Genomic DNA, 72,089 nt, shown 5'->3' with positions numbered 1-72,089 from the left:
AAACCTAACCCTCACCCTAACCCTAACCCATAACCTAGCCCAAACCCTAACCCTAACGCTAACCTGTACTGTATCCCATTCCCTAAACCAAACCCTAACACGTAACTTAATCCTAACCCTAGCCCTAACAAGTAACCTAACCCTAACCCTAACCCAAACGCTAGCCCTAACCCTAACGCTAACCCTAACCCTAAACAAACCCGTACCCTAACCCTAACCCTAAACCAAACCAGTACCCTAACCCTAACCCTAACCCTTACCCTAACCCTAAACCGTACCCTAACCCTAACCCTAAACCTAAACCGTACCCTAACTCTATTCCTGACCCTAACCAGTACCCTCTCCCTAACCCTAAACCTCACCCTAACCCGTAACCTAACCCTAACCCTAAACCTTATCCACACCCTAAACCTAACGCTAAGCTGTACGCTACCCTTAACCCTGACACGTACCCTAAACCTAACCTTAACCCTAACCGTATCGCTAACCCCTACCCTAACCCTAACCCTAACACTCAGCCTAACCCGTACCCTAACCCATACCCTAAGAGTAACCCTTACCCGTAGCCTAACACTAGCCCTAAACGTCACCCTAAACCTAAATGTAACACTAACCCATACACTAAACCTAACACTAACCCTAAACCTAAACCCTACTCTAACCCTAACCCTAACCCTCACCAGTACCCTAACCCTAACCCTAAACCTAAACCTAACCCTAACCCTAACCCGTACCCTAATGCTAACCTTCACCTGTACCCTAGCCCTAACCCAAACCCTAACACTAACCCGTACCCTAACCCTAACCCTTAACCTAAGAAGTACCCTAACCTAACCATAACCCTAACCCGTACCCTACCCTAACCCTAAAACTAACCCTAACCTGTACCCTAACCCGTACCCTATGAGTAACTCTTTCCCGTACCCTAACCGTAGCCCTAAACCTAACCCTAAAACTAACTTTAACCCTAACCCGTACCCTAAAACTAACCATAAACCTAATCATAAACCCTACTCTAACCCTAACCCTAACCCTAATCAGTACCCTATCCCTAACCCGTACCCTAACCCTACCCTACCCCGTACCCTTACCCTAACCCTAACCCTAAACCTTACCCTACCCAGAGACTAACACGTATCCTAAGCCGTACCCTAACCCTAACCCTAAAACTAACCCTAACCCTAACCCGTACCCTAACTCTAACCCTAACCATAACCAGTACCCTAACCCTAACCCTAACCCGGACCATAAACCACACCCTAACCCTATCCCGTAACCTAACCCTAACCCTAACCATAACCTGTACCGTAACCCTACCCTAACCCTAACTCTAACCCATAACCTAACACTAACCCTAAACCGTACCCTAACCCTAGCCCTAACACTAACCCATACCCTAACCCTAACCCTAACAATAACCAGTTACTTAACCCTAAACCTAACCCGTACCCTCACCCATACGCTAACCCTAACCTGTACCCTAACCCTAACCCTTATTCTAACCCTAACCAGTACCCTAACCCTAAACCTAACCAGTACCCTAACCCTAAACCTACCCTTAGCCTTAAACCATACCCTAAACCTAACCCTAACCCTATCCCGAACCCGTAACCTAAACCTAACCCTCACCCCTACCCTAACCCTAACCCTAACCCTAACCCTAACCCTAACCCGGACCCTAACCCTAACCCTAACCCTAAACAGGACCCTAACCCTAAACATAACCCTAATCCGTACCCTAACCCTAACCCCAACCCTAACTTAACCCGTATCCTAAATTTTACCCTAACCCTAAACCTAACCCTAACTTGTACCCTAACCCTAACCCTAATCCTAACCCTAACCAGTACCCTAACCCTAACTCTAACCCTAACCCGTAACCTAAACCTAAACCTAACCCCAACCCGTACACTAACCCTAACCCGTACCCTAACCCATACCGTAACCCATACCCAGCCTTAACCCTTACTTGTAACCGAACCCTAACCCTAATCCTAACCCGTACCCTAACCCTAACACTAAACCGTACCCAACCCTAACCCTAACCAGTACCCTAAACCTAACCCTAACCTCAACCCTAACCCGTACCCTAACTCTAAACCTAAACCTTACCTTAACCCGTACCCTTACCCTAACCCTAACCCTAAACCGTCCCCTAACCCTAATACTAAAAAGTACCCTAAACTTAACCCTAACCCTAAACCTATGCCTAACCCGTACCCTAAACCTGACTCTAACACTAACCCTAACCCTAACCCGTACCCTAACCCGTACCTAAACCTAACACTAACCATAACCCTAAACCTAACCCGTACCCTAACCCTAACCCTAACCAGTACCCTAACCCTAACCATTACCCTAATCATAATCCGCACCCTAATCCTAACCTCCCTAGTCCGTACCCTCACCCTAACCCTAACCAGTACCCTAACCCTAACCCTAACCCGTACCCTAACCAGTACCCTAAACCTAACCCTAACCCGTTCCATAACCTGTCACCTAACCCTAACCCGTACCCTAACCCTAAACCTAAACCTAAACCTAACCATAACCCTACCCTAACCCTATCCCAAACTGTAACCCTAACCCGTACCCTAACCCTGAGGCGTACCCTAAACCTAAACCTAAACCTAACCCTAACCCGTACCATAACCCTAACCCTAACCCTATTCTAACCCCTATCCAAACCCTAACCCTAATCCAAAACCTAAACCTAACCTGTACCCTAACCAGTACCCTTACAGGTACCCTAACCCTAATCCTAATCCGTACACTAATGCTAACCCTAACCCTAACCCGTTCCCTAATTCTGACCCTAACCCTATCCAGTACCCTAACCCTAACCCTAAGCCGTACCCTAACCCTAACTCTAACCCGTAAACTAACCCTAACCCTAACCCGTACCCGTACCCTAAACCTAACCCTACCCTAACCCTAACACATACCCTCACCCTACCCCTAACCCTAACAAGTACCCTAACCCTATCCCGTACACTAACCCTAACCATTATTCTAACCCTAACCCGTACCCTAAACCTAAATCTAACCAGTACCCTAACCCTAACCCGTACACTAACCCTAACCATTATTCTAACCCTAACCCGTACCCTAAAGTAACCCTTACCAGTACCCTAACCCTAAGCTAACTTTACCCTAACCCGCACCCTCAACCTAACCCTAACCCTAACCCTCACCCGTTACCTTTCCCTAACCCTAACCCAAACCTGTACCCATACCCAAAACCTAACTCGTACCCTAAACCTAACCCTAACCCTAACCCTATCGCTAACCCATACCCTAATCCTAACCCTAACACTAACACTAACCCGTATCCAAACCCGTACCCTAAGAGTAACCCTTACCCGTACCCTAACCCTAGTCCTAAACATCACCCTAATCCTAACCTTAACCCTATCCCGTAATGTAAACGTAAACCTAACCCTAACCCTAAACCCTACTCTAACCCTAACCCTAACCCTAACCAGTACCCTAACCCTAACCCTAACCCCAGGCCGTACCCTTACCCTAACCCTCACCCTTACCCATACCCTACCCTAAGCCTAACCCGTACACTAAGCCATACACTAACCCTAACCCTAACCCGTAACCTAACCCATACCCTTAACCTAACCCTAAACCTAACCCTAAACCTAACCCGTCCCCTAACCCTAACCCTAAATCAAACCAGTCCCTAACGCTAACCCTAACCCTAAACCGTACCCTAGCCCTAATCCTAACCCTTACCCTAACCTTAACCCATAACTTAACCCTAACACTAACCTGTACACTAACCCTAACCATAACCCAAACCTGTACCCTAACCCGTACCTTAACCCTAACCAGTACCCTAAACCTAAACCTAACCCCAACCCATACCCTAACCCTAACCCTAACACTAACCCGTATCCTAACCCTAACCCAAACCTAAACCTAACCCTAAACTGTACCCTAACCCTACCCCTAACAGTAACCAGTGCCCTAAACCTAACCCCAACCCAAACCCTCACCCATAGCATAACCCTAACCCTAACACTAACCAGAACCCTAACCCTAACCCGTACCGGAACCTGTACCCTAACCCGTACCCAGCCCTAACCCTAACCCGTAACCGAACCCTAACTTTAACCCTAACCCTAACCCGCACACTCACCCTAACCCTACCTGTACCCTAACTCTAACCTGCATGCTAACACTAACCATTACTGTAACCCTAAACCGTACCTTAACCCTAACCCTAAACAGTACCCTACCCCTAACCCTACACTTAACCTTTACTCATACCCTAACCCTAACCCTAAACCTAACCCTAACCCGTTTCCTAACCCGTCCCTTAAACATAACCCTAACCCATACCCTAAACCGTACCCTAAACCTAACCTTAACCCATACCCTAAATCGTACCCTAAACCTAACCCTAACCCGTACCCTAACCTTACCATTATTCTCACCCTAACCTGTACCCTAACCCTAACCCTAACCAGTACCCTAACCCTCACCCTAAATTTAACCCTAACCCGTACCCTAAACCTAAACCTAACCTAACCCTAACCCGTACCCTTACCCTAAACCTAACCCTAACGTGTACCCAAACCCTAACCCTAACCCGAACTGTAAACCTAACAATAATCCTAATCCTATCACTAACCCGTACCGTAACCATAACCCTAACACTAACCCTAAGCCTTTCCCTAACCCGTACCCTAAGAGTGACCCTTACCCGTACCCTAACCCTAGTCCTAACCTCACATTTACCAAACGTTAACACTTTCCCGAACCATAAACCTAACCCTAACCCTAACTCTAAACCCTACTCTAACCCTAACCCTAACCAGTACCCTAACCCTAACCCATACCCTAACCCTAACTCTACCCCGTACCCTTACCCTAACCCTAACCCTTACCCGTACCCTACTCTAAGCCTAACCTGTACCCTAAGCCGTACACTAAACCTAACCCTAACCCATACCCTAACCTGTACCCTAAACCTAACCCTAAATCTAACCCTAACCCTAACCCTGAACCAAACCAATAACCTAACCCTAACCCTAACCCTTTCCCTAAACCATAGCCTAACCCTAACCCTAACCTGTATCCTAACCCTAACCCAACCCTATACCTAACCTTAAACTGTACCCTAACCCTACCCTTAACCCTAACCAGTACCCTAACCCTAACCCTATCCCAAACCCTCAACCAGAACATAACCCTAACCCTAAAACTAACAAGTACCCAAACCCTAACCCTTACCCTAACCCGTACCCTAACCCATACCCAGCACTAACCCTAACCCGTAACCAAACCCTGACTTTAACTCTAACCCTAACCCTAACCCACACACTCACCTTAACCCTAACCCGCACCTTAACACTAAACCGTATGCAAACACTAACCATTATTTTAACCCTAAACCGTACCCTAACCCTACCCCTAAACAGTATCCTAACCCTAACCCTAAACTTAACCCTAACCTGTACCCTAACCTTAACACTAACCCTATCCCTACCCGTACCCTTACCCTAAAACTAACCCTAACCCATACCCTAACCCTAACCCTAATTCGTACCCTAAACCTAACCCTAACCCTAACTCTATGCCTAACCCTTACCCTAACCCTAACACTACCACTAACCCTAACCCTAACCCTAACCCTTAACCTAAACCTATAAACCCTAACCTTAAACCTAACCTGTACCCTAACCCTAACCCTAAACCAAACAAGTACCCTAAACTAACCCTAAACCATAACCTATCTGTAACCCGTAACCTAAACCTAACCCTAACGCTAACCCATACCGTAACCCTAAACCTAACCTAAACAGTACCCTTAACCCTAACCCTAACCCTAAGCCTAACCGTACCCTAACCCTAACCCGTATCCTAATCCTAAACCTAACCCTCAACCTAAACCTAACTCTAACCTGTACCCTAACCCTAACCCTAACAATAACCCTAACCAGGACCCTAACCCTAACCCGAAACCTTATTTTAACCCGTACCCTAACCCTAACCCTTACCCTAATCCATAACCTATCCCTAAACCTAACCGTAAACAATACCCTAACCCTAACCCGTACCCTAACCCTAACCCGTACCCTAACCCTAACCCTAACCCATTCCCTAACCTGTACGCTAACCCGAACCCTATCCCGTTCCCTAACCCGAAACTTCAACCTAACCCTAACCCATACCCTAAGCCGTACCCTAACCCTAACCCTTACACTAATCCTAAACCTAAACCCATTCAGTACCCTAAACCTAACACAAACCCTATACCTCACCCTATTGCTAACCCGTACCCTAAACATAACCCTAACACTAACCCTAATCCGTACCCTAATCCGTACTCTAACCATAACCCTAACCCGTAACTTAACCCTAAACCTAACCCTAACCCTAACCTTAACCCTAACTCGTACCCAAATCTAAACCTAACCCTAACCCCTACCCTAACCCTAAACCTTACCAGCACCCTAACGCTAACGCTAACCCTTACCCTTATCCTAACCCTAACCCTAACCTGTACCCTTACCGAAACCATAACCCACACCCGTAACCTATCCCTAAACCTAACCCGTACCCTAAGCAGTACACTAAACCTAACCCTAACCCGTGCCCTAACCCATACCCTAATCCTAACCCTAACCCAATCCCTAACCCTAACCCTCACCCGTACCCACACCCTAACTCTATCCCTAACGCTATCCCTAACTCTAACCCTAACCCTACCCTAACCCTAATAGTAACCTTAACCCTTACAATAACCCATTCCATAAACCTAACACAAACCCTAAACCTAAACCTAACCCGTACCCTAAGCCTAATCCTAAACCGAACCAGTACCCTAACCCTAACTCTAACTCTAACCAGTACCCTAACACTAACCCTACCCCTAAACCGTACCCTAAACTTAACCGTAACCCTAACCTTAACCCTAACACGTACACGTACCATAACCCTAAAACTAACCCGTACCTGTACCTAACCCTAAACCTTACCCGATCCTTAACCCCAATCCTAACCCCACGCCTAACCCGTAACATAACCCGAACCCTAACCCTAACACTAACCCTAACCAAAACCTACCACATACCTTAACCCTAAAACTAACCGGTACCCTAAGCCTTATCTAACCCTAACCTGTCCCCTAACCCTAACACTAAACCTAACCCTAACTCTAAGGCATAACCTAACCCGTACCCTAACCCATACCCTAACCCTTACCGTAACACTAAACCTTACCCTTACTCGTACCCTTACCCTAACCCTAACCCAAAACTTAACCCTAACCCCTACCCTAACCCTAAACCTTACCAGCACCCTAACGCTAACCCTAACCCTTACCCTTATCCTAACCCTCACCCTAAGCCATACACTAAACCTAACCCTAAACCTAACCCGTACACTAACCCTAAACCTAAACCCACCCAGTACCCTAAACCTAACCCTAACTCTAACCCAGGCCCTATTGCTAACCCGTACCCTAAACATAACCCTAACACTAACACTAACCCGTAACCTAATGCGTACCCTAACCGTAAACCTAACCCGTACCTTAACCCGAAACCTAACCCTAACCTTAACCCTAACCTGTACCCTAACCCTAACCCTAACCCTAACCCTAAGCCCTACCCTAACCCTATTCCTAACCGATACCCTAACGCTAACCCTAACCCTTACCCGTACACTAACCCTAACCCTAACACGTAACCTTACCCTAACCATAACCCACACCCATACGCTAACCCTAAACCTAACCCGTTGTACACTAATCCTAACCCTAACCCATGCCCTAACCCATACCCTAATCCTAAACCGTACCCTAACCCTAATCCTAAACTGTACCCTAACCCTAACCCTAAACCAATACAGTATCCTAACCCTAACCCTAACCCAGAAACATACAGTTACCCAAACCCTAACCCTAACACTAACCCTAAACCTAACCAGTACCCTAACCCTAAACCGAACCATACCCTAACCCGTACCCTAAACCTAACCCTATCCCGAACCCGTACCCTAACCCTAACCCTAACCCTAACCCTAACCCGTAACCTGACCCTAACCCTTACCCTAACCTGTACCGTAACCCATACCCTAGCCCTAAATCTAACCCATAACCTAACCCTAACCCTAACCCTAAGCCTAAGCCTAAACCTAACCCTAACCCTATCCCTAACCCTAACCCGTACCCTAAACCTAACCCTAACCCATACTCTAACCCTAACCCTAACACTAAACTGTACCCTACCCTAAGACTAACCCGTACCCTAAGGCTTACCCTAACACTAACCCTAACCCTAACCCTAACCCTAACCCTAACTGTAACCCATACCTTAACCCTAACACTAACCCTAACCCTAACCCTAACCCTAACCCGTACACTAACCCTAACCTCTACCCTAACCCTAACCCGACACCAAACCTAACCCTAACCCTAACACGTACCCTAACCCGTACCCTAACCCTAACCTGTACCCCAACCCTAACCTAACCCTAACCCTAACCTGTACACTAATCCTATACCTAAACCTAACACTAACCTGTACCAGTACCCTAACCCTAACACTAAACCTTCCCTAACCTTAACCCCGACCCTTCCCTAACCCTAACCATAACACTATGCCTATACCGTACCCTAACCCTACCCCATTCCTTAACCCTAACTCTAACCCTAAGCCGTACCCTAACCCTTAACCATAACCCGAATCCTAACCCATACCCTAAACCTAACCCGTACCCACACCCTAACTATCACCCTAACCGCAACACTAACCCTAACCCAAACCTACCACATACATTAACACTAAACCTAACCGGTACCCTAAACCTATCTAACCCTAACCTGTACCCTAACCCTAACCCTAACCCTAACCTAACCCTAAACCCTATACCGAATCCTAAACCGTAATCTAACCTAACCCCTTAAAACAAACCAGTACCGTAACCCTAACCCTAAACCATACCTAAACCGTACACTAACTCTAAACTTAAAAACCTAACCGTAAACCTAACCCTAACCCGTATCCTAACCCTAAGCCCATAAACCGTACCCCTAACCCGTACCCTAACCCTAACCCTAACACAGTACCGTAACCCTAAACCTAACTACCAGTACCCTCAACCTAACCCTAACCCCTAACCTACCCCTACCCGTACCCTAACCCTACCCCTAACCCTTACACTTACCCTTACGCCTTACCTAACCCTTACACCGTACCCTAGCCCTAACCCTTACCCCGTACCTAAAACCCTAACCGCTAACCCTAATCCTATTGCTGAATCGTAACCTATCCCTAACCCTAACCCTAACGCATACCCTAACCCTACCCGAACCTAACCCTAAACCGTAACCTAACCCTAAACGTACCCATATCCTAACCCTAACCCTAAACTAACCTAACCCTAACCCTAACCCGTATCCTAAACCTAACCCTAACACCCATGCCCTAACCGTACCTCACCCTAAACAGTACCCTAAACATAACCCAAACCCTAACCCGTACCCTCACCCTAACCCTATCCCATATCCTAACCCGTAACCTAACCCTCACCCTAAACCGTACCCTAAACCTAACCCTAACACGTAACCTAACCCTAACCCTAACGCTAACCTGTCCCCTAAACCTAACCCTATCCCGAACCCTAACTTTAACCCGTACCCTAACCCTAACCTAACCCTAACCCATTCCCAGCCCTAACACTAACCCGTAACCTAACCCTAACCTAACCTAACCTCACCCGTACATTCACCCTAACCCTAACCCGTACCCTACCCTAACCCAAACCTAACCCTACCATGAAACTCTAACCCTAACCATACCCTAACCCTAACCTGAACCACCAGTACACTTAACCTAACCCTAACCCGTACGTAACCCGTACCTAACCCTACCCTAACCCTAATCTAACCCTAACCTAATTCTAACCATACGTAACCCATACCCTAACCTAACTCTTAAACCTACCTAACCCCTAACCTAACCCTAACCCTAACCCTAACCCTACCCTACCCTAACCCTACCCTAACCCTAACCCTAACCGACCTAACCTAACCCTAACACGTAACCTTACCCTAACCTAACCGTACCCAACCCGTAACCCTAACCCGTACCCTAACCTACACTAACCCTAAACCTAACGACAGTACCTACCCTAACCTAAACCCTAACCCTAAACCACACCCTAACCTAACCCTAAATTAACCAGTAACCTAACCCTAACCCTAAACCTAACCCTAACCCTAATAACCTAACTAACCCTAACCTAACCCTAACCCTACCCGTAACCTAACACTAAACCTAACCCGTACCTAACCGAACCTAACCCTAACCCTACCGTAAACCCAAATGTACCCTAACAACTAACATCTAAACCTAAAGTACCCTAACCCTAACCCTACCCTAACTACCGTACACTAAACCTAACCCTAACCTACCATACCCTACCCTAACCCTACCTACCGTACCTAACCGAAAACCTAACCAAACCCAGTACTAACCCTAACCCTAACCCTAACCCTAACCCGTACCCTAACCAATCCTAACACCTAACCCTAACCTAACCCTAACTAACCTTACCTAAAGCCGTACCTTAACCCTAACCCGTTAACCCTACCCTATCCTTACACTAACCCTAACCAGTACCTAACCCTAACCTACCCTAACCCTAACCCTAACCGTAACCCTACCGTACAGCCCTAACCCTACCTGTACCTAACCCTAACCTTAACCCTACCTAACCCTAACCTACCCTAACTATACCTATCCCTAACCCTAAACCGTACTCTACCCTATCCTATCTAACCCTAACTGTACCAACCCTAACCCTAACTAGTCCAAAACAACCCTAACTTACCCTAACCCGAACCCGTAACCTAACACTAACCCTTACCCTAACCTGACCTAACACTAACCTACCGTTAACCCTACCAGTACTAAACCTACACCAAACCCTAACCTGTACACTAACCCTAACCCTAACCCTAACCCTGCCCTAAACCTAACCACTCACCTAAACAGTAACCTTCCCTAACCCTAACCTAACGCATACCCTACCCTACCCGAACCCTTACCTAAACCGTAACCTACCCTAAACGTAACCCTATACCTAACCCTAACCTAAACTAACCCAACCTACCCTAAACCCTATCCTAAACCATACCAACACTAACCCATGCCTAACCCGTACCCCAACCCTAAAAGTACCCTAAACATAACCCAAACCCTAACCCGTACCCTACCTACCCACATACCTAACCTAACTAACCCTGCACCCTAAACCGTACCCTAAACCTACCTAACACGTAACCTAACCCTAACCAACGCTAACCTGTCCCCTAAACCTAACCCTATCCCGAACCCTAACTTTAACCCGTACCCTAACCCTAACCCTAACCCTAACCCATTCCCAGCCCTAACACTAACCCGTAACCTAACCCTAACCCTTAACCTAACCCTCACCCGTACATTCACCCTAACCCTAACCCGTACCCTACACCTAACCCGAAACCTAACCCTAATGAAACTCTAACCCTAACCCATACCCTAACCCTAACCCTGAACCACACCAGTACACTTAACCTAACCCTAACCCGTACTGTAACCCGTACCCTAACCCTCACCCTAACCCATAATCTAACCCTAAACCTAATTCTAACCAGTACTGTAACCCATACCCTAACCCTAACTCTAAACCGTAAGCTAACCCTAACACTAACCCTAACCCTAACCCTAACCCTCACCCGTACCCTAACCCTAACCCTAACCCTAACCGACACTAACCTTAACCCTAACACGTAACCTTACCCTAACACTAATCCGTACCCCAACCCGAACCCTGACCCGTACCCTAAGCCGTACACTAACCCGAAACCTAAACCGGACAGTACCCGTACCCTAAACCTAACCCTGAACCTAAACCACACCTAAACCTAACCCTAAATTAAACCAGTACCCTAACCCTAACCCTAAACCTAACCCTAACCCTAAACCGTACACTAACCCTAACCGTAACCCTATCCCTAACCCGTAACCTAACACTAAACCTAACCCGTACCCTAAACCGAACCCGTACCCTAACCCTACCCATAAACCCAACAAGTACCCTAACACTAAATCTAAACTGAATCAGTACCCTAACCCTAACCCTCACCCTAAACCTAACCAGTACCCTAAAACTAACCCTAAACCGTACCATAACCCGTACCCTAACCCTAACTCTAACCCGTACCTAACCCGAAACCTAATCCTAAACAGTACCGTAACCCGTACCCTAACCCTAACCCTAACCAGACCGTACCTAACTAACCCTAAGCGTACCATACCCTAACCTAACCTAATCTGTACCTATCCCTGACCCTAACCTGTACCCTACGCCGTACACTAACACTAAACCTAACCCGAACCATAACCCGTACCCTAAACCTAAACTGTACCCTAACCCTAAACCTAACCCGTACCCTAACCCTAAACCTAAATGAAATAAGTACCCTAACCCTAACACTAACCCTAACCCTAATCCGTACCCTAACCCTAACCCTACACCTAACCTGTACCCTAAACCTAACCCTAACCCTAACCAGTAACCTAACCCTAACTCTAACCTGAACCAATACCCTAACCCTAAGAATAACCCTAACCTAACCAGTACCCTAAATCTAAACCTAACCAGTACCGTGTCCCTTAACCTAACCCTAACCCTAACCGGTACATATCCCTAAACGTAACCCTAACAAGTACTGTAACCCGTACCCTAAACCTAACCCTAAACCGTAACCCAACCCTCACCCTAACCCACACTCTCACCCGTACACTAACCCTAACCCTAACCCTAACCAGTACCCTAACCCTAACCCTAACCCGTACCCGTACCCTAACACGTACACTAACCCTAGCCCTAACCAGTAAACTAACCCGTAACCCTAAACCTAAACCTAACCCATACCCTCAACCTTACCCTAAGCCGTACCTTAACCCTAACCCGTACCCTAACCCTAATCCTTACACTAACCCTAACCAGTACCCTAACCCTAACCCATACCCTAACCTGTACCCTAACCCTAACCCGTACCCTAACCCGTACCCTAACCCGTACCCTACCGGTACCAAGCCCTAACTCTACCCCGTAACCTAACCCTAACCTTAATCCTACTGCTAACCCGTACACTCACTCTAAACATAACCCTAACCCTAACCATAACCGTACTCTAACCCTATCCCTTTTCTAACCCTAACCGGTACCGTAACCCTAAACCTAACCCGTACCCTAACCCTTACCTAACCCTAACCGTAACCCGACCCTTTCCCTAAACCTAACCCTAAACGAACCCGTACCCTAACCCTAACCCTTACCCGAACTCTAAACCTAAGCCTAACCCTAACACTATTGCTAACCCGTACCCTAACCCTAACACTAACCCTAACCCGTACCCTAATGCGTACCCTCACCGTAATCCTAACCTGTAGCCTAATGCTAACCCTCACCCTAAACCTAACCTTAACCCTAACTCGTACCCTAAACGTAACACTAACCCTAACCCTAAACCCTACCCTAAACCTAACACTAACCCTAACCAGTAACCTAACCGTAAACCTAACCCTAACCCTAATCCGTACCCTAACCCGTACCCTAACCTTTATCCTAACACGTACTCTTCCCCTAACCTAAACCAAACCAGTACCCTAACCCTAACCCTAAACCTAACCCTAATCGGTACCCTAACCCTACCCCAAACCCTAACCCTAGCCCGTAACCTAACCCTAACCCGTACCCTAACACTAACCCTAACCCCACCCTAACCCGTGCGCTACCCTAAACCTAACCCTATCCCGTACCCTAACCCTAACCCTAACAAGTACCTAACCCTAAACCTAACCCTAACCCTAACCCGAACCAGTAACCTAACACTAACCCTACCCTAACCTGTACCTTAACCCTAACCCTAACCTTAACCCTAACCAGTAACATAAACCTACACCAAACCCTAACCCGTACACTAACCCTAACCCTACCCCTAAACCGTACCCTAACCCTATCCCGAAGCCTAACCCTAAACCGTAACCTAAACCTAAACGTAACGCATATCCTAACCCTAACCCTAAACTAACTCTAACCCTAACCCTAACCTGTATCCTAAACCTAACCCTAACCCTAACCCATACCCTAACCCGTACCCTCACCCTAAACAGTACCCTAAACATAACCCAAAACCTAACCCATACCCTCACCGTAACCCTATCCCATATCCTAACCCGTAACCTAACCCTTACCCTAAACCGTACCCTAAACCTAACCCTAACACGTAACCTAACCCTAACCCTAACGCTAACCCGTACCCTAAACCTAACCCTATCCCGAACCCTAACCTTAACCCGTACCCTAACCCAAAACCTAACCCATACCCAACCATAACACTAACCTGTAATCTAACCCTAACCCTTACCCTAACCCTCACCGTACATTCACCCTAACCCTAACCCGTACCCTAACCCTAACCCAAACCTAACCCTAACGCTAACTCTAAACCTAACCCATACCCTAACCCTAACCCTAAACCACACCAGTACACTTAACCTAACCCTAACCCGTACTGTAACCCGTACCCTAACCCTCACCCTTACCCGTAATCTAACCCTAAACCCAATTCTAACCAGTACTGTAACCCGTACCCTAACCCTAACTCTAAACCGTAACCTAACCCTAACCCTGACCCTACCCCTAACCCATACACTCACCGTAACCCTAACCCGTAACCTAACCCTAAACCCAATTCTAACCAGTACTGTAACCCGTACCCTAACCCTAACTCTAAACCGTAACCTAACCCTAACCCTGACCCTACCCCTAACCCATACACTCACCGTAACCCTAACCCGTAACCTAACCCTAACCCGTTCCCTATCCCTAACCCTTACTCTACCCTAAGCCGTACCCTAACACTAACCCTAACCCATAACCCTAACCCTAAACCTAACCCTAACCCGTACAATAAACCTAACCCTAGCCCTAACTCCATTGCTAACTCGTACCGTAACCCTAAGCATAACACTAACCCTAACCAGTCCCTAAAACATACCCTAACCGTAACCCTAACCCATACCCTAACTCGAAACCTAAACCTAACGCTAACCCTAACCTTAACCCTAACCGGTACCCTAAACCTAACCCTAACCCTAACCCTAACCCTAAACCTAACCCGTACCCTAAACCTAACCTTAACCCGTACAATAACCCTAACCCTAAACCTGACCGGTAACCTAACCCTAACCCTAACCCAGACCTAACCCTAAACCTAACCCTCACCCTAATCCTATCCCGTGCCCTAACCCTAACCCTATCCCTAAACAGTACCCTAACGCTATCCATAAACCTAACCGTTACCCTTACCCTAACCCTAAACCTAATCCGTATCCTGACCCTAACCCTAACCCTAAACCTAACCCTAACCTGTACCGTAACGGTAACCCTAAGCCTAAACCTAACTAGTACCCGAACACTAACCCTAACCAAATCCTGACCGTTCCCTAACCCTAAACTTAAACCTAATCCGTACCCTAACCCTAACCCTAACTCTAACCAGTACCTGAAACTTAAACCTAATCCGTACCGTAACCCGTACCTAACCCTAAACCTAACTCGTAACTAACCCTAACCTTAACCCTAACCAGTACCGTAACCTGTACCCTAACCCTAACCCTAACCCTCACCCTCATCCGTACCCGAACACTAACCCTAACCCTAACAGTATCCTAACCTTAACCCAAAAACTAACCCGTATCCATACCCTAAACCGTTCCCTAACACGAACCCTAACACTAACCTTAACCATCACCCTCACCCGTACCCTAACCCTAACCCGTACCCTAACCCGTACCCTAACCATAACACTAAACCTAACCCGGACCATAACCCTAACCCATACCCTAACCCATACCCTAATTCATTCCCAGCCCTATCCCTAACCCGTAACCTAACCCTAACCCTAACCATAACCGTAACCCTTACCCTAACCGTAACCCTAACCCTAACCCTAACCCTAAACCTAACCCTAACCCTAATGTTAACCCTAACCCGTACCCTAAACCAAACCAGTACCCTAACCCTAACCCTAACCCTAAACCGTACCCTAAACCTAACCCTAACCCTAAACCTAACCAATACCTTAAACCTAACCCTATCCCGTACCCTAACCCTAACCCTAACCAGTATCCCAAACCTAACCTAAACTCTACCCTAAACCTAACCCTAACCCGTACCCTAACCCTAACCCTAACCTTAACCAGTACCCTATCCCTAACCCTGACCCTAACCCTAACCCTAAACCTAACCCTAACACGTTCCCTAACCCTAACCCAAACCTGTACCCTATCCGTACCCTAACACTAAACCTAACCTGTACCCGAAGCCTAACCCTAACCCTAAACGTAACCCTCTACAGAACTCTAACCCTAACCCAAACCCTAACACCAACCCTAACCCATACCCTAACACTAACCCTAACCCTAACCTGTACCCTAACCCTAACCATAACCCTTACCCGTACCCTAAACTTAACCCTAACCCTAACGCTAACCCCTACCCTAAACTAACCCTAACCCTAACAAGTACCCTAACCCTAACCCTAACCCGTACCCTAAACCTAACCCTAACCAGTATCCTAACCCTAACCCTAACCTCACCCTAACCCTAAACGGTACGCTAACCCTAATGCTAACTTGTAACCTAAACCTATCCCTGACGCTCACCCTTACACTAACCCTAACCCTATCCCAAACCCTAACCCTATCCCGTACCCTAAACCTAACCCTAACCTTAAGCAGTACCCTATCCCTAACACTAACCCTAACCCTAACTCGGACTCTAACTCTAAAACTAACCCTAACCCTAAACCTAAACCTAACCATAACCCGAACACTAACCCGTACCCTAACCTTAACCCATACACTTACACTAACCATAACCCTAACCCTAACCTGTACCCTTCCTAACACTAGCCCTAACCCTAACCCGTACCTTAACACTAACCCTACCCTAATCTCTACCCTAACCCTAAACCTACCCCTAACCCTAACCAGTACCCTAACCCTACCATAGCCCTAACCCATACCCTAACCCTAACCCTAACCCGTAAACTAACCCTATCCCCAACCCTAACCCGTACCCGAACCCTAAACCTAACCCGTAACCTACCCCTACCCCTAACCAGTACACTAACCCTACCCTAACCCTTACCCGTACCCTAACCCTAACCCTAACGCGTACCCGAAACCTAACCCTAACCCTAATCATTAACTTAACCCTAACCCTAACCCAAACCCTAACCCTAACCCGTACCCTAACCGTAACCCTAACCCATTCCCTAACCCTAACCCTAACCCTAACCCTAACCCTAACCCTAACCTTACCCTAACCTGTACCCTAACCCGAATCCTAACCGTAACCCTAACCTCTACCCTAAACCTAACCCTAACCCTAAACAGCACCCTAACACTAAACCTAACCGTAACCCTTTCCCTAACCTTAACCCTAACTCTAAAGCGTACCATTACCCTAACACTAACCCTAATCCTTACCCTTACACTAACCCTAACCTGTACTCTAAGCCATACACTAACCCTAACCCTAACCCATACCCTAACCCATACTCTAAAGCTGACCCTAACCCTAACCCTAAACCTAAACCGTACCCTAAACCGTACCCTAAACCAAACCAGTACACTAACCCTAATCTGTACCCTAACCCATACCCTAACCCGTACCCTAACCTGTATCCTAACGCAAACCCTAAACGTTACCCTTCCCTGTACTCTAACACTAACCCTGACCCTAACCAGTACCCTAACCCTAACCCTAATCTAACTCGTACCCTAACCCTAACCCTACCCCATAACCTAACACGTACCCTAACCCTAATTCTAACCATAAACAGTACCCTAACCTGAACCCTCACCCGTACCGTAACCCGTACCCTAACCCTAACCCTAACCCGTAACCTGACCCTAACCCTAACCGTAAACCGTACCATAACCCATACTCTAACCCTAACTCTAACCCGTAACCTAAACCTAACCCTAACCCATACCCTAATCCTAAGGCTAACCGTAACTCGTAGCCTAACCCTAACCCTAACCGTAACCTAACCCTAACCCAACCCGTACCTACCCGTACCCTAACCCTAACCCGTACCCTAACCCTAAACCTTATTCTAACCCTAACCCGTACCCTAACCCTAACCTGAACCATTACCATAACCCGTACTCTAACCTTAACACTTACCCCTACACTCAACTTAACCTTAACCCTATCCCTAACCCGCAACCTAACCGTAACCCTTACCCGTACCCTAACCCTAACCCTAACCATTACCCTAAACCTAAACCGTACCCGAACCCTAACACGTACCCTAACCCTAACCCTTATTCTAACCCTAACCCCTACCCTAAATCTAACCCTAACCCGTACCCTCACCCTAACCCTAACCTTAACCCTAACCCGTACCCTTAACCTAACCCTAACCATATCCCTAACCGTAACCTAAACCTAACCCTAACCCGTACCATCACCCTAACCCTAACCCGAACCCTAAACAGTACCCTAACCCTAAACATAACCCTAAACCTTATCCTAAACCTAACCCCAACCCTAACCCTAACCCGTATCCTTTTTTTTTTCCTAACCCGTATCCTAAACCTTACCCTAACCCTAAACCTAACCCTAACATATACCCGAACCCTAACCCTAAACCTAACCCTAACCAGTAACCTAACCTTAAACCTTAACCTAAACCCTAAACCTAACCCTAACCGACCATCACCCTAACCCTAACCTAACCCTAAACAGTACCCTAACCCTAAACATAACCCTAAACCTTATCCAAACCTAACCCCAACCCTAACCCTAACCCATATCCTAAACCTTACCCTAACCTAAACCTAACCCTAACATATAACCGAACCTAACCCTAAACCTACCCAACCGTAACCTAACCCTAACCTTACCCAACCTAAACCTAACCCTAACCCTAACCCTACCCTAACCCTAACCCATACCCTAACCCACGTACAACCCTAACCCTAACTCTCACCGAACCCTAACCCTAACCCTAACCTAACCCTAACCCGTACCCTAACCTTACCTACCCTCCTAACATAACCCTAACCATACCTAACCCTAACCCTAACCCTAACCTAACCTAACCCATACCCTAAAAACCTAACTAACCTAACCCGTAAACCTACCCAAACCGACTCATTACCCTAATCCTACCTAACCCTAACACCTAACCCTAAATACCTACCCTCCGTAACCTAACTAACCATAACCTAACCCTAACCTACGAAACCCTAACCCTAACCTACCTAACCCATAACCCATAACCCCTTACCCTAACCTAAGTCCGGCTAACCTTACCATACTACCCTAAACCTAACTCTAACCCTAACCTGTACCGGTACCCTAATCATAACCCTAACCATAACCCTAAAGCTAACCCGTACCCTATCCTAAACCAAACCCTAAACCTAACCTAACACATACCCTGAGTCGTACACTAACCCTAACCCTAACCCGTACACTCACCCGTACCCTAAACCTAACCATAAACCTAACCCTAAACCTAACCCGTCGTAACCCCTAACCCTAAACCAAACCAGTACCCTAACCCTAACCCTAATCTAACCCTAAACCATACACTAACCCTAACACAAACCTTAAACCTCACCCTAACAAGTACCTAACCCTAACCTTAACACGTACCCTAACCCAAACCCTAAACCTAACCCTAACACTCAACCGTACCCTAACCATAACACTAACCCTAAGCAGTACCCTAACCCTAACCCTAAACCTAACCCAATAGCATAACCCTAACCCCTAACCATAACCTAACCCGTATCCAACACTAAACCCTAAACCTAACCCTAACCTAACCCTAAACCTAAACCCTAACCCTAAGCCTAACCCTAACCAGAACCCTAACCCTAATCATAACCCGTACCCCAACCCTACCCTAAACCCAACCCGTACCCTAAACCTAACCCTAAACCTAACCATTACCCTAATCCGTACAGTAACCGTACCCTAACCCGTAACCTAACCCTAAGCCTAACCTTAACCCTAACCTGTACCGTAACCCATACCCTAAACCTAACCATAACCCGTAACCTAACCCTAACCCTAAACCTAACCCGTACCCGAAACCTAACCCTAACCCTGACCCTCACCCTAACCCTAACCCTAAACTTAACCCGTACCCTCACCCTAAACCTAACCTAACACTAACCCTATCCCGTACCCTAACCGTAACCCTAACCCGTACCCAACCCTAACCCTAACCCTAACCCGTACCCTATCCGGTACGCTAACCCGAACCCGTACCGCTAATCCGTACACTAACACTAACGCTAACCCTAACCCTAAACTGAAGCCTAAACCTAACCCGTACCCTAAACAAAACCAGTAGCCTAAAGATAAACCTAACCCTAACCCTAAACCTAACCCTAAACCGTACCCTAACACTAACCCTAAACCTAACCCTAAACCTAACCCTAACCCTAAACCGTACACTAATCCTAACCATAACCCTAACCCATACCCTAAACCGTAACCTAACCCTAACCCTAACCAGTACCCTAACCCTAACCCTAACCCTAACCAGTACCCACACCCCAACCCTAAACCTAACCCTAACATGCACCCTAACCCTAACCCTAACCCTAAACCTAACTCGTTCCCTAACCCTAACCCTAAACCTAACTCGTTCCCTAACCCTAACCCTAAACCGTACACTTACCCTAACCCTAACCCTAACCCGTACCCTAACCCGTACCCTAAACCTAAACCTAACCCTAACCCTAACCCTAACCCGGACCATTACCCTAACCCTAACCCTAACCCGTACCCTAATCCTAACCCTAACCCTAACTACGCCTAACCCGTAACCTAAACCTAACCCTCACCCTAACCCTAACCCGAACCCTACCCTAACCCTAATCCGTTACCTAAACCTAACCCTACACCTAACCCTAACCCATACCGTAACCCTAACCCTACACCTAATCTAAACCTAACCCTAACCCGTACCCTAAAACTAAACCTAACCCTAACCCTAACCCCTACCCTAACCCTAAACCTAACCATAACCAGTACCCTATCCCTACCCTAACCCTAACCCTAACCCGTACCCTAGCACTAACCGTAACCCGTAAATTACGCTAAACCTAACCCTAAACCGTACCCTAACCCTAACCCTAACCCGTACACTAAGCCGTACCATAACCCTAACCTTAATCCTATCCCATACCCTAATCGTGACCCTAACCCTTCCCTAACCCTAACCAGTACCATAACCCTAACCCTAACCCTACACTAACCCTAACACTAACCCAAAGCAGTACCCTCCCCCTAACCCTAACTCTATACCTAACCCGTACCCTAACCCTATCCGTAACCGGTCCCGTAAGCCTAACCCTAACCCTAAGGCGTACCCTGACCCAAACCCTAACCCATAACCTAACCTTACCATAACGCTAACCCAAACCCTTTCTCGTACCCTAACCCTAACTTTAACCCTAACCCGTACCCGTACCCTAATCCTAACCATAACCCTAAACCTAAACTTAACCCTAACCCTAACCCGAATCCTATCCTTAAACCGAACCCTAAACCTAAACCTAAACCAGACCCTAAGCCGTACACTAACCCTAAGCCTACCCCATAACCTAACCCGTACCCTAAACCTAATCCGAACCATAACCCTAAACCTAACTCGTACCTAACCCTCTCCCTAAACCAAACCTGTACCCTAACCCTAACCCTAACCCTAAACCTGAGCCACACCATGACCTAACCCTAAACCTAACCCTAACCCATACCCTAAACGTAACACTAAACCTAACCAGTACCCTAACCCTAACCCTAACCCTAACCCGTATCCAAACCCTTACCCTAACCCTAAACCTAACTCTAACCTGTACCCTAACCCTAACCAGAACCCTAACCCTAACCCTAATCCTAATCCTAACCCGTACCCTAACCATAACCCTAACCCTAACCCGTACCCTAACCCTAACCCTAACACTAACCAGTACCCTAACCTTAACTCTAACCCGTACAGTAACACGTAACCTAACCCTAATCCTAACATGTAACCTAACCCTAATCCTTACCCTAACCCTAACCCTAACCCTAATCCTTAACCTAACCCGTACCCTCACCCTAACTGTAACCCTCACCCATACCCTAACCCGAACCCGTACCCAAAACCGTACCCTAACTCATACCCTAACCCGTACCCAGCACTAACCCTAACCGCTAGCCTAAACCTAACCGTAACCCAAACCCTAACCCAAACACTCAACCTAACCCTAACGTGTACCCTAAACTTAACCTATACCCTAACCCGCACCCTTACTCTAACCCTAACCTTACCCTAACCCTAAACCTAAACAGTTTCTAACCCTAACCCTAACCTTAAACATAACCCTTATCCTAACCCTAACCCTAAACCTAACCCTAAGCCTAAACCTAACCCGTACACTTACCTTAACCTTACCCTAACCCTAACCCTTACCCATACCCTAAGCCTAACCCTAACCCTATTGCTAACCCGTATCTTAAACCTAAACCGAACACTAATCCTAACGCGTCCCCTAACCTGTACCCTAACCGTAACCCTAACCCGTACCCTAACCCTACCCTAACCCGTACCCTAAACCTAACCCTAACCGGTACCCTAAGCCGTACAATAAACCTAACCCTAACCCGTACCCTAACCCTAACCATAACCCGTGCGCTAACCTTAATGCTAACCCTAACCCTAAGCCGTAAGCTAACCCTAACCCTAACACTAACGCTAACCGGTACCCTAACCCTAACCCATACCCTAAACCGTACCCTAACCCCTACCCAGGCCTAAACCCAACCCATAACCTAACCCAAACCCTAACCCTACTGCTAACCTGTATACTCACCCTAACCCTAACCCGTACCCTAAACCTAACCCGTACACTAACCCTAACACTTACTCTAACCCTAACCTGTAACCTAACTCTAACCCTAACTGTAACCCTAACCCGTACCCTAACGCTAACCCTAGCCCTAACCCATTCCCTAACCCTCACCCTAACCCGTAACCGAACCCTAACCCTAACTCGTCCCCTAACCCTAACACCTAACTAACCCTAACCCTAACCCTTACCCGTACACTTACCCTAACCCTAAACCTAACCACTACCATAATCCTAACCCTAACCCTAACCCGTACCCTCACCCTAACCCTAACCCGTACCCTAACCCTAACCCTAACACGTACCTAACCCTAACCCTAACCCTAACCCTAACCCTACCCTAACCTGTACCATAATCCTTACCCAAACCCTATCCCTATCCCGTACCCTAACCCAACCCTAACACGTACCTAATCCTAACCCGAAACATAACCCGTACCCTAGCCCTAACCCTACCCTATCCTGTACCCTAACCCTAACCCTAACCATAACCCTAACCTGTATCCTTACCCAAACCCTAATCCTAACCCTAACCAGTACCCTAACCCTAACCCTAATCCTAACCCGTACCCTAACCCTAAACATAACCCTATTCCGTACCCTAACACTAAACTATTCCTAACCAGTACCGTAAAACTAACCCTATCCCGTACCGTAACCCGTACCCTAACCCTAACCAGTACCCTAACCCTATCCCTAACGCTAAACCTAACATGTAACCTCACCCTTACCCGAAGCTGTACCCTAAACGTAACCCGTACCCAAACCATACCCTAACCCTATCCCTAACCTAACCAGTACACTAACTCAAAACCTAAACCTATCCCCTACCATAACCCTCTCCCGTACCCTAACCCATACCCTAACCCATACCCAGCCGAAAACTAACCTGTAACCTAACCCTAACCCTAACACTAAACCTCTACCGTACATTCACCCTAACCCTAACCCACACCCTAACCCTAACCTGTAACCTAACCCCAATCCTTACTCTAACCCTAACCCATACCCTGACCCTAACCTTAACCCTAACCAGTACCCTAAACCTAACCCTAACCCGACCATAACCCATACACTAACCCTAACCCTAAACCATAACCTAACCCTGAACCTAACTCTAACCAGTACTATAAACCTTACCCTCAACCTAACCCTAAACTGTAACCTAAACCTAACCCTAACACTAACCCGTACCCTAACCCTAAACCTAACCCTCACCCGTACCCTAACCCTAACCCTAACCCTAACCCGTACCCTAACCTTAACCCTAATGTGTACCATTACCCTAACCCAAACATTTTTTTAAATTTTTTTTTTTATTTAAGATAGATACACAGAGAGAGAGAGACAAAGAAACAGGCAGAGGGAGAAGCAGGCTCCATGCTCCGGGAGCCCGACGTGGCATTCGATCCTGGGTCTCCAGGCAGGTGCTAAACCGCTGCACCACCCAGCGATCCCCCTAAACCGACCTTAATTCGTACCCTATCCCTAACCGTAACCTGTACCCTAAACCTAAACCTAACCCTAACCAGTACCCTAACCCTAACCCTAATCCTAACACTAAAACTTAACACTAACCTGTACCTTACCACGTACCTTAACCATAACTCTAAAGTGTCCCCTAAACAGTACGCTAATCCTAACCCTAACACTAAACCGTACCCTAACCCTAACCCTTACACTAACCCATACCCTAACGCGTACCCTAACTCTAACACTAACCCGTACCCTAAACCTAACCCTAACACTAAACTGTACCCTAAATCTAATGCTAACCCTAACCCTAACCCTAACCCTAATCCGTAACCTAACACTAACCCTAACCCGTACCCTAAACCTAACCCTAACCCTTACCCTAATCAAACACGTACCCTAACCTTAAACCAAACCCTAAACAGTATCCTAACCCTAACCCTTACCCTATACCTAACCCTCACCTCTACCCTAACCCTAACCGTAACCCTAACCCTAACCAGTACCCTAACCATAACCCTAACTCTTATCCTAACACTAATCCGTATCCTAACCCTAACCCTAACCCTCACCGTAACCTAACCCTAACCCTAACCCTAACCCTAACCCTAACCCTACCCAAAGCCTAACCCTAACCCTAACCCGTACCCTAACCCTATCCCTTACCATAACCCTATCTCTAAACCTAAACGTAACCCGTACCCTAACCCGAACCCTTAGCCGTAACCTAACCGTAATCAGTACCCAAACCTAACCAGTGCCCTAACCCTTATCATAAACCAAACCCTAACCAGTACCCTAACCCTAACCAAGCCCTAACCCTAACCCTAACCCTTACCCGTACCCTAAACCGTAACCTAAACCTAACCCTTAAACTAACCCTATCTCTAAGCCTAACCGTAACCCGTACCCTAAACATAACCCTAACCCGTACACTAACCCTAAAACTAACCCTAAAACTAACCAGTACCCTAACCCTTAACCTGACCCTAACCCATACCCTAACCCTAATCCTAACCCTAACCAATATCCTAACCCTAACTCTAACCCAAGACCTAACCCTCACGTCTACCCTAACCCTAATCCTAACCCTAACCAGTACCCTAATCATAACCCTAACTCTTATCCTAACCCTAATCCGTACCATAACCCTAACCCTAACCCGTACCCTAACCCTAAACCTAGCCCTCACCGTAACCTAACCCTAAACCTAACCCTAACACGTACCCTAACCCTAAACCTATCCCTAACTCGTACACTTAACCTAAACCTAACCCTAACCCTGTTGCTGACCCATACCCTAACCCTATGCCTAACACTAACCCTCACCCGTACCCTAACCCGTACCCTAACCTGTACAATCACTTTAAACCTAACCCTAACCCTAACCCTAACCCCGAGCCTAACCCTAACCCTTACTCTAACCACGACCCTAGCCCTAACCCTAACCCTAACCCTAACACGTACACTAACCCTAACCATAACGCGTACCCTCACACTAACCATAACCCTAACCCTATTCCGTTCCCTAACCCTAACCCTAACCCGTACCCTAAAACTAACCCTAAACCTAACCAGTACCCTAACCCTAACCCTAACCATAACGAGTACACTAACCCTAATCCTAAGCTTAACCCTAACTCGTACCCTAACCCTAATCCTAACCCTAACCCATACACTAAACCTAAACCTCACCCTAACCCTACTGCTAACACATACCCTAACCCTAAGCCTAACACTAACCCTAACCCGTACCCTCACCCAAACCCTAACCTTAACCCTAATCCGTACCCTAACGGTAACACTAAACATAACCTAGCCCTAACCATAACCCGAAACCGTACCCTAAACCTAACCCTAAACCTAACCCTAACCCTTACCCTTACCAGTACCCTAACTCTAACCAGTACCCTAACCCTAACCCGTACGCTAACCCTAACCATAACATGTACCCTTACCCTAACCCTAAACCAAACCAGTACCCTTACCCTAACCCTAACCCTAACCCTAACCCTTAACCGTACCCTAATCCTAACCCCAAAACCTAACCCTAACCCTAACCAAACCCGTAACCGAACCCTAACCCTAACCCTTACAATAACCCTAACCCTAACCCTATCCCTAACCCATACCCTAAACCTAACCCTAAACCTAACCATTACCCTAAACTTAAACCAATCCTACCCCTCACCCATACCCTGACCCTAACCCTAACCCAGCCAGTACCCAAAACCTAACCCTAACCCTAACCCATACCCTAACCCGTACCCTAAAACTAACCCTAACCCTAACCAGTACCCTAACCCTAACCCTAAACCTAACCCGTACTCTAACCCTAACCCTAAACCTAACCCGTATACTAACTCTAACCCTAAACCTAACCCTCACCCATACCCTAACACTAACCCTAACCCTAACCAGTACCCTAACCCTAACCCTCACCCATACCCCAAACCGTGCCTTAACTCTAACCCTAACCCGTACCATAACCCATACCGTAACCTACTGCTAACCCGGACCCACACCCTTACCCGAAGCCGTACCCTAAACCTAAACCACACCCTAACCCTAATCCTTACACTAACCCTAACCCATACCCTAACCCTAACCCTAATCAGTACCCTAACCTAACCCTAACCCTAACCCGTACCCTAACCCTAACATTAAATCTAACCCATACCGTAACCCTAACCCGTTCCCTAACACGTACCCTAACGCGTACCCAGCCCTAACTCTAACCCATAACCTAACTCTAACCCTAACCCTACCCCTAACACGTACACTCACCATAACTCTAACCCGTACCCTAACCCTAACCCGTACACTACCCTCACCTTTACTCCAACCCTAACCCGTCCCCTAACCCTTATCCGAGCCAGTACACTAACCCTAACCTTAACCCTAACCCGTACCCTAACCCGGACCCTAAACGTAACCCTACCGGTACCTTTCCCTAACCCGTACCCTAAACCTAACCCTAACCCTAATCCTAAACCCTACCCTAACCCTCACTCTAACCCTAACCAGTACTCTAACACTAACCCCTACCCTATCCCTAACCTGTATCCTAACCCTAACCCTCAACCGTACCCTTACCCTAACCCTAACCCTAATCCGTATCCTAACCCTAACACTAACCCGTACCCTAATTTGTACACTAACGCTAACCCTAACCCGTACCCTAAACCTAACATAAATGAAACTAGTACCCTAACTCTAACCCTTACCCTATCCCTAAACCGTACTCTAACCCTAACACTAACCCTAAACCTAAACCTAACCCATAACCTAACGCTAACACTAACTCGTACCCTAACCCCAACCCTAACATTAAACCTAACCCGTACCCTAACCCTAACCCTAACCAGGACCCTAACCCTAAACCTAACCTTAACCCTAACCCGTACCCTAACCCGTACACTAACCCTAAAACTACCCCGTAACCTAACCATATCCCTAACCCTAACCCGTATCCTAACCCCAACCCGTACCCTAACCCATACCCTAACCCGTACCCAGCCCTCACCCTAACCTGTAACCTAACCCTAAACTTAACCCTACCGCTAAACAGTACACTCACCCTCATCCTAACCCGTACCCTAACCTTAACCTGTACCCTAACCCTAAGCCCAACGAGTACCCTAACCCTAACCCTAAACTTAACCCTTACCCGTACCCTAACCAAAGCCTAATCCTAATCCTAAATGTAAACCGTACCCTTACCCTAATCCTAACCCTAACCTGTACCTAAGCTGAACCCTTACCCGCACACTAAACCTAACCCTAAACCTAACCCTATTGGTAACCTGAACCCCAACGCTAAACCTAACCAAAACCCTAACCGTATCCTTAACCCTCACCCATACCCTAAAACTAACCCTAGCCCTAACCCTAACCCCTACTCTAACCCTAACCCCTACCCTAACCGTAAACCTAACCCTAAACAGTACCCTAACCCTAACCCTAAACCTAACCCGTACCCTAACCCTAACACTATTGCGTACCCTTTCCCTAACCCTAAACCAAACCAGTACCCTAACCCTAACCCTAACACTTAACCATACCCTAACCATAACCCTAACCAGTAGCCTAACCCTAACGCTTATCCTAACCCATACCCTAACCCTAACTCTAACCCTAATCTGTACCCTAACCCTAACCCTAACACTGACCAGTACCCTAAACCTAACCTTAACCAGTACCGTAATGCGTACCCTAACCCTAACCATTACCCATAACCTAACCCTAACCCCAACCCTAACCCGTACCTAAACCTAACCCTAACCCTAACCCTCACCGTACGCTCAACTTAACCCTAACCGTAACCAGTACCCAAACCAACCCTAACCCTAGCCCGTACACTAAACCGTAGCCAAACCCTAACGCTAACCCATTCCCTAACCCTAACCCTAACCCTACTGCTAACCCGTATCCTCACCCTTAACCTAAGCTGTAACCTAACCCTAACCCGTACCCTAACCCTAACCCTTACACTAACCGTAACCCATACCCTAACCATTACTCTAACCAGTACACTACCCTAACCCTAAACCTAACAATTACCCATCACCTAACCCGTACCTAACCCATACCCTAACCATAACCCTAACCCTAATCCGTACCCTAACCCTAACCCTAAACATTACCAGTACCCTAACGCTAACCCTAAGCCTGTACAGTACCCTAAACCTACACTAAACCGTACCGTAATGGGTATCCTAACCCTTAACCTAACCCTAAACCTTACCCTAACCTGTACCCTAACGCTAAACCTACCCCTAACCCTAACCAGTACCCTAACCCTAACCCTAACCATAACCCTAATACTAACCCATACCCTAACCTTAACCCTAACCCTAATCCGTAACCTAACCCTAACCCTAAACCTAACCAGTACCCAAAACGTAACCCTAACCCATACCGTGACACGTACCCTAACCCTAACCCTAACCCGTAACCTAACCGTAACCCTAACCCTAAGCAGTAACGTAACCCATACCCTAACCCTAACCCTAAATCGTAACCTAAACCTATCCCTAACACTAACCCTAACCCTAACCCGTACCCTTACCCTAACCCTAACCCTAACCCGTACCCGAACACGTACCCGAACCCGTACACTAAACCTAACCATAACCCTAACCCCATTGCTAACATGTACCCTAACCCTAACACTAACCCTAACCCGTACCCTAACCCGTACCATAACCATAACCCTTGCCCGAACCCTAACGCTATACATAACCCTAACCCTAACCTTAACCCTAACCCGTACCCTAAACCTAACCCTAAACCTAACCCTAACCTATACCCTAAGCTAAACCTAACCCTACCCCAAACCAGTAACCTAACCCTAACACTAACCCTTATCCTAAACCGTACCCTAACCCGTCCTAACCCTAATCAGTACCCTAAACCTAACCCTAACCCTGAGCGGTAACCTAAACCTAACCCTAACCCGTACCGTAACGCGTACCCTATCCCTAACCATTACCCGTAACCTAACCCTAACCCAAACCCTAACCCGTACCTAAACCCAACCCTAACCCTAACCTAATCCGTAAACCCTAACCTAACCTAAACCGTAACCCTAACCAGTACCTACTATCCATAACCGTAACTCTAACCGTACCCTAACCCTAAACCTAACCTAACCCTAACCCGTTCCTAACACCCTAACCTAACCCTATACTTACCCTACCGAACCCTTACCCTAACCCTAAACCTAAACCTAACCCTAACCCTAACAACCTAACCTAACCTACCTACCAACCCTACCCTACAACTACGTAACCTTACCCTAACCCTAACCCATAACCCGTACCCTCACCTAATCATAACCCGTACCCTAAGCCGTACACTAACCTTAACGCGTACCCTAAACCTAACCCTAACATTAAACCTAAACCTAACCCGTACCCTAACCCTAACCCTAACCTGTACCCTAACACTGACCCTAACCCTAAACCTAACCCTAACCCTAACCGTACCCTAACCCTAAACCTATTCATAACCAGTACCATTACCCAAACCCTAACCCTAACACGTACCCTAACCGTAACCCTAACCCGTATCCTAACCCTAACCCTAACCCTAACCCGAACCCGTACCCTAACCATAACCCTAAACCTTACCCTAACCAGTACCCTAACTCTAACCCTAACCCTAATCCTAACCCGTACACTAACCCTTACCCTAAGCCGTACCCTGACCCTAAACCTAACCCATAATCTAACCCTTACAGTAACGCTAACCCTAACCCTTAACCGAACCCTAACCCTAACTCTAACCCTAACACATACCCGTACACTAATCCTAACCCTAAACATAACACTAACCCTAACCCTCACCCTCACCCTATCCCGTACCCTATCCATAAACCACACCCTAACGCAAATCCTAACCCTAACCCTAACCCGTACCCTACCACACCATAACCCTAAACCTAACCCATACTCTAAACCTAATCTAACCCTAACACGTACACTAACCCTAACCCTAACCCTAACCCTAAGCCATACCCTAACCCTAACCCTAACCTGTACTCTAAAACTTACCATAACGCTAACCCTAATTCTTAACCATACCGTGACCCTAACCCAAACCCTAACCGCAACCCTAACCCATTCCGTATCCCTAAACCATACCCTACCCTAAACGTATCCCTAACCCTAAGCCGTACCCTAACCCTAACCCTAACCATAAACCTAACCCGTACCCTAACCCTAACCCTAACCCGTACACGTACCCGTACTCTAACCCTAACCCTAATCCTAACCAGGACTGTAACCCTAATGCTAACCCATACCGTAACCAGTAAACTAACCCAAACCCTAACCCATATCGTATCCCTATCCCTAACCCTAACCTGTACCCTACACCTAACACGTAACCTAACCCTAAAACTAACCCTAACCCTAACCCTAACACGTACCCTAACCCAAACCCTAACCCTAACCAGTACCCAAAACCTAACCTAACCCTAACCCTAAACCGTACCCTAAACCTAACACTAACCCTAACCCAACCCGTACCAGTACCCTAACCCTAACCCTAACCCTAAACCATACCCTAACCATAACCTGTACCCATAACATAACCCTAACACTAACCCTAACACTACGCCTAACCATAACCCTAACCCTAACCCTAACCAGTACCCTAACCCTAACCCTAACCCATACCCTCACCCGAACCTAACCCGAAACCTAACCCATAACCTTACCCTAAAACTAAACCTAACCCTGACCCTAACACGTACCCTAAGCCGTACCATAACCTTAACTCTAATCCTAATCCATACCCTAATCCTAACCCTAACCCTCACCCTAACACTAACCCGTAACCTAACCCTAACCCTAACCCTAACCCTCACCCTAACACTAACCCAAACCTAAACCTAACCCTAACCCTAATCTGTATCCTAACCCTAACACTAACACTTACCAGTACCCTAAACCTAACCCTAATCCTAAACCTAACCCGTACCCTAACCCTAACCCTAACCGGGACCCTAAAACTAACTCTAACCCTAAGCCGTACCTTAACCCTAACCCTAACCCATAACCTAACACTTACCGTAACGCGAACCCTAACCCTAACCCTTACCCGTACCGTAAATCTAACTCTAACCCTAACCCGTACCCATACCCTAATCCTAACCCTAACCTTAACCCTAACCCTAACCCGGACCCTATCCCTAAACAGAACACTAACCCTAACCCTAACCCTAACCCTATGCCGTACCCTAACCCTATCCCTAAATGTAACCCTAACCCGTACCCTAACCCTATCCCTAACACTTTCCCTAACCCTAACCCTAAACACTAACCCGTACCCTAACCAGTACCCTAACCCGTACCATAACCCGTAGCATAACCCTAAACCTAATCCTAACCTATACCCTAATCCTAACCCTAACCCGCACCATAAACCTAAACAGTACCCCAACCCTAACCATAACCAGTATCCTAACCCTAACACTAATCTTAACCAGTACTCTAACCCTAACCCTAATTCTACCGTAACCCGTACCCTAACGCTCACCCTAAATGGTACCCTAACCCTAATCATAAGCCTAACCCGTACCCTAACCCTTACCCTAACCCGTAACCTACACCTAACTCTAAGCCTATCCTGTACCCCAACCCTGACCCTAACCCTAACCCTGACCCATGCCCTAACCCTAACGCTGACCCTAAACAGTAACCTAAACCTAACCCTAACCCTAACCTTAACCAATACCCTATCCCTATCCCTAACCCTAATCTGTACCCTAAACCTACCCCGAACCCTAACCCTAAACCTAACACTAAACCTAACCCTAACCCTGACCCATGCCCTAACCCTAACGCTGACCCTAAACAGTAACCTAAACCTAACCCTAACCCTAACCTTAACCAATACCCTATCCCTATCCCTAACCCTAATCTGTACCCTAAACCTACCCCGAACCCTAACCCTAAACCTAACACTAAACCTAACGCTAACACTAACCCTAACCCGTACCCGTACCCTTACCCTAAACCTAACCCTAACCTGTACCCCCACCCTAACACTAAACCTAACCAGTACCATAACCCCAACCCTTACTCTAAACCTAACTCTAAACCTAACCCATACCCTAACCCTAACCCTAACCGGTACCCTAACGTAAAACCTATGCCGTTCCTTAACGCTAACCCTAACCTAGAACCTAACCCTTACCGTAACGCTAACCCTAACCCTAACCGTACCCTAATCCTAACCCTAACCCTAACCCTAACCTTAACCCTAACCCGTACCCTATCCCTACACCGTACCCTAAACCTAACCCTAAACCGTACCCAAAGCCGTACACTAAGCCTAACCCTAACCCGTCCCTAAACGGTACCCTAAACCTAACCCGAACCCTAACCTGTACCCTAACCCGTACCCTAACCCGTACCCTAACCATAACCCAAACGCTAACCCTAAACCTATCCCGTACCTAACCCTAACCCTGAACCAAACCAGTATCCTAACCCTAAACCTAACCCGTACCCTAACCTTAAACCTTACTCTAACAGTACCCTAACCCTAACCCTACTCCTAATCCATGCCCTAAAGCTAAACCTAACCCTAACCCTAACCCTCACCCGTACCCTAATCCTAACCCTACACCTAACCAGTACCCTAACTCTAACCCTAACAATAACCTGTACCCTAACACATACCCTGTACCTAACCCTAACCCTAACCCTAACACTAAACCTAACTCGTACCCTCACCCTAACCCTAAGCCGTACCCTAACCCTAACCCTAACTAGTACACTAAACCTAACCCTAACCCTAACCCTTACCCTAACCCTAACCGTAACCCTAAACCTAACCCGTACCCTAACCCTAAACCTCACCCTAAACAGTACCCTAACCCTAACCCTAACCTTAACCCTAACCAATACCCTAAACCTAACCCGAACCCTAACCCTCACTCATAACCATACCGTAACCCTAACCCTAACCTGTACCCTACACCTAACCCTAACCCGTAACCTAAACCTAACACTGACCCTAACCATATCGCTAATCCCTACCCTAACCCTAACACTAACACTAACCCTAACCCGTACCCTAACCCGTACCCTAGAGTAACCCTTACCCGTACCCTCACACTAGCCCTAACCCTAACCCAGAACCTAAACTTACCCTTACACGCACCCTTAACCTAACACTAACCCTAAACCTAAACCCTACTCTAACCCTAACCCTAACCCTCACCAGTACCCTAACCCTAACCCTAAACTAACCCGTACACTTACCCTAACCCTAACCCAAACCCGTGCCCTACCATAACCCTAACCTGTACCCTAAGCCGTACACTACCCTAACCCTAACCCGTACATTGACCCGTACACTAAAACTAACCCTAATCCTAACCCAAACCTAACTCGTACCCTAACGCGAACCCTAAAACAAAGCATTTCCCTCACCCTAACCATAACCCTAACCATAAACCGTACCCTAACCATAACTCTAACCCAAACCCTAACCCTAACCCGTAACCTAACAGTAACCCTAAACCGTACCCTAACCCTAATCATAAACCTCACCATTTCCCTAACCCTAAACCTAACCCTAATCCGTCCCCTAACCCTAACCCTAAACCTAACCCTAACCCTAACCCGTTTCATAACCCTATCCCTCACCCTAAACCTAACCCTAAATTGTACCTTAACCCTCAACCTAACCCTAACCCTAACCAGTACCCTAACCCTAACCCAAACCCTAACCCGTAACCTAAACCTAACCCTAACCCTAACCCGTACCCTACCCCTAAACCTAACGAGTACCCTAACTCTAACCCTATCCCGTATCATAATTCGTACCCTAACCCTAACCCTAACCCTGTAACCTAACCCTAACCCTTACCCTAAACTCTAACGTAACCCGTACCCTAACCCAAATCTAACCTGTAACCTAACCCTAACACTAACCCTAACCTGTACCCTAACCCTTTCCCTAATCCGTACACTAACCCTAACCCGTACCCTAACCCTATCCCTTACACTAACCCTAACACGTACCCGAACCCTAACCCTAACCTTACACTAACCCTAACCCTTACCCTAACCCTAACCCCAACCCGTACCCTAACACTAAACCTAAACCGGACCCTAACCCGTACCCTAACCCTAATCCGTAACTTAACCCTAACGCTAACCCTAACCCTAATCAGTACCCTAACACGTACCCTAACCCATACCCTAACCCTAACCCTAACCTGTACCATAAGCCTAACCCGAACGCTAACCCGTACCGTAACTCCACCCCTAACCCTAACCCTAAACCTAACCCTAACCTGTACCCTACCCTAAACCTAACTCTAACCCTAACCAGTACCCTAACCCTAAACCTAACCCTAACCTGAACCCGTACCCTAACCCTAACACTAAACCTAACCCTACCCCTAACCCGTACCCTAACCCTAAACCTCACCATAAACAGTACCCTAACCCTAACCCATACCCTAACCAGTACCCTAACCATAACCATAACCCTAACCCTTACCTAACCCGTAACTTAACCCTAACCCTAACCCGTACCCCAACCCTAACCCCCACCAATAACTTAACCCTAACCCTAATGCTAACCCGTAACGTAACCCTAAACTAACCCTAACACTAAACCGTACCCTAACCCTAAACCTAACCCTATCCAGTACCCTAACCCTAACACTAACTCTAACCCTAAGTCGTACTCTAACCCTAAACCTAACCCTAACCCTCAACGTAAACCTAACCATAAGCCAAACACTAACCCGTAACCTAACCCTAACCCGTACCCTAACCCTAACCCTTACACTAACCCTAATCTTAAAACCAACCGTAACCAGTACCCTAACCCTAACCCTTACACTAAACCTAACCCGTACCCTAGCCCTAACCCTAACCCGTACCCTAACCCTAACCCTGACCCTAACACAAAACCTCACCCTACCCATACCCTCACCCGTACCCTAACCAGTACCCAGCCTTAAACCTAACGCGTACCCTAACTCTAACCCTATCCTTACCCTGTACCCTAAACCTTACCCTAACCCTAAACCTAACCCGTACCCTACTCTAACCCTAACCCGTAACCTAACCCTAACCCTAACCGGTAACCTAAACCTAACAAAAACCCTAACCCTAACCCTAACCTGTACTCTAACCCTAACCGTAACATGAACCCTAAACCCTACCCTAACCCAACCCCTAACCCTTAACAGTATCCAAAGTCTAACCCTAACCCTAAACCTAATCCTACCCTGAAACTCTACCCTAACCCTAATCCTAACCCTAAACATAACCAGTAACCTATCCCTAACCTTAACCCTAATCCTAACTATAATCCGTAGCCTAACGCTAACCCTAACCATAACCAATACCCTTATCCTAACCCAAACCCGTACCGTAACCTGTACCCTAACCCTAACCCTAACCCATAACCTAAACCTATCCCTAACCTTAACCAGTACCGTAACCCACACGAACCCTAAGCCAAACCTGTAACCTAACCCTAACCCTAACCCGTACCCGTACACTAACCCTAACCCTAACCTTAACCCTCACCCTCACCCGTACCCTAACCCTAACCCTAACAAGTACCTAACCCTAACCCTAACCAGAGCCATAACTCGTACCCTAACCCTAATCCTACCCATTACTCTAACACTAACCTTAACCCTAACCCGTACTCTGACCCTATCCCTAAACCTATCCCATATCCTTACCCTAACCCTTAACCTAACCCTAAACAGTACCCTAACACTAACCCTAACCCGTGCCCTAACCCTAACCCTAACACTAACCCTAACCCTCACCCTAACTCGTAATTTTTTTTAAATTTTTTTTGATAGTCACAGAGAGAGAGAGAGAGAGGCAGAGACATAGACAGAGGGAGAGGCAGGCTCCATGCACCGGGAGCCCGACGTGGGATTCGATCCCGGGTCTGCAGGATCGCGCCCTGGGCAAATGGCAGGCGCCAAACCACTGCGCCACCCAGGGATCACCCTAACTCGTACTCTAAACTTAAACCTAAACCTAACCCTAAACCTAAACCTAACCATAACCATAACACTAACCCGTACCCAAATCCTTACCATAAGCGTTACCCTATCCCGTACCCTAACCCTAAAACGTACCCAGCCCTAAACCTAACACTAACCATTACCCTAACCTGTATCCTAAACCAAACCAATACCTAACCCTAAACCTAAACCGTACCCTAACCCTAACCCTAACACGTACCTAACCCTAACCCTAACCCGTACCCTAACACTAACCCTACCCTAACCTGTACCCTAACCCTAACCCTACACCTAACCCTAACCAGTACCCTAACCTTAATCCTAACCCTAACCCGTACCCTAACCCGTACCCTAACCCTAACCCTAATGCGTACCCAAACCCTAACCCTAACCCTAACCAGTACCTTAACCCTAACCCTAAGCCTAACCCTAACCGTACCCTACCCTAACCCTAACCCGTAATCTAAACCTCACCCTAACCCTAATAAACACCCATACCCTAACCCTAACCCTAAACCGTAACCTAAACCTAACCCTAACCCTAACCCATACCCGAACCCTAACACTAACACTAACCCTAACCCTAACCTGTACCCTAACCCATACCATAACCCTTACCCTAACCCATAAAATAACCCTAACGTGAACCCGTACCGTAACCCTACGGCTAACCCTAAACCTAACCCTAACCCTAACCCGTAACCTAACCCTAACCCTAAAGCTAATCCATACCCTAACCCTAACCCTATCCTGAAACCTAACCCTAACCCGTACCCTAACCCTAACCCTAACAGTAACCCTAACCCTAACTCATACTCTAAACCTAAAACTAAACCTAACCCTAAACCTAAACCTAACGATATCCGCAACACTAACCCAACCCTAACCCTAACACTAAACCTAAACCTAACCCGTACCCTCACCCGTACCCAGCGCTAACCCTAAACCGTAACCTTACACTAACCCTACCCTAACCCTAACCCGTACACTCACCCTAACCCTAACCCGTACACTAACCCTAACCCGTACCCTAACCCTAACCCTTAATTTAACCCTAACCCGTACCCTAACCAGTACCCTAACCCTAACCCTAACCTTAACCTTAACCCGTACCGTAACCCTAAACCTAACCTTAACCTGTACCCTTACCCTAACCCTAACCCTAAACCCTACCCTAAACCTAAACCTAAACCGTACCCTAAACCTAACCCTAACCCTAACCGTATTGCTAACCCGTACCCTAACACTAACCCTAACACTAACCCTCACCCGTACCCTAATCCGAACCCTACCTGTAACCCTACCCGTACCCTAACCCTAAACCTAACCCTAAACCTAACCCTAAACTTAACGCTAACACGTACCCTAATCCTAACCCTAACCCTAAACCTAACCCCTACCCTAACCCTAAACCTAAACATAACCAGTACCCTAACCCTAACCCTATCCCTAAACCTTACCCGTATCCTCACCCTAATCCTAACCTGTACCCTTACCCTAAACCTAACACTAAGACGTACCCTAAACCTAACCCTAACCCGTAACCTAAGCCGTACACTAACCCTAACCTAACCCGTGCCCTAACCCGTACCCTAAACCTAAACCTAACCCTATCCCTAAAACTAACCTGTACCCTAACCCCACCCTAAACTAAACCAGCACCCAAACCCGAACCCTAACACGAACCCGAAACCGTACCCTAAACCTAAACATAACCCTAACCCTAACCCATAACCTAACACTTACCATAACCAGTACCCTAACCTTAACCCTAACCCTGACTCTAACCCATACCCTATCCAATTCCCTGACCGTAACCCTAACCCAAACCCTAACCATTACCCTAACCCTATACCTAACCCTAATCTGTACCCTAACCCTAACCCTAACCCTACCTAACCCTAACCCGTTCCTAAGCCTAACCCTAACCCTAACCCTTACCCTAACCATTACCCTAACCCTAACCCTAAACCTAACCCGTACCCTAACCCATATCCTGACTCTAACCCTAACCCTAACCCTAACCATTACCCTAACCCTAAACCTAACCCTGATCTGTAACCTAACCCTAACCCTTACCAGTACCCTAAACCTAAACCTCAACTTAATCAGTACCCTAACCCTAAACCTAACCTAACCCTAACCCTACCCGTACGCTAACTAAACCTAACCCTCACCCATACCCTAACCCTAAACCCTAAACCTAACCGTGACATGTACCTTAACCTTAAACAACGTACCCTTACCCATCCCTAACTCTATTCCGTACCTAACCCTAATCCTAACCCGTACCCTAAGCCGACATAACCCTAACCCTAAAACGTACCCAACCCTCACCTACCTAATCCTAACCTAACCCTAACCCCTACCCTAACCATATCCCTAACCCTAACACTATACCCTAACCCTAACCTAACACTAACCCTAACCGTACCCTAACAAACCTCAGTACCCTAATGCTAACCCTAACCCTAATCCTAAACCTAACCCTAAACCTAACCCTAACCCATATCCTAACGCTAACCCTAACCCTAACCCTAACCCGAACCCTAACCAGTACCTAACCCTACCCTTCCCTAATCCTAACCCGAAACCCCTAACCCTATGACCTAACCCTAATCCATACCCTAACCCTAATTCTAACCATAACCAGTACCCTAAACCTAACCCTTACCTGTTCCATAACCCGTACCCTAACCGAACCATAACCCATAACCTAACCCTAACACTAACCCTAACCAGTACCGTAACCAGTGCCTTTACACTAACCCTAACTGTCACCTTACCCTAACGCTAAACCTAACCCGTAACCTAACCCTAAACCTAAAACTAACCCTATCCTGTAACGTAACCCATACCCTATTCCTAACCCTAACCCGTCCCCTCACCCTAACCCTAACCCATACCCTATCCCATAACCTAAACCTAACCCTAAACCGTACCATATCCCGTACCCTAAACCTAACCCTAACCCTAAGCAGTACCCTAACCCTAACCCTATCCCTAACCCGTACCCTAACCTGTACCCTAACCCTAACCCTTAGCAGTACCCGAACCCTAACCCTAACCCTAAACCTACCCGTACCCTCAGCCTTACCCTCAGCGGTACCCTAACCCTAACCCATACCCTAACCCTAACCCTAATCCGTATCCTAACCCTAACCAACCCTAACAGTACCTAACCCTAACCTAACGTAACCTAACCCAAACCTAACCCTAACACATGCGTAACCCATACACTAACCCTAACCCTAAACCGTATCCTAAACCTATAACTAACCTAACCCGTACTCTAACCCTATCCCTAACCTAAACCTAACCGTACCTCAGCCATACCCTAAGCCGTAGCCCTAACCCAAACCCGTACCCTAACTCTAACCCTAACCAGTACCCCTTAACCTAACCCTAACCTAAACTTAACACGAACTCTACCCTAACCCTAACCCTACACTAATCCTAATCCTAGCCCTAACCCTATGTTAATCGTACCCTAACCCTAACCCTAACCCTAACCCGTAACCCTAACCCATACCCTAACCCTAACCCGTACACACTAAACCTAAACCTCAACCTACACCCGAACCCTAATCCTAACCCGTACCCTATCCCCATGCCCTAACCCTAATCCGTACCCATCCCTAACCTACCCTAACCAATACCCTAACCCTAACCCTCACCCTAACCCTATCCTGTACCCTAACCCTAACCCTAACCCATTCCCTAACCCTTACGCTAACCCGAACCCTATCCCGTTCCCCAACACGTACCTTCAACCTAACCCTAACCCATACCCTAAGCCTTTCCCTAAACCTTACCCTAACCATAACCCCTATCCTAACCCTTACCCTAACCCTAAGCCTCACCCTAACCCTAACCCGTACCCACACCCTAACTCTATCCCTAACCTTAACCCTAACCCTAACCCTAACCCTAAACCTTACCGTAACGCTAACCCTAACCCTTTCCAGTACCCTAACCCTAACCCTAACCCAAACCTAACCCGTACTGTATCCCTAAACCGTACCTTACCCCTAACCCTATCCCTAACCCTAAGCCAAACCCTAACCCTAACCCTAACCCTACCCTAACCCGAAAACTAACCTTAACCCTAACAATAACCCATACCATAAACCTAACCCTAACCCTAAACCTAAACCTAACCCGTACCCTAACCCTAATCCTAAACTGAACCAGTACCCTAACCCTAACTCTAACCCTAACCAGTACCCTAACACTAACCCTAACCCTAAACCGTACCCTACCCTTAACCGTAACCCTAACCTTAACCCTAACCCATACCCGTACCCTAACTCTAAACCTAATCTGTACCCGTTCCCTAACCCTAAACGTTAACCAAACCCTAACCCAAACCCTAACCCTACGCCTAACCCGTACCATAACCCGAAACCTAACCCTAACACTAACCCTAACCCAACCCTATCATATACTTAACCCTAAACCTAACCCGTTCACTAAACCTAATCTAACCCTAACCCGTCCCGTTACCCTAACGATAACCCACACCCGTACCATAACCCGTACCCTAAGCCGTACACTAACCCTAACCCTAACCCCTGCCTTAACCCATACCCTAAACCTAACCCTAACCCTAACCCTAACGCTAACCTGTACCGACACCCTAACTGTATTCCTAACCCTAACCCTAACTCTAACCCTAACCCTACCCTAAACCTAATACTAACCTTAACCCTAACAATAACCCTAACCCGTAACCGTGCCCTAACCCTGAACCTAACCCGTACCCGTACCCTAACCCTAAACCTTACACGAACACTAACCCAAACCCTAACCCCCCGCCTAAACCGTACCATAACCCGAACCCTAACGCTAACACTAACCCTAATCCAAACCTACCACATACCTTAACCCTAAACCTAACCCGAACCCAGAACTTAATCTAACCCTAACCCGTACCCTAACCCTAACCCTAACCCTAAGCCTAAGCCGTAACCTAACCCTAACCCTAACCCTAACCCTAACCCTAACCCTACCCTAACCCTAACCCTAACCCTAACCGGCACCCTAACGCTAAACCTAACACTTACCCGCACCCTAAACCTAACCCTATCCCGTACCCTTACCCTAACCATAACCCACACCCATACCCTAACACTAACCCTAACCCGTACCCTAAGCCGAACACTAACCCTAACCCTAACCCATTCCCTAACCCATATCCTAAACCTCACCCTAACCCTAACCCTAAACATACCCCGTACCCTAACCCTAACCCAAACCAAACGAGTCCCCTAACCCTCACCCTAATCCTAACACTAAAACATACCCTAACCTTACCCAGTACCCTAACCCTAACCCTAATGCTAACCCATACCCTAACCCTATAATCTAACCCTAACCAGTATCCTAACCCTAACCCTAACCCTAAACCTATCCCGAAACCTAAACCTAACCGTAAACTTACCCCTAACCTGTATTCTATCCCTATCCCTAATCCTAACACTCACCCTAACACTAATGTGTACCCTAACCGTAACCCTCACCCTAACCAGTACCCTAAACCTAATCCTAACAAGTACCCTAACCCTAACCCTAATCCGTAACTTAACCCTAACCTTAATGCTAACCACTACCCTAACCCTAGCCCTAAACCGTAGCCTATCCGGTACCCTAACCCTAACCCTAACCCATTCCCTAACCCGTACCCTACCCCTAACCCTAACCCGTTCCCTACGCAGTACCTTAAACCTTACCCTAACCCAAACCCTAACCCGTACCCTAACCCTAACCCTAACCATAACCCGTATCCTAACCTGTACCCTAACCCTAACCCTAATCCTAACCCTAACCCGTACCCACACCCTAACTCTAACCCTAACCCTAACCCTAACTCTAACCCTAACCATATCATAACCCTAATCCTAACCTTAACCCTAACACTAACCCATACCATAAACCTAACCCTAACTCTAAACCTAAACCTAAACTGTACCCTAACCCGAATCCAAACCCAAACCAGTACCCTAAACTTAACCCTAACTCTAACCCGTACCCTATCCCTAACCCTAACCATAACCCTATCCCGTACCCTAACACTTACCGTAACCCTAACCTTAAACCTAACCCGTACCCGTACCATAACCCTAACCCTAAATCTTACCCGTACCCTAACCCAAACCCTAACCCTACGCCTAACCCGTTCCATAAACCGTACCCTAACCCTAACACTAACCCTAACCCGTACCCTACGCCATACCTTAACCCTGAACATAACTGATACCCTAAACCTAATCTAACCCTAACCCGTACCCTAACACTAACCCTAACCCTCACCCTAAGCCATACCCTAACCCGACCGTAATCCATACCCTAATCCTACCGTAACGCTCACTCTAACACTTACCCGTACCCTACCCTAACCCTAAACCTAACCCTAACGTAAACCTAACCAGTACCCTAACCCTAACCCTAACCCTAACGCTAACCCTGACCCGAACCTAACCCTAACCCTAACCCTAACCCGTACCCTATCCCTAAACCGTACCCTAACCCTAACACTAACCCTTACACTAAACCTAAGCCGGACCCTAACACTAACCCTAACCTTAACACTAACCCGTACCCTAACCCTCACCCTAACCCTAACACTTTCCCTAACCCTAACCCTAAACCCTAACACGTACCCATCCAGTACCTAAAGCGTACCCTAACCCGTACCATAACCCTAACCTTAATCCTAACCATACCCTAATCCTAACCCTAACATTCACCCTAAACCTAACCCATAACCTAACCCTAACCCTCACCCTAACCCTTACCCTAAACCTAACCGTAACACCCACGCTAAGCCATACACTAACCCTAACCCTAACCTGTACACTAACCCGTACCCTAAACCTAACCCTAACCCTACACCTAAACCTAACCCGTACCCTAACCTAACCCTAAACCAAACCAGTACCCTAACCCTAACCTTAACCCTAACCCTAACCCTAACCCGTACCCTAACCCATACCCTAACCCTAAACCTAAGCCTAACTCTAACCCGTAACCTAACACTAACCCTAACCCGTACCCTAACCCTAACACTAACCCTAACCCTAACCAGTACCCTAACCCTAAACCTAACCCGTCCCCGTACCCTAACCCTAACCCTAACCAGTACCCTAACCCTAACCCTAATCCGAAACTGTGCCCTAACCATCACCCTAATCCTAACCCTAACACTAACCATAACCAGTCCCCTAACCTTAACCCTAACCCGTACCATTAATCGTACCCTAACCCTAACCCTAACCCATTCCCTATCACAATCCCTAACCCTAACCTGTACCCTACCTAACACATAGCCCTACCCTAAACCTAATCCTAACCCTAACCCTAACCCTAACACGTACCCTAACCCTAACCTAACCCTAACCCGTACCCTAAAGTTAACCCTAACCCTAACCCTAACCCGTACCAGTACACTAACCCTAACCCGAAACCATACCCTAACACTAACCCGTACCCGTACCCTAACCCTAACACTAACCCTAATGCTACACCTAACCCGTACACTAAACCTAACCCTAACCCTAACCATAACCCTAACCATAACCCTAACCCTAACCAGTATCCTAACCCTAACCCGTACCCTAACGCGTACCTAACTGTAACCCTAACCCATAACCTTACCCTAAACCTAACCCTACCCCGTACCCTAAACCTCACCCTAACACTAACCCGTACCCTAACCCTAACCCTAACCCTAACCTGTATCCTAAACCTAACCCTAACCCTAACCAGTACCCTAACACTAACCCTAATCTAAAACTAACCCGTACCCTAACCCTAACCCTAAGCCGTACCCTAACCCTAACCCTAACACATAACCTAACCCTGACCGTAACGCTAACCCTACCCTTACCCGTAATCTTATCCTAACCCTAACCCTAAACCTAACCCTTACCCTAACCCGTACCCTACCCCTAAATCGGAACCTAACCCTAAACCTAAACCTACCCTAACCCTAACCCTAACTCTAACCATAACCCGTACCCTAACCCATACCCTAACCCTAACAATTTCCCTAACTCTAACTCTAACCCTAAATCCTAACCCGTACCCTAACCAGTATCTTAACCCATTCCCTAACCCGTACCATAACCCTAAACCTAATCCTAGGAAGTACCCTAATCCTAACCCTAACCATCACCCTAACCCTAACCGTACCCTCACCCTAACCCTAACCTGTATCCTAACCCTAACACTAATACTAACCAGTACCCTAACCTTAACCCTAACTGTAACCCTAACCTGTACACTAACCCTAACCCTAACCCGCAACCTAAACCTACCCTAAGCCTAACGTGTACTCCAACCCTGACCCTTACCGAAATCCTGACCCTTACCCTAACACAAACGCTGACCCTAACCATTAACCTAAACCTAACTCTATCCCTAACCCTAAACAATACCCTATCCCTATCCCTAACACCTACCTGTACCCTAATCCTAAACCGTACCCTAACCCTAAACCTAACCCTAACGCTAAGCCTAACATGTACCCTAATCCTAACCCTAACCCTACCCAGTATCCTAACCCTAACCTAACCCTAACCCTAACGCTTACCCTAATCCTAACCCTTACCCTAACCCATACCAGTACCCTACCTACCTACCTACCCTAACCCTATCCCTAACCCTAACCTGTACCCTAAACCTAACCCGTAATTTAACACTAAACCTAACCCTAACACGTACCCTAACCCTAACACGTACCCTAACTCTAACCGTAACCCTAACCAGTACCTTAACCCTGACCTAAGCCTAACCCTAACCCATAACCTAAACCTAACCCTAACCCTAATCCTAACCCTAACACGTACCCTAACCCTAACCCGAACCCGAACCCTAACCCTAACCCTAAACCGTACCCTAACCCTAACACTAACCTTAACTGGTACCCTCACCCTAACCCTAACCCTACCACTACTCCGAACCCGAAACCGAACCCTAAACTTAACCCTAACCCGTACCCGTACCCTACCTGAATCCTAAACCGTAAACTGAAACTAACTCTAACCCGTATCCTAACCCGTACCCTAACCCTGACCCTAACCCTAATATTTTCACTAACCCTAACCCTAAAACCTAACCCATACTCTAACCAGTGCCCTAACCCGTACCCTAACCCGTACCATAACCCAATCACTAATCCTCACCCTTACCCTCATCCTAACCCTAACCCTAACCCGTACCCTACCCAAATCTTAAACTGTAAACTAAAACTAACTCTAACCCGTACCCTAACCCGTACCCTAACCCTGACCCTAACCCTAATATTTTCACTAACCGTAACACTAAACCCTAACCCATACCCTCACCAGTGCCATATCCCGTACCCTAACGCGTACCATAACCCTATCACTAATCCTCACACTTACCCTAATCCTTACCCTAACCCTAACCCGTACCCTAACCCTAACCCTAACCGTAACAGGCACCCAAACCCCTAACCCTTACCTGTACCCTAAGCTGTACACTAACCCTAACCCTAACCTGTACGCTATTCCGTACCCTAAACCTAACCCTGACCCTATACCTACCCTAACCCGTAATCTACCTAACCCTAAACTAAACCCATACCCTAAACATAACCCTAAACCTAACCCTAACTCTAAACAGTACCCTAAACCTAACCGTAACCCTAACCCGTACACTAACCCTAACCCTAACCCGAATCCGTATCCTAACCATAAACCTAAACGTAAACCTAACGCTAACTGTACAAGAACCCTAACCCTAACATTAACCAGTACCCTAACCATAACCATTATCCTAACCCGTACCCTAACCCTCACCCTAAACCTAAACTGTACCCTAACCCTAACATTAACCCTAACCAGTAACCTAACCCTAATCCCTAACCCGTACCGTAACCCGTACACTAAACATCACCCTAACCCATACCCTATCCCTATCACTAACCCTAACCTGTACCCTAAACCTCACCCGTACTCTAACTCTAAACCTAACCCTAAACCTAACCCTAACACGTTCCCTAACCCTAACCCTAACCCTTACCCTAACCAGTACCCTAACCCTAACCTAACCCTAACCCTAAACCTTACCCTAAACCTAAACCTAACCCTAACCCTAAACCATACCAGTACCAAACCCTAAACCTAAACCGTACACTAACCCTAACCCTCACCCGTACCCTAACCCTAACACTAACCCTAACACTACGTCTAACCCGTACCCTAACCATAACCATAACACTAACCCTACTCCTAACCCTAACCAGTACCCTAACCCGTACCCTGGCCCATACCCTAACCCGTATCCTTACCCTTAAACTAAACCTAACCCTATCCCGTACCCTACCCTAAACCTAACACGTAACCTAACACTAACCCGAAGTCTAACCCAAACCCGTACCCTAACCCTAACCCTGACCCGTAATCTAAGCCTAACCCTAACCCTAACCAGTACCCTAAACCTAACCCTAACCCTACGCCTACCCCTACCCTAACCCTAACCCTAACCCTAACCAGTACCCTAACCGTAACCCTAACCCGTACCTTAACCCGTACCGAACCCTAACCCTAACCCGTAACCTTACCCTATCACTAAGCCTAACCCGTACACTAGCACAAACCCTAACAGGTAACCTAAGCCGTACCAACACCCTAACCCTAATCGTAAACTGTACCCTAATCGTAACCCTAACCCTCACCCTAACCGTAACCCTAAACCGTACCTGAACCCTTAACCTAACCCGTACCCTAACCTGTACCCTAACCATAAACCTAACCCGTACCCTAACCCTAACCCTAACCCTAATCCGTAAGCTAACACTAACCCTAACCCGTACCCTAACCCGTACCCTAACCCGTACCCTAACCGTAACCCGTACCCTATCGCTAAACTTAACCCTAACCCATAACCTAACTGTAATCCGTACCCTAAACCTAACCCGTGTCCTAACCCTAACCCTAAATGAATCCCTAACCAGTACCCTAAACTAACCCTAACACAAACACTAACCCATACCCTAACCCTAACCCTTACCCAAACCCAACCCGTACCCTAACCCTAAACCGTACGATAACCCGTACCCTACCCTAAACCATAACTTAACCCTAACCCTATCCCTAACACTAATCCATACCCTAACCCCTATCCTAACCCGTACCCTAAGCGAACCCTAACCCGACACTTACCCGTGCCCTAACCCGTACCCTTAACCTAACACTAACTCTAAACTTAACTGTAACCTGTACCCTAACCCTGTCCCTAATCCGTACGCTAACCCAAACTCTAACCCGTTACCCATCCCTAAACCTTACCCTAACCCTAAACCTAACCCTAGCACTAAGCCGTACACTAAGCCTAACCCTAACCCATACCCTGACCTTAACCCTAACCCTAACCCTAACAATAACTCTAACCATTACCCTAACCCTAAACCTAACCCTAACCCGTACTCTAACCCTAACCCCAACCCTAACCCTTTCCCTAACACAAACCCTAAACCCTAAACTGTACACTAACCAGTACCCTAACCCGTACCCTAAAACGTAGCATAAACCTAACCAGATACCTAACCCGTACCCTAATGCTAACTCTTACCCTAACCCTAAACCGAACCAGTACCCGAACCCTAACCCTATCCCGTACCCTAAACCTAACCCTAACCCTAAATCTATGCCTAACCCGTACACTTACACTAACCCTAACCCTAAATAACCGGTAACCTAACCGTAATCAGTACCGTTCCCTAACCCGTACCCAACCCTAACCCTGACCTGTATCCGAACCCTAAACCTAACCCTAGCCCGTACAAAAACACTAACCCTAAACCGTACCCTAAACTTAAACCGTACCCTAACCCGAACCCTAACGAGTACCCTAACCCCAACGCTAACCTTAATCCTGACCCATACCCTACCACTAACCCTAACCCCAACCTGTACCCTTACACTAACCCTAACTCTAACCAGTACCGTAACCTTAACCCTAACCCGTACCCTAAACCTAACCCTAATCCTAACCCTATGCCTAACCCATACCCTAAACCTAACTCTAAACCTAACCCTAACCCTAACCCTATACCGTATACTAACCCTAACCGTAACCCTAAACTTAATCCTAACCTGTACCCTAACCCTAACCTAACCCTAACCATAACCAGTACCCTAACCCTAACCCTAACCATAAACCTACCCTTAACCCTAACCCTAACTAAGCTAACACTAACCTAACCCGTAACCTAACACCCGTACCCTAACCCGTACCTAACCGTAACCTACCCTATCGCTAAACTTAACCCTAACCCATAACCTAACTGTAATCCTACCCTAAACCTAACCGTTCCTAACCCTAACACCTAAATCGAAACCCTAACCCGTAACCTAAACTAACCCTAACACAAACATAACCATACCCTAACCCTAACCTTACCAAACCCACCCGTACCCTAACCCTAAACCGTATGATAACCCGTACCCTACCCTAAACCATAACTTAACCCTAACCCTATCCCTAACACTAATCCATACCCTAACCCCTATCCTAACCCGTACCCTAAGCCGAACCCTAACCCGACACTTACCCGTGCCTAACCCGTACCCTTAACCTAACACTAACTCTAAACTTAACTGTAACCTGTACCCTAACCCTGTCCCTAATCCGTACGCTAACCCAAACCCTAACCCGTTACCCATCCCTAAACCTTACCCTAACCCTAAACCTAACCCTAGCACTAAGCCGTACACTAAGCCTAACCCTAACCCATACCCTGACCTTAACCCTAACCCTAACCCTAACAATAACTCTAACCATTACCCTAACCCTAAACCTAACCCTAACCCTAACCCGTACTCTAACCCTAACCCCAACCCTAACCCTTTCCCTAACACAAACCCTAAACCCTAAACTGTACACTAACCAGTACCCTAACCCGTACCCTAACACGTAGCATAAACCTAACCAGATACCTAACCCGTACCCTAATGCTAACTCTTACCCTAACCCTAAACCGAACCAGTACCCGAACCCTAACCCTATCCCGTACCCTAAACCTAACCCTAACCCTAAATCTATGCCTAACCCGTACACTTACACTAACCCTAACCCTAAATAACCGGTAACCTAACCGTAATCAGTACCGTTCCCTAACCCGTACCCAACCCTAACCCTGACTTGTATCCGAACCCTAAACCTAACCCTAGCCCGTACAAAAACACTAACCCTAAACCGTACCCTAAACTTAAACCGTACCCTAACCCGAACCCTAACGAGTACCCTAACCCCAACGCTAACCTTAATCCTGACCCATACCCTACCACTAACCCTAACCCCAACCTGTACCCTTACACTAACCCTAACTCTAACCAGTACCGTAACCTTAACCCTAACCCGTACCCTAAACCTAACCCTAATCCTAACCCTATGCCTAACCCATACCCTAAACCTAACTCTAAACCTAACCCTAACCCTAACCCTATACCGTATACTAACCCTAACCGTAACCCTAAACTTAATCCTAACCTGTACCCTAACCCTAACCTAACCCTAACCATAACCAGTACCCTAACCCTAAGCTTAATCCTATCCTGTACCCTACGCTCACCCTAACCATAAACCCTACCCTTACCCTAACCTTAACCCGTACCCTAAACTTTACCCTAAACCTAACACTACGCCTAACCCTAACCATAACCCTAACACGTAACCTAACCCTAATCCTAACCCGAACCCTACCCTAACCCTAATCCATTGCCTAAACCTAACCCTATCCCAAATCCTAACCCTAAGCCTAACCCTAACGCCTAACCCTAAACCTAACCCTAACCCTAACCCTAACCCTAACCCTTACCCTAAACCTAACCCTAACCCTAACCCTAACCCGAACCCCTACCCTACCCTAAAACTAACCCTAACCAGGACCCTAACCTTACCTTAACCCTAAACCTAACCCGTACCCTAACACTAACCCTCACCCGTAAACTTACCCACACCTTACCCTAACCCGTACCCTAATCCTAACCTTAACCCGTACCCTAAGCCGTACCATAACCCTAACCTTAATCCTAACACGAACCCTAATCCTAAACCTAACCCTACCCTAACCCCAACACGTACCCTAACCCTAACCATAACCCTAACCTGTATCCTAACCGTAACACTAACCCTAACCAGTCCCGAACCCTAACCTTAACTCTAAACCTAACCCGTACCCTAACCCTAACCCTAATCGGTACCGTAAACCTAACCCTAATCCTAAGGCATACCCTGACCCTAACCCTAACCCATAAACTAACCCTTACCGTAATGCTAACCCTAACCCTTACCCGTACCCTAACCCTAACCCGTACCTGTACCCTAATGCAAACCCTAACCCTAAACCGAAACTTAACCCTAACACTAACCCGTATGCTATCCCTTAACCGTACCCTAAACCTAACCCTAAACCATACCCTAAGCCGTACAATAACGCTAACTATAACCGGTACCCTAACCCATAACCTATACCTAACCCTAACCCTCACCCTAAACCTAACCCTTACCTATCCCTTACCCTAAACCAAACCAGTACCCTAACCCTAACCCTAACCCTCAACTGAACCCTAAACCGTACACTAACTCTAACACTAACCCTAACCAGTACCGTACCCTAAACCTAACCCTAACCCTAACCAGTATCCAAACCCTAACCCTACCCCTAACCCTAATCGGTACCCTAACCCTAACACTAAACCTAAGCCGTACCCTCACCCTAACCCTAACCCATAACCTAACCCTTCTCGTAACACTAACCTAAATCGTACCTGTACCCTAATCCTAAACCTAACCCTATCCCTAAAGCTAACCTGTACCCTATCCCTAAACCGTACCCTAAACCTAAACCTAACCCGTACCCTAAGCCTTACACTAACCCTAACCCTAACCCGTACCCTAAATCTAACCCTAACCCTACACCTAAACTGTACCTAACCCTAACCCTAAACCAAACCAGTACCCTAACCCTAACCCTAAACCTAACCCTAAACCCTACCCTAACCCTAACGCTCACCCTAACACGTATCCTAACGCTAACCCTAACCCGTACCCTAACCCTAACACTAACCCTAACTAGTACCGTAACACTTACCCTAACCCTAACCCTAAACCGTAACCTAACCCTAACCCTAACCCTAACCAGTACCGTATCCCGTACCCTAAGCCTAACCCTAAGCCATAACTGAACCCTAACCCTAACCCTGACCCTAACCATAAACCGTACACTCACCCTAACACTAACCCATACCCTTACCCTAACCCTAACCCTTACTCTAACCATAAACAGTACCCTAAACCTAACCCTAACCAGTACCGTAACCCCAACCATAACTTTAACCCTAACCCGTACCCTATCCCTAACCCTAAACCGTACCCTTACCCTAACCCTGACCCTAACCCTACCCTAACCCTAACACTAACCCGTACCCTAACATAACCCTAACCCTAACCCAATCCCTATCCCGTAACCTAACCCTAACACTAAACCTAACCCTAACCCTAACCCGGACACTTACCCTAACCCTGACCCTAACCCATACCCTAACCCTAACACTAACCTGTACCCTAAACCTAACCCTAACCCTAACCCTAACCCTATCCCTATCCCGTACCCTAACCCTAACACTAAACCTAACCCTAACACTAACCCGTACCATAAGCCGTAACCTAACCCTAACCAGTCCCCAAACCCTACCCCTAAACCTAACCTTAACCCTAAACCTAACACTAACCAGTTCCCTAAACCTAACCCTAACCCTCACCCTAACCCTATCCCGTGCCCTAATCCTAACCCTAACCCTAACCCGTACCCTAACACTAACCCTAACCCTACCCAGTACCCTAACCATAACCCGTACCATAACCCGTACCATAACCCTAACCCTAACCCATAACCTATCCCTATCCCTAACCCTAACTAGTACCCTAAACCTTACCACTACCCTAACCCTAAACCTAAACCTAACCCTAACCCTACACTGTACCCTAACCCTAACCCTAACCAGTACCCTAACACTAACCCTTACACGAACCCTCACCTGTAACATAACACTAACCCTAACACTAACCAGTACCCTAACCCTCACCCGTACCCTAACCGTACCCTAACCCGTTCCCAGCCCTAACGCTAACCCGTAACCGAACCCTAACTTTAACCCTAACACTAACCCGCACACTCACCCTAACCCTAACCTGTACCCTAACACTAACCCGTACGCTAACACTAACCATTACTCTAACCCTAAACCGTACCCTAACCCTAAACCGTAGCCTAACCCTAACCCTAAACTTAACCCTAACCCTTACCCTAAACCTAAACCTAACCCTAAACCGTACCCTAACCCTAACCCTAACCCTAACACTAACCCTAACCCTAACCCTAAACCGTACACTAACCCTAACCCTAAACTTAACCCTAACCCGTACGCTAACCCTAACCCTAACTCTAACCCTCTCCCTAACCCTAAACCTCACCCTATCCCTAAACCATACCCTAACCCTAACCCTAACCTATTCCCTACCTGTACGCTAATCTGAACACTATCCCGTTCCCTAACCCGTACCTTCAACCTAACCCTAAAACATACCCTAAGCCTTTCCCTAACCCTAACCCTAACCATAACCCATATCCTAACCCTTACCCTAACCATAACCCTCACCCTAACCATAACCCGTAACCACATCTAACTCTATCCCTAACCCTAACCCTAACTCTAACCCTTACCGTAACACTAACCCAAACCCTTACCCGTACCCTAACCCTAACCATAACCATAACCCTAAGCCGTACCCTATCCCTAAACCATAACTTACCCCTTAACCTAACCCTAACCCTTATCCGTACCCCATCCCTAACCCTAACCCTAACCCTAATCCTCACCCTAACCCTAACCCTCACCCTAAGCCTAACCCATACACTAACCCTAACCCTAACATATTCCCTAACCTGTACGCTAACCCAAACCCTAAGCCTAAACCTAACCAGAACCCTTACCCTAACCCTAACCCTAATCCTGACCCGTACCCTAACCCTAAACATAACCCTAACCCCTACACTAACCCTAACCCTAACCCTAAGCCTAAACCTAACCAGAACCCTTACCCTAACCCTAACCCTAATCCTGACCCGTACCCTAACCCTAAACATAACCCTAACCAGTACGCTAACCCTAACCCTAACACGTACAGTAACAATTAACCTAACCCTAACCCTAACCCGTAACCTAACCCTAAGCCTAACACTAACCCTACACTGTACTGTAACCCATACCCTAATCCAAAACATAACCCGTAACCAAACCCTAACCCTAACACTAACCCGTACCCTAACCCTAACCCTAACCCTAACCTTAAACTAAACTTAACCCGTACCCGCACCCTAACCCTCAGCCATACCCTAACCCTAACCCATACCCTAACCCTAACCCAACCCTAATATGTACCCTAACCCTAACCCATACCCTAACCCGTACGCAGGCCTAACCCTTACCTGTAACCTAAACCTAACCCTAACCCTAACCTTAAGCCTAATCCGTAACTTAAACCTAACCCTAACCCTAACCCTAACCCCTACCCGAACCCTAAACCTAACCCTAACCAGTACCCTAACCCTAACCCTAACCCGTTCCCTAACCCTAAACCTAACCCTAACCCTATCCTTAACCCTTAACCTAACCCTAACCCTAAACCGTACCCTAACACTAACCCTAACCCCTAACCCCCAACCCCTAACCTAACCCGTACACTAACCCTAAACCTAACCAGTACCCTAACCCTAACCCTAACCCTAAACCTAACCCGTACCCTAACCCTAACCCGAATCCTAAACCGTATCCTAACACTAACCCTAAACCTAACCCTTACCTGTACACTAACCCTAAACCTAAACCTAACCTTAACCCTAATCCTAACCTGTGCCCAACCCTAACCCTAATCCTAACCCGTACTCTAACCCTAACCAGTACCCTAACCCTAACCCTAACCCGTACTGTAACCCGCACCCTAATCCTAAACCTAAGTGGTAACCTAACCCTAACCCTACCTCTAACCTGTACCATAACCCGTACCCTAACCCTAAGTCTAACCCGTAACCTTACCCTACCCTAACCCTAACCTGTACCGTAACCCTAACCCTTACCCTACTGCTAACCCGTACCCTAACCCTAACCGTAATAAGTACCCTAACCCTAACACCAAACCTAACCCGAACCCTAACCCGTACTCTAACCCTAACACGTACCTATCCCTAACCCATCCCCTAACCCTAACCCTTACTCAAACCGTAAACCGTACCCTAACCTTAACCCTAAACTTAAGCCTAACCTGTACCCTAACACTTACCTTAACCCTAACCCGTACCCTAACCCTAACCCGTACCCTAAACCTAACCCTAACCTTAACCATATGCCTAACCCGTACCCTAACCCTAACTCTAACACTAACCCTAACCCTAACCGTAACCCGTACCCTAACCCGTAACCTAAACCTAACAGTAACCCTAACCCTAAAACAACCCGTACCCTAAACCTAACCCTTAACCAAACGAGTACCGTAACCCTAACCCTAATCCTAACCCTAAACAGTACGCTAACCCAAACCCGTACCCTAACGCTAACCCTAATGCTAATCCATTCCCTAACCCTAAACCTAACCCTTACCAGTACCCGAACCCTAACCCTAACCCTAACCCGTATCCTAAACCTAACCCTAAACCTAACACTAACCCATATCCTCACCCTAACACTAAACCTCAACCTAACCCTGACTCTAAACTGTAGCCTAACCCTAACCCTAACCTGTACCCTAACCCTAACCTTAACACTACTCCTAAGCCGTACCCTAAACTTAATCCTAAACCGAACCAGTACCCTAACCTTAACTCTAACCCTATCCAGGAACCTAACACTAACCCTAACCCTAAACCGTACCCTAACCTTAACCGTAACCCTAACCTTAACCCTAACCCGTACCCGTACCCTAACCCTAAACCTAACCCGTAACCGGACCCTAAACCTGAACCTTACCCGAACACTAACCCAAACCCTAACCCCCTGCCTAACACATACCATAACCCGAACCCCAACCCTAACTCTAACCCTAACCCAAACCTACTACATACCTTAACCCTAAACATAACCCGTACCCAAAACCTAATCTAACCCTAACCCTTACCCTAAACCTAACCCTAACCCTAACCCTAAGCCATACCCTAACCCGTACCCTAACCCGTACCCTAACACTTACCGTAACGCTAGAACTTACCCTTACCCGTACCCTTACCCTAACCCTAACCCGAACCTTAACCCTAACCAGTACCCTATCCCTAAACCGTACCCTAACCCTCACGCTAACCCTAAGCCATACTCTAACCCTATTGCTAACCCGTACCCTAAGCATAACCCTAACACTATCCCTAAACCTAAACCCAACAAGTACCCTAAATCTAAACCTAGCCCTAACCCTAACCCTATTGCTAACTCGTACCCTAAACATAACACTAACACTAACCCTAAACCGTACCCTAATCCGTACCTTAACTGAAACCCTAAACAGTATCTTAACCCTAAACCTAACCCTAACCCTAACCTTAACCCTAACCCGTACCCTAAACCTAACCCTAACCCTAACCCTAACACCTACACTAACCCTAACCCAAACCAGTACCCTAAAGCTAAAACTAACCTTTACCCGTACCCTAACCCTAAACCTAACCCGTAACCTTACCCTAACCATAACCCACACCCGTACCCTAACACTAACCCTAACCTGTACCCTAAGCCGTACACTAACCCTAACCCTAACCCGTGCCCTAACCCATACCCTAACCCTAACCGTAACCCTAACCCTAAACCTAACCCTGTACCCTAATCCTAACCCTAAACCAAACCAGTATCCTAACCCTAACCCTAACACTAACCCATAACCTAAACTAACCCTAACCCTAACCCGCAACCTACCCCTAACCCTAAACCGTACCCTAACCCTATACCTAACCCTAACCTGTACCGTAACCCGTACCCTAACCCTAACGCTAACCCTCACCCTAACCCGTACCCTAACCCTAACCCTAACCCTAACCCTAACCAGTACCCTAACCCTAAACCTAACCATACCCTAACCCGTACCCTAACCCTAACCCTAACCCTAACCCGTACCCTAACCCTAACCCTAACCCGTAACCTAACCCTATACCTAACCCTAACCTGTACCGTAACCCGTACCCTAACCCTAACTCTAACCCATAACCTAACCCTAACCCTAACCCTAACCCGAACCCTAATCCTATCCCTAACCCTAACCGGGACCCTAACCTAACCCTAACCCTAAACAGAACCCTAACCCTAACACTAAACCTAACCCGTACCCTAACCCGTACCCTAACCCTAACCCATACCCTAACCCTAACCCTAACCCTTACTCTAACGCTAACCCGTACCGTACCCTACCCTAACCGTACCCTAACCTAACCCTAAACCAAACCAGTACCCTAACCCTAACCCTAACCCTAACTATAACCGAACCCTAACTCTAACCTTAACCCTAACCCTAACCCTAACCCTAACCCGTATCCTAACCCTAAACCTAACCCTAACCCTAACCCTTACCATAACCATAACCCTAACCCGTACCCTAACCCTAAACCTTACTCTAACAGTACCCTAACCCTAACCCTACTCCTAAACCGTACCCTAACACTAACCTTAAACCTAACCTGTATCCTAACGCTAACCCTAAACCTAACCCTAACCCTAACCCTCACCTGTACACTAATCCTAACGCTAACCCTAAACAGTACCCTAACCCTAACCCTAACCCTAACCCGTATCCTAACCCTAACCCTAACCCTAACACTAACCCGTACCCTTACCCTAACCATAATCCTAACCCGTACCCTAACCCTAAACCTTACTCTAACAGTACCCTAACCCTAACCCTACTCCTAAACCGTACCCTAACACTAGCCTTAAACCTAACCTGTATCCTAACGCTAACCCTAAACCTAACCCTAACCCGTACCCTAACCCTAAACCTAACCCTAACCCTAACCCTCACCCGTACACTAATCCTAACGCTAACCCTAAACAGTACCCTAACCCTAACCCTAACCCTAACCCATATCCTAACCCTAACCCTAACCCTAACACTAACCCGTACCCTTACCCTAACCATAATCCTAACCCGTACCCTAACCCTAAACCTTACTCTAACAGTACCCTAACCCTAACCCGACTCCTAAACCGTACCCTACCACTAACCCTAAACCTAACCTGTATCCTAACGCTAACCCTAAACCTAACCCTAACCCGTACCCTAACCCTAAGCCTAACCCTAACCCTAACCCTCACCCGTACACTAATCCTAACCCTAACCCTAAACAGTACCCTAACCCTAACCCTAACACTATCCTGTACCCTAACACGTACCCTATACCTAACCCTAACCTGTACCCTAACCCTAATGCTAACCCGTCCCCGAAGCCTAACCCTAACCCTAACCCTATTGCTAACCCTTACCCTACCCTAACCCTAACACTAACCCTAACCGTACCCTAACCCGTACCCTAACTGTAACCCTAACCCATACCCTAAACCTAAACCTAACCGTAACCATAACCCCTACCGTAATCCTAACCCTAACCTTAAACAGTACCCTAACCCAAACCCTAACCCTAAACCTAACCCGTACCCTCACCCTAACTCTAACCCGTACCCTTAAACTCACCCTATCCCTAACACGTACCCTAAACCTAACCCTAAACCGTATCCTAAGCCGTACACTAAACCTAACCCTAACCCGTACCCTAAACCTAACCCTAACCCTATCCCTAAACCTAAACTGTAACCTAACCCTAACCCTTAACCAAACCAGTACCCTAATCCTTACCCTAAACCTAACCCTAAACTGTACCCTAACCCTAACCCTCACCTGTACCCTAACCCTAACCCTAACCCTATCCCGTATCCTAACCCTAACCCTAACCCTAAACCTAACCGAAACTGTACCCTAACCCTAACCCGTACCCTAACCCTAACGCTAACACTAATCTAACCCTAACTCGTGCTTTTATTTTGATAGTCACAGAGAGAGAGAGAGAGAGAGAGAGAGAGAGAGAGAGAGGCAGAGACATAAGCAGAGGGAGAGGCAGGCTCCATGCACCAGGAGCCCAACATGGGATTCGATCACGGGTCTCCAGGATTGCGCCCGGGCCAATGGCAGGCGCCAAACCGCTGCGCCACCCAGGGATCCCCCTAACTCGTACTCTAAACCTAAACCTAAACCTAACCCTACACCTAAACCTAACCATAACCATAACACTAACGCGTACCCTAACCCTAACCCTAACCCTAAACCTTACCCCATCCCGTACCCTAACACTAAACCGTACCCAGCCCTAACCCTAACACTAACCCGTACTCTAACCCGTACCCTAAACCAAACCAGTACCTAACCCTAAACCTAAACCGTACCCTAACCCTAACCCTAACACGTACCTAAATCTAACCCTAACCCTAACCGTAACCCGTACCCTAACACTAACCCGTATCCTAAATCGTACCCTAACCCGTACCGAGCCCTACCCCTAACCCATAACCTAACCCTAACCCTAACCCTATCCCTACCCCTAAACCATACACTCACCCTAACCCTAACCCGTACCGTAACCGTAACCCGTACTCTAAACCTAACCCTTACTCTAACCCTAACCTGTACCATCACCCTAATCCTAACCAGTACCCTAACTCTAACCCTAAACTTAACCCTAACCCGTTCCTTAAACCTAACCCTAACCCATACCCTAACCCGTACCCTAACCCTAACCTTAACAATAACCCGTATCCTAACCCATAACCTAACCCTAACACTAACCCTAACCCTAACCCATACCCACACCCTAACTCTAACCCAAACCCTAACCCTAACTCTAACCCTAACCCTACCCTACCCCTAATCCTAACCCTAACCCTAAACCTAACCATAACCCTAACCCTCACCCTAACCCTAACCCTAACCCTAACACGAACCCTAAACCTACCCTAACCCTAAATCTAACCTTAATCTGAACACTAATCCATACCATAAACCTAACCCTTACCCGTACCCTAACCCTAACCCTAACCCTAACACGTACCCGAACCCTAACCATAACCCTAACCAGTACCCTAACCGTAACCCTAACCCGTACTATAAACGTACGCCTAAACCTAACCCTAAAACGTACACTAACCCTAAACCTAACCCTAACCAGTACCCTAACCCTAACCCTAAACCTATTCATATCCCGTAACCTAAACTTATCCCTAACCCTAACCTGTACTCTAAACCTAAACCTAACACTAACCATAACCCGTAACCTAACACGAACCCTAACCATAACAAGTGCCCTAACCCTAATCCTAACCCATACCGTAATCCGTACCCTAACCCTAACCCTAACCCGTACCCTAACCCTAACCCTAACACTAAACCTAACGTGTACCCTCACCCTAACCCTAAGCCGTCCCCAAACCCTAAACCGTACACTAACCCTAAGCCTTTCACTAAACCTAACCCGTACCCTAAACCTTACCCTAACCCGTACTCTAACGGTAACCCTAACCCTAACCCTAACCCTAACCCTAACCGTAACCCGTAACATAAACCTAACCGTAACCCTAAACCTAACCCATACACTAACCCTAACGCTAACCCGAACCCTAATCCGTTCCTAACCCTAACCCTATCCAGTACCCTAACCTTAACACTAACACTAACCCTAACCCTAACCCATACGCTAGTCCGTACCCTAACCCTAACCCTAACACGTACCCTAACCCTAACCCTAAACCTAAACAGTACCTTAACCCTAACCAGTACCGTAACCCTAAACCTAACCGTTTCCTTAACCCTAACCCTAAACCGTAACCCGTTCCATAATCACTACCCTAAACCATACACTAACCCGTACCCTACTCATACCATAACCCTAAAGCCAACCCTAAACAGTACCCTTATCCTAACCCTAACCCTAACCCTAAGCCTAAAGTATACCCCAACCCTACACCCAAACCGTACCCTACCCCTAAACCTAACTCTAACCCTAACCCGTAACCTAACCCTAAACCTAGCCTTAACCTGTACCCTAAACCTAAACCTAACCCGTTCCCAAACCCTAACCTTAAACCTAACCCTATCCCGTACCCTAACCCTAACCCTAACACTAACATTAACCCTAACCCGTACGCTAACCCGTACCCTAACCCTAACCCTATCCCTAACCCGTACACTAAACCTAAGCCTAACACTAACCCTAACCCGTACCCTAACATGAACCCTAACCCTAACAGGGACCCTAACCCTAATCCTAACCCATACCATTAACCGTACCCTAACCCTAACCCTAACCCCTACCCTAACCGTAACCCTAACACTAAACCTAACGTGTACCCTCACCCTAAACTTAAGCCGTCCTCAAACCCTACCCGTACACTAACCCTAAGCCTTTCAGTAAACCTAACCCGTACCCTAACCCTTACCCTAACCCGTACTCTAACGCTAACCCTAACCCTAACCCTAACCCTAACCCTAACCCTAACCCGTAATCCAAACCTAAACGTAACCCTAACCCTAACCCATACCCTAACACTAACGCTAACCCTAACCCTAACCCGTTCTAACATGAAACCTTCCCGTACCCTAACCCTAACCCTAACCCGTACCCTAAACCTAACCCTAAACCTAACCAGTACCTTAACCCTAACCCGTACCCTAACCCTAAACCTAACCTTTTCCTTAACCCTAACCCTAATCCGTACCCTGTCATAATCAGTTACCTACAGTACCCCTAACCTTACCCTATGCCGTACCCTAACCCACAACCGTACACAAACCCTAACACTTACACTAACCCTAACCGTACCCTAACCCTAAACCTAACTAGTACCCTAACCCTAGCCCTAACCATAACCATAACCCTAAGCGTAACCCTATCCCGTAACCTAACACTAACCCTAACCCGTAACCTAACCCTAAACCTAACCCTTATTTAACGCTGAACCATACCCTAACACTAAACAGTACCCTGACCCTAACTCTAACCTTAACCTTAACCCGTACCCTAACACTAACCCTTACCCTAACCCTAACCCGTACCCTTACCCTAACCCTAACCCTAACTCGAACACTAACCCTTACCCTAACACGTACACTAAACCTAACCCTATCCCAGCGCTATTGCTAACCCGTACCCTAACTCTAACCCTAAGACTAACCCTAACCTATACTCTAACCCTAACTGTAACCCTAATCCTAACCCGTACCCTAACTCTAAAACTAATCCTAAACATAAACAGTACCCTAATTCTAACCCTAACCTTCACCCTTAGTAGTACCCTAACCCTAACCTTTACCCGGACCCGATCCCATACCCTAAACCTAAACCTTACGCGTACCCTTACCCTAAACCTAAACCAAACCAGTACCCTAACCCTAACCCGTACCCTAATCCGTATCCTAACCCTAAACCTAACCAGTACCCTAACCCTAACCCTAACCCGTACCCTCACCCTAACCCTAAATCTAAGCCTAATCCTAACCCGTACCCTAATCCTAACCCTAATCCTAACCTTAACTTGTACCCTAACGCTAACCCTATCCCTAACCCTAACTAGTACCCTAACCCTAATCCTAACCCTAATCCCAACCCGTACACTAACTTTAACCCTAACCCTAATCCGAACCTAACTCTAAACCTAAACCAACCAGTACCCTCAACCTAACCCTAACCCGTACCGTAACCCGTACCCTAACCCTTACCCTAACCCATAACCTAAACCTAAGCTTAACCCTATCCAGTACCGTAACCCGAACCCTAACCCTTAACCTCTCCCTCCCCCATACACTAAACCTAACCCTAACCCGTTCCCTAAACCTAACCCTAACCCTAACCCGTACCCTAACCTAACCCTAACCCTAACCCTAACCCTATCCCGTATCCTAACCATAACCCTAACCCTAAACCTAACCCTCACCTTTACCCGAACGCTAACCCTAACCATTACCCTAACCCTAACCCGTACCCTAACCCATACCCTAACCCTAACCAATACCCTCACGCTATTCCTAACCATAAGCCGTTCCCTAACCCTAAACCTAACCCTAACCCGTACCCTAACCCTAACCCTAAACCTATCCCTAACCCTACCCTACGAATTAACCCTAACCCTAACCTAACAAACCCTAACCTAACCCTAACCCTATTCCCAATCCGTTCCCTAACCCAACCCTAACATACCCTAACCTAACCTAACCCTTACATAACCTATACCAAACCACCTTACCCTAAACCTAAACCTAACCGTACCCTAACTAACCCTAATCCGTACCTAAACTAACACTAACCGAAACCCTAACCCTAACCTTACATACCCTAACCCGCACGTAACCTAACCCTAACCGTACCTAACCTAACCCTACCTACCTAACTAACATACTAACCATTTAACCCTAACCTAAACCTAATCCGTAACCTAACCCTAACCCATAACACTAACCGTACCTTAACCAAATACCTACTTGCCACGTACCCTAACCACCCTAACCTTAACCCATAAACTAACCTAACCGGATAACACTAATCCTAACCCGTACACTCACCTAAACCTAACCGTAACCTCACCCAACCCGTACCTAACCTAACCCTTAACTAACCAAACCTACCTAACCTTAACCTAACCGTACCTAACACCTAACCCTAAACTAACCCGTACCCTTAACCTACCCAAAAAAAAAAAAAAAAAAAAAAAAAAAAAAATTTTTTTTTTTTTTTTAACTTACCCTAACCCTAACCTAACCCTAACCTACCTAAACCTAAATCCTCACCGTACCTAACCTAATCCCTACCCTTAACCTAGCCCTACCCTAACTGTACCCTAACCCATGCCAGCCTTAACCCTAACCCGTAAACCTATCCTAGCCTAACCCTACTGCTAACCTCTCACACACCCTAACCTAACCCGTACCTAACCTTAACCCTACACTAACCGTAACCCGAACTCTACCCTAACCTGTACACTAACCTAACCCTAACCAATACCTAACCCTAAGCTTAACCCTAAACCCGTACCTTAACCCTAACCCTAACCCGTACCCTTATCCTAACCCTAATCTTAACCCGTACCCTTACCCTAACCCTAACGGGTACACTAAACCCAACCGTAACCCTAACCCTATTGCTGACTCGTACCCTAACCCTAACCCTAACACTAACCTAACCCGTACCCTAACCCGTACCCTAACCGTAACCCTAACCCTTTCCCTAAAGCTAACCCTAAACCTAACACTAACACTAACCTTTAACCTAAACCGTACCCTAAACCTAACCCTAACCCCATCCCCTACCCTAACCCTAACCCTAACCCTAACCAGCACCTTAAACCTAACCCTAACCCTAACCCTATCCCGTCCCCTTATCCATATCCTAACGTGTACCCTTACCCTAACCCTAAACCAAACCAGTACCTAACCCTAACCGTTACCCTAAACCTATCCCGTACACTAAACCTAACCATAACCCGTAACCTAACCCTAACCCTAACCTGTCCCTAAACCTAACCCAACCCCTAACCCTAACCGTAACCCGTACCCTAAGCCTAAACCAGTACCTAAAGCTAACCCTAACCCTAAATCGTACCCTAACACTAAACCTAACCCTAACCCGTATCCTAACCCTAACCCAAACCCTAACCCTAAACCTAACCCTAACCTGTACCCTAACGCTAACCATAACCCTAACCCGAATCCTAACCCATAACCTAACCTTAACCCTAATCCTAATCCGTACCCTAACCCCAACCCTAAGCAGTACCCTAAACTTAACCCTAACCCGTTCCGTAAACCGTACCTGAACCCTAACCCTAAACCTAAACCTAAACCTAACCCGTACCCTCATCCAAACCGTAATCCGTACCCTAACCCTAACCCTTACACTAACCTAACCCGTACCCTGACCCTAAACCTAACCAATACCCTAAAACTTACCCTAATATTAAATCGTAGCCTAACCCTAACCCGAACCATAGCCCTAACCCGTAACCTAACCCTAACATTAGCACTAACCCGTTCGCTAACCCTAACCTGTACCCTCACCCGTTCCCTAACCCGTACCAGGCCGTAACCTTTACCCATAACTTAACCCTAACCCTAACACTAAACTTAACCCATACACTCACCCTAACCCTAACCCGTACTCTCACCCGAACCCGTACCCTAAACCTAACCCTTAATCTAACCCTAACCCTTACCCTAACCCTAACCCTAACAAGTACCCTAACCCTAACACTAACCTTAACCCTCACCAGACCCTAGCCCTATCCCTAACCCTAACCCTACCCTAACCCTAACCCTAAACCTAACCAGTACCCTAACCCACACCCTAACCGTAACCCTTATCCGTACCCTAACCCTAACCCTAACCCTAACCCGTATCCTACCCCTAACCCTAACCCTAAACCTAACCCTAACCTTTACCCTAATCCTAACCCTAACCAGTACCCTATCCCTAACACTAATCCTAACCGGTAACCTAACCCATACCCTAACCCTAACCAGTACCCTAACTCTAACCCTAACCATAACCCGTACCCTAACCCTAAACCTAACCCTAACCCGTATCCTAAACCTAACCCTCACCCTAAACATAACCTTATCCTATACCCTAACGCTAACCATAAACTTAACCATAATCCTAACCCATCACCTACCCTAACCCTAACCCTAAACTGTACCCTAACCCTAAACTTAACAGTACATAAACCTAACCTATCGTACCGTAAACCGTACCCTAACCTAACCCTAACCAAACCTAACCAACCCTCACCAACCAAAGCTATACCCTAAACCTAACCCGTACCCTAACCCTACCCTAACCTAACTGTTACACTAACCCTAACCAAACCTTACCTAAACTAACCAGTACAACCTAACCCTAACCTAACCCTAACCCTCCCTAACCTAACCCTTCCCTACCTAACCCATTCCTAAACCTAACACTAACCCTAACCCTAACCCGTACCTAATGCTAACCCTAACCCGTACCTGACCCACCTATCCCTAACCCTAACCCTAACCATACCTAACCCTAACCCTAAACCTAACCCTACCCTAACCTAACCCTAACTGTACCCTAACCCTAACCTAACATACCCTAACAGCCCTAACCTAACCTAACCCTAACGTACCTAACCCTAACCTTACTCTAACCTTAACCCGTACCTAACCTAAAACCTTAATCTAACCCGAACCCTACCCTAACCCTAACCTAAACTGTACCCTACCCTAACCTAACCTAACCTTTCCGTACCTTAAACCTAACCCTACCTAACTTAACCCTACCCTACTAACCCTACCCTAACGTAACCTAACTACCTTTACCCTAATCCTAAACCTAACGTACCTAACCAAATATCCTAACCCGTACCCTAACGTACCTAACCCTAACAGTACCTACGCTAACCCTAACCATAACCCTTACCCTAACCCTATACCTAACCCTAACCGTATCCTAAACCTATCCCTCACCCTAAACCTAACCTTAACCTATACCCTAACGCTAACCCTAACCTTAACCATAATCCTAACCCATCACCTAACCCTAACCCTAACCCTAACCCTAATCCGTACCCTAAACCTAAACTTAACCAGTACCATAAACCTACCCTAATCCCTACCGTAATCTGTATCCTAACCCTAACCCTAACCCTAACCCTAACCCTAACATTTACCCTAATACTAACCTAACCAGTACCCTAACCCTAAAACTAATTCTAACCCGTACCCTAACCGTACACTAACCCAAACCAGTAACCTAAACCTAACCCTAACCCTAACCCGTACCATACCCTAACCTAACCCTAACCCTTACTACCTACACTTAACCCTACTAACCCTAACATAACCTAACCTTTCCTAACCTCAACGTCCCTAACCCTAACCGTAACCCTATAACCCTAATCCGTATAACCTAACTAAACTACCATACCTAACCTTAATAACCTACACACCCTAACTTAAACCTAACCTACCAACTAACCATAACCCTAACCCAAACCCTAACCCTAACCCTAACCTCAAACCCGTACCCTAAACCTAACCCAAACCCTAACCCTAACCCTAAGCCTAACCCATACCTAACCTAAACCTACTACACTTAACCAAGTACCCTAACCTAACCCTAACCTAAACAACCCTAACCTACTAACCCTAAACCCTAACTCCTAACCAGTATCTAACTCTAACCATACCACCTACCCTAACCTAGCACCCTATACACACCTAACCTTACACCCTAACCTAACCTAACCCTAACCGTACTAACCCTATCTAATACACCAGCAACCCTAACGCTACCTAACCTAACCCTATCTACCACTCCTACCTAACCCTAACCAGTACCCTAACCCTTAACCCGTACCCTAACCTACCCTAAAACTATCCAAACCGTAACCTAAACCTATTCCTAACCTGTACCTAACCCTAAACCTAACCCTGACCTATCCCTAACCCTAACCCTAAACATACCCTAACCTAACTAACCCTAACGCCATACCCTAACAGTACCCCAACCTGTAACCCTAAACCCTGTCCCCAACTGTAACCCTAACCGACCTAAACCTAATCCATAACCCTACACTCTAAACCCTAACTCTACCCGTACCCTAAACCTAACCCTAACCCTAACCCTAATCCTAACCCTATCCCTAACCCCTACCCTAACCCTAATCCTAACCAGTACCCTAACGCTAACCCTAACCCTTACCCATACACTAACCCTAACCCTAACCCGTACCCTTACCCTAACCATAACCCACACCTGTTCCCTAACGCTAGCCCTAATCCTTACCCTAAGCCATACACTAACCCTAACCCTAACCCGTGCCCTAACCCGTACACTAAACCTAACCTGTACCCTAACCGTAAACCTAACCCGTACCCTAACCCTAACCCTAAACCAATCCAGTATCCTAACCCTGCCCTAACCCTTAAATGTACCCTAAACCTAACCCCAACCCTAACCCTAACCCTAACCCTAACCCTAAACCGAACCATACCCTAACCCTTACCCTAACCCTCACCCTAACTCTAACCCGTACCCTAACCATAACCCTAAACCGTAACCTAACCCTAACCCTAACCCTAACCTGTACCGTAACCTGTACCCTAACCCTAACTCTAACCCATAACCTAACCCAAACCCTAACTCTACCCCTAACCCGTACCCTACCCTAACACTAACCCTAACCTGTAACCTAAACGTAACCCTAACCCTATCCCTAACCCATACCCTATCCCTAACCCATCATCTAATCCTAAACCTAACCCTAAGCCATACCCTAATCCTAACCTTAACCCTAACCCTAAAACTTACCATAACCCTAACCCTAACCCTAAACCTAACCCGTAACCTAAACCTAACCTTAACGCGTACCTTAACCCTAACCATAACACTAATCCTAACCCTAACCCGTACCCTAACCCTAAACCTAATCCTAAACAGTACCCTAATACGTACCCTAACGCTAACCCGTGCCCTCAACCTAACCCTAGCCCTTTCCCGTATCCTAACCCTAACACTAACCACAAACCTAACCCTAAACTATACCCTAACCCTAACCTAACCAGTACCCTAACCCTAACGCTAACCCTAACCCTAATCCTAACCCGTGCCCTAACCCTAACCCTAACACTGAACCATACCCTATCCCTAACCCTAAGCCTAAACACTACCCTAAACCTAAACCTAACCCGTATCCATACCATAATCTAAACCTAAACCTCACCCTAAGCCGTACCCTAACCCTAACCTTAAACCTTACCATAACCCTAAATCTAACCCGAACCCTAACCCTAACCCTAACCCGTAACCTATCCCTAACCCTAACCCTAAAACTACACTGTACCCTAAACCTAACCCTAACCCGTAGCCTAACCCGAAACCGTACCCTAACCTGTACCCTAACCCGTACCCAGGCATAACCCTAACCCGTAACCTAACCCTAACACTTACCCTACTGCTAACCCGGACACTCACCCTAACCCTAACCCGTAACCTACCCCTAACCTGTACCCTAACCCTAACCCTTACTCTAACCTTAACCCGTACCCTAAACCTAAGCCTAAACAGTACCCTAACCCTAACCCTAACCTTAAACCTAACCCATACCCTAAACCTAACCATAACCCTAACCCTAACCATAACCCGTACCCTTACCTTAACCCTAACCCTAACCCGTAGCCAAACCCTATCCCTAACCCGTACCCTAAACCTAAGCCTAACCCAGACACTTTTGCGAACCCGTACCCTAACCTGTACCCTAAACGGAAACCTAACCCGTACCATAACCCTAACCCTAACACTAACCTTATTCTTAACCCTAACCCGTACCCTAAACATAAGCCTTACCCTAACCCTAACCCCTACCCTAACCCTAACACTAACCCTAACCTGTTACCTAACCCTAACCCTAAACGTAACCCGTACCCTAACCCTAACACTAACCCTAACCCTAACCCGTACCCTTACCCTACACCTAACTCACACCCGTACCCTAACCCGTACCCTCACCCTATGCCTAACCCATACCCTGACCCTAAGTCCTAAACTAACCCTAACCCTAACCCGTACCTTAACCCATACCCTAAACCTAACACTAACCCTAACCCTAAACCTAACCCGTACCCTAACCCTAACCCTAAACCAAACCAGTACCCTAACCCTAACAGTAACCCTAACCCGAATCCGTACCCAAACCATAAACCTAACCCTAAACCTAACCATAACCCATAACCTGAACCTAACACTAACCTGTACCCTAACCCTAACCCTAAACCATACCTATCCCTAAACCATACCCTAACCCTAACCCTAACCCTTACCTTAACCCGTACCTTTACCCTAACCCTAACCCGTACCCTAACAGTATCCCTAACCCTACCCAGTACCCTAACCCTAACCATAACCTGTACCACAAACCTTACCCTAAACCTAACCCTAACCCATACCCTATCCCGATCCCTAACCCTAACCTGAACCCTAAACCTAATCCGTAACCTAACCCTAACCCTAACCCTAATACGTACCCTAACCCTAACCCTAACCATAACCCTAGCCCCTAAACTAACCCTAACCCTAACCATAACCCTAACCCAAAACCTAACCCGTACCCTAACCCTAACCCTTACTCATACCCTTTCACTTACGCTAACTCTAATCCGCACCATAAACCTAACCCTAACCCGTAACCTAAGCCATACACTAACCCTTACCCTAACCCGTACCCTAAACCTAACCCTAAACCTAACACTAAAACTAACCCGTTCCCTAACCCTAACCCTAAAACAAACCAGTAAACCCTAACCCCTAAACCGTACCCTAACCCCAAACCGAACCCGTAACCTGACCCTAACCCTAACCCGTACCCTAACCATAACTCTAACCCGTAACCAAACACTAAGCTAAACCCTAACCAGTACCCTAAACCTAACCCTAAACCTAAGCCGTACCCTAACCCTAACCCTAACCCTAACCCCTATCCTAACCCTAACCCTAACCCTAAACTTAACCCTAACCCGTACCCTAAACCTAACCCAAACCCTAACCCTATCCCGTAACCTTACCCTACCCCCTAACCCTAACCTGTACCCTTACCCTCACTGTAACCCATACCCTAAACCTACCCTAACCCTAACCCTATCGCTAACCCGAACCCTAACCCTAATCCTACATGAACCCTAACATGTACCCTAATCCGTAACCCTAAGAGTAACCCTTACCCGTACCTTAACACTAGCCCTAACCCTAACCCTAAACCTAACGTAACCCTGAACGGTACCCTAAACCTAATCATAACCCTAACCCTAAACCCTACTCTAACCGTAAACCTAACCCTAACCAGTACCATAACCCTAAACCTAACAATAACCAGTACCCTAAGCCTAACCCTAACCTGTACCCTTACCCTAACCCTAACCCTAACCCGTACCCTACCCTAACCCTAACCCGTATCCGAAGCCGTACACTAACCCTATCCCTAACCCTAACCCTAAACCTAACCTTAACCCTAACCCGTACCCTAAACGTAACCCTAACCCTAAGCCTAAACCCTACTCTAACCCTATCCATAACCCTAACCAGTACCCTAACCCTAACCGTAACCCTAACCTGTACCCTACCCCTATCCCTGACCTGTACCCTTTTCCTAACCCTAACCCTAACCTGTACCCTACCCTAACCCTAACCCGTACACTTATCCTAACTCTAACACTAACCCTAACCCATAACCTAAAACTACCCATAATCCTAACCCTAAACCTAACCCGTACCCTTACCCTGACCCTAAAGCAAACCAGTACCCTAACCCTAACCCTAACCCTAACCTTAAACCGTACCCTAACCCTAAGCCTAACCTTAACCAGTACCCTAACCGTAACTCTACCCCTAATCCTAATCAGTACCCTAAACCTAACCCTAATCCTAACCTGCTCCCTAACCCCAACCCTAAACCTAACCCATACCCTAACAATAAGCCGAACACTAACCCTAACCCTAACGCTAAACCTATCCGTAACCCTATACCTAACCTGTACCCTAAACCTAAGCCTAAACCAAACCAGTACTCTAACCCTAACCAAAAACCTAAACTGTACCCTAACCCTAAACCTAATCCTAATCCTAACCCTAATCCATACCCTAACCCTAACCCTAACCCTAACCCTTACTCTAACCCGTACCCTAACCCTTAATGTAACCCTAACCAGTACCCTAACCCTAACCCTAAACCTAACCCGTAACCTAACCCTAACCCTAACCCTACCCTCAACCCGTATCTTAATCCTAACCTTAACCCTATAACTAAACCTAACCTGTACCCTAACCCTATCCCTAAGCAGTACACTAACCCTAACCCTAACCCGTACCCTAAAACTAACCCTAACCCTCACCAGTACCCTAACCCTAACCTTAAGCCGTACCGTAACACGTACCCTAACCCTAACCCTAACCCGTACACTAACCGTAACCCAAA

This window comes from Vulpes lagopus, unplaced genomic scaffold, assembly GCF_018345385.1.
Source record: "Vulpes lagopus strain Blue_001 unplaced genomic scaffold, ASM1834538v1 ctg138, whole genome shotgun sequence".
NCBI lineage: Eukaryota > Metazoa > Chordata > Mammalia > Carnivora > Canidae > Vulpes > Vulpes lagopus.
Note: the sequence above shows the minus strand (reverse complement) of the source record.